Source organism: Microplitis demolitor, chromosome 3, assembly GCF_026212275.2.
Source record: "Microplitis demolitor isolate Queensland-Clemson2020A chromosome 3, iyMicDemo2.1a, whole genome shotgun sequence".
Lineage (NCBI taxonomy): Eukaryota > Metazoa > Arthropoda > Insecta > Hymenoptera > Braconidae > Microplitis > Microplitis demolitor.
Window position 1 is genome coordinate 19198193 of NC_068547.1, and position 72089 is coordinate 19270281.

The window sequence follows — 72089 nt, forward strand, 5'->3', positions numbered from 1 at the left end:
CAAATCTGGCCAAAGCCCATCGCCATTACATTTTCAAATCTTTAAAGTCTGTTTAGACAGCCGACCCCGCGCACTTCACCGCCCATTTATTGTGTACTATATACAGAGCCCTGCTACTGCTTCGCTGATATCAAAAGAGTACACTCTGAAATACTCATAGCCCTTTTAATATTTTTTAATCGTTATACTTATCGCCTATCATAACCGCAGATTCAATATGCTTGTGTACTCAACCCATGGAATATTTTTTTTTTAACCATTAATTTTCTATACCCGATACAAAAATATTTAATCTGCATCTTAATTTATTTTTACTTTATTACCAAAAAAATAATTAAATATTTAATCAACAAAATAACAATTTTTTATATTTATTTGGAAAATTATATTGTGAAAACAGTTACTAGCTATCGACCTCATTTAAAAATATATCATACATTTAATTATTGTTTATTTGCGTCCAACTAGTATATTTTACGATATAAAAAACAACATTATTTTTAATACTGAGAGTGAACATTTACTGGAAATGAAATTAAAAATTTAAAGAAATATTAATTATTCATAAAATTTATATTTCTGATACTTTTAAAATTCACCCCATTTTTGAAATCTTTAGACGAGTTATAAACGTGAATAATTTACGCAAATATAATGGCTATATCAATAATCAAAATTTTATTTTTACAACTGTTTAATTCACTCAGCAAATCGCCTGAAATATTAATAAATATTTTTAACTCGAATGATGTATTAAATAATTAAATTACATAAATTGACTCAGTTACGATTTAAATATTATTTTAATCCACTGTATAATTCAGTAAATTTTGAAACATTTATTTTTACATAACTCATTGTAAAAATTCATAAATTTGGTATCTATACTATTTAATAATGAATATTAAATTCAGAGTCAACGACATTACTAAAAATATTTCAAATAAATAAGAAAGATATTTTTTTATATAAAATTGAACTAAAGTGACCGCAGATACTGAAATAACATCTATTGTATTTTTGGATTTAAATTTTTTGATTTCTCTCAATCGATTGCGATTGATATTTTTGTATCATCAATAGAATGAGAACCAAGTCGCCAGCTAGCCATTGCCGATGTCTATCAATGTAAGTCAGTCCATATCAATGCACAGAGAGCAGTCAGCAAATCTAAAACCGGAGCTCTACCTTCTTTGTTTTCTTAATCGCTAAAAAATAATCTACACATGCAGACCCAGAGATCCTTACCAGCTACAACAACAATAACAAGAACCACAGCTTCACCAGCGACAACAAGAAGAACTTAAATCAATCTAACATGAGTGAAATCGAGCACCGCTGTTGGACATCAGAAAGTGCGTACTGTTGCCCAAGAAGCACGATGGGGATACGAGGGATTGATGCCTTCGACAGTAGTAGTCTGTAGTCAGAGACGAGTTTTTGCAACCGGTCAACCATCGAACCCATCAAGTTTATTTCATTCGGGCTTCAACTGAGAATTTGTGTTGCAACTGTGGGCGGTTGTGTGCCTGTATCAATATATACATCTATAGTACAAATATACATGCTTTGTATATGTATATATATATATGTATATATACAGAGTACAACATAGACTATGTGGATGCGCTTACGTTTTATAGCGGAGCCAATTAATGCAGAGCAAAAACCCGTTCGCGGATTCGAGGGTGGTCGACACCACCCATCGTTGCATCACTACTCAACGAGTCTCATCACTCTCTCTCTCTCTCTCTCTCTCCCTCTCCCACTCTCGGGCCTGTCGATGTCGGCTTTTTTGTTACGCATCACCGCGCACTTGTTCGTCGCGTTACTAGAAGCTTTTTTTTATTTATCAATCCTGGCTGCTGTACTAACAGTTTATTCTGTCTATACTACCCATGTCACTCGTCCAATGTCCAATGAAAACGGAAATTGAAAATACTTCCAAGTGTTGGGCATTTTTAGATTTTTTTAAAATAAATATTTTTATAGGTTGACTATTGAATAAAAACTCCAAAGTAATGCGCGTTGATAGACATAAACATATAAATTGCATGCGATGATCAATCTATGCTCCTGTGAAATGTCAATCGCCGGTCATGTAATTCGCGGATTGCGGACGATGACACACGGCAATAATAATTGATCCGATGTGTGTGGCCGTGTGTTGTTGGCTGATCTAACTTTCGTCGATGTAAAAACCCAGACTTTTAACAAATTAATATACAGAGCCGGTTTTACTTTTTTCGTCCTGTCAAGAAGATCAATCCCAGTCTGTTACTTTGTTTCGATCTGTTCCATACATCGAACGCGACCCTTTAGAGTACAACATAAATTAAAGTATATACTTTTTTTATTAAAAAAATAATAATGAGCTGAACTTTGATTACAGATAAATAAATGTCACGTTCACTCTGCCCCAAGTTGCACTTTCGGCCTCGAGGTTTCTTCATTCTAGTCGCGTTTTGATCCGGGACGATATTTCGTTAAATTGCATCCAATCAAGATTCACTATCATAAAACGTATATTTATATTTTATATTTTTTGTTTATTTATTTAGATCTAGAGCTAATGCAAAATGTACACAAAGCAACAGTGCAGGAGGATCAAAGGAAAATATTTCAATAGCCGGTGGAATATAAAGTTGCAGTGTTCAGATGGCATGCCGGACAGTGCAGGGTAAAGAGAGAATAAAAATAAAATGATAATAACCATAATAATAATAAAAGAAAAGACGATAAACGCACGTGGAATGACCAAGTGGAATTGTGCGGACTCGTGGCTAAACTGACTCGTAAGAGTGGAAGCCGCGGAACAATGGTAGCTCCCGCGGCGGAGGGTCAGCTCTGCTTCGCGATATTGTATTGCTAGAAATACATATATATATATATATATAACTATATGTGTATATATGTAATGTAATGTGTATTATTATAGTATATGGTTATAAAGAGAGTACGAGGCGTACGGCATGCCCGGACTTGAGAACTGCCGGCGACACAATGGGCACCAAGTTGGCGGTCTGACCTACGACCTCGCCACAGCACCACCGCGGCACATTCACATTTGTATGAGTATTCCACTTTGGTCCCGTTCAAGGAAGATCCGTTCGATTGTGTGCTAATGTCCTGCCGGTTATAATGCTCCTCTCGCTACTGCCGCCACCGATCCTCTGAGATACTTGACTTTTTATTTCGGTTTAACTCATCCTCATCTTCGTCCTCGTTCTCTTTATCCGAATCAATACCCTGCACTATATCCCTTCGTATATATTTTTTAGTTCATTTTTGTTTCAGGAAATTAATTTTACAAATTATATTTTTAAATAAAATAATAAATGAGTCCCAGATTTGCTAGCCTTGTACTGAAATTTAAAACTTTCTCCGTTATCTTGGCTGCAGAACAGCGGTAAGGTCAGTGTCTGCATAAAATTCCCATTTAAATAGTTGTGCTGTTGGGGTTGTTGGCATTGCCACCTTGAGCACTGAAGCTCGTCGACGTAGACGTTGAAGTAGACATAAAAGTAGAGGTAGTTGCATCCAGTAGAGAGTCTAGTTGAGAGGACTAGTCGCGATGAAGCCGCAAGTAGTAGGTTCGGTTGTAGTGCGAAAGCACGCTTACGCTGTAGAAACGGGCGTTTGCTATGCTGCCAACGCCAGCGACCGGTCTACGTGCCCAGCCTTGTGAGTCACGACTCAAATTCAACTCAAACTCTATATAGATACTACTCCACTCTGCTTTCTGCATGCTATCCGACGCTTTCCCGAGTTGTCGCTCTCACAGAATCTACTATACGACTTCCCTCTATTCCTTTCTCCTAAAACTGGGACTACCGTCTACCACCGGGATGTCCGGATTGTGACCTTGACATTGCTAAAAAATAGGTTCACCAGGTCACCACTGTTTCACGCCACGCTTACACTTTCTTTGTTATATTTTTTCGTCAACCAATTTATAAAAAATCGATTGACCTGAATCAATTGTTATATACTAAAAACATTATTTATTCATTGAAAAATAAATTTATCAATTTTAATATTAAATATTAATTTTTTTCTTTTAAATAAAAATAATGGAGAAGACTTGCGGTTTAAGTTGTAAGACCAGTTTCATGACATTTTCCATTCCTCTGGACGCAATCTCAGCCAACTCACCAGAGATATCTCAGAGCAATGTCTCTCTCGGCATTATTATTTCGTTAGTCTTACGTACGGGTAATTGCGTCATAAATATAATATCGTAATGGGAATCGGCAGCGAGTCGTCTCGCGCAGGCACCCGGTCTTATTTGCCGTGAGCGGATCGCGTAGGCAGACAAGATGCTCGGCATTGAAAAAGTATTTCCAATAAAAAATATTAGAGACAATAAAAAAAAAAAAAAAAAAAAAAAAAAAAAAAATAGAATTAAAAAAAAAATGTTGTATATGTTGCGGCTATCTGGATTGCGGAGTGTAGGACGGATGAGAGGAAACGAGGAACACGATTGAGCAGGACGAAGCCAGTCCCGATTACTCCGCGTCGAAATAATTAAACTGAAATAAAAATCCTGGGGACGACTGGTCCTCGTCAATCGTATACCCAACGACACTGTGGTAGTAGTTCGTTCATTCGTTCACTCGATCGCTCGTTCGTTTTCCTACCCTCGGCTGTCTGTTTTAAATTTATTCTCAACTTTTTTTTATTTTTTTACAACATCCACTAGTTGATTACCAACTCGATTAATTAATGTATCACATACCGCTACAACACAATTTATTGTCTATTTATTTACACGTCAATGCAAATCAAAATTTTAAATTGCTGTTATTTATTTATTTTCGTATTAATTATCATGCGTTAAATATTTTATTCATACTAATAAGTCGTATGTGACACGATCCTATTTATTTGATATTAAATATCTTAAATGTGCATTAAATTACAGCGAATAGGATGTACGTGTACGTGTGAAGAAAATGCCTGTTTAATACGCATTCCGAAGCCCCAAGTATTCACGAGCTTCGAATCAGCTGACTAGTAAAACTGACCTAATTATTATGCATTTATTCGCGCGCATTCAAATGCGCCAGGCCGCGCACGAGGCCGTTGTCTCGTTCACTTGTATACACCCTTCTACATACACGTACATGTACACAGCACATTTTCCACGTAAGAGTTGTTTAGCGAACGTGTTAGACACATAAACAATACTCTGATGCATTTACTAGACTTTACAACTGAAACTGATATAATTAAATATTTTATTTTTAAATTTATGGATTATAAATATTCACTTTGACGTAATAAACTTTTCATTATACATAATTTATTTTAAATGTAAGTCTCATTTTTTTACATGAGTTTTTAATGGGTATTAATAGACTATTTGCATAAATAATTGTTGATATTAAATTTAAATGCATTAAATAAATATGTAGCTTACAGATTCATATATATATATTAAAATTTTGTTGCTGCGTTGTGTAATAAAATAGTACAGTAATTAAGTTAGTGAATGGATTTCATTACCTGATTCAAAAAATAAATTCTAGTTTAGTCCTCAAAAGCCTCAACTCCTTTGATGTTTTATTTGCCGCCCGGAAAGAAACTCTAGCACTAAAAATCCCCAATATGAACTATGAGATCTTAATGCTAATGATTTATCAAGTTTAAATTGTAACTAAGACCTCAAAATCACCAGCGAATGAAAAGTTATATTTTGGACTTGGGTTTGAACGCTGATAAAATTATTCCTTTATGTTTTGAGTATTTTGAGGATCCAATCCAGATTATGTTCCTTCAGTTTAGTCCTCAAAGTGGTAAAATTGATCGCAACGACTACTATGAGGATTAAACGAGGATAAGTTTCTCCGAGTCAAAAAACAAATTTGGATTTAAGTCTCAAAGTTCTCGATGAGGTTTTTGAGGATGAATTTAGAATTTTAAGATTGACAACAGTGTAGAAATTTTTTTTAGTTAAGTCCTCAAAGTAGGAGTTACGACCAATTTTACCAAAACTGGAATAACATAATCTGGATTAGAGCCCAAAATACTCAAAACATACAGGAATAATTTTGACTACCTTTGAACCTCAAAAGTCTCATTTGACGTACTCTCTTCCTTGCCTTTCTATCTAAAGTTTTTCAAAGTCCGAAATATAACGTTTCATTCCTTGATGATTTTGAGATCTCATAATTTAAAATCGATAAATTATTCGCATTTAGACCTCATAGTTCTCATTGAGTATTTTTGGTACTAAAGTAGAGTTACTTTCTGGGCAGCAAATAAAACATCAAAGGAATTGAGGCTTTTGAGGACTAAACTAGAATTTTAAGATTGACAACAGTATAGATCTATACTGTTGTCAATCTCAAATTTCTAAATTTATTCTCAAAAACCTCATTAAAAACTTTGAGACTTGAATCCGAAGTTATTTTTTGACTCGGGTAATTTTTAGAGTTTTATGCGCTTTGTTTTTTTCCGACACCTAAATTAAATCAATCTGACGGAGGGAATTGTAAAGTGGAATGTAGAAATTAAAATTAATGACTTTTAGCAATAAAATTGATGGCCGCGTTTTCTCGCTCGTGTGCGTAATATATTTTTAGTAGATTTTATAGAAATCTAACTATTGTATTTGTCCTCATAATGGAATTTTCGAAAAATTTTGCTACCTCTTAACTTAGGTCGACGAGCTGAGTCAGAAAATACATTTGGTTCGAAAAATGAGCTTGATCGGTCAATTAGTTAAGAAGTTATAGCATTCCAAAATTTTTACAACGTCAAAAATTCATATTCTTACTTATTCTTTCTTAGATATTTTTTGAATGCTAAAACTTATCGACTTTCTATAAAATTCATCTGAAATCTCTTCAAATAAGCTTTCTTTTTTATGCCTATTTATGTGCCTAGATCAATGAAATGTCTTCTTACCACTCATTGAATGAAATTTTGCTATTGCATTGGTTCTCCTACTTTCAATACAATTTATAGAAATCTAACTACTGTATTCTTTAGTAAATTTATGAAACTGATCGAATTTATATTATTACTGTGTAACACTTATAAAATCATAATCTTTCAATTCAAGTGTCTATATTCAATTTGGTTTTATTTACAGTGTATATTGCTGATTTCAAGTATGACACCTAGATCTATCATAATTGAAATTCCAACCTAAATTATTCTATTTAGTTTCGTGTTCACTATTAATTCTATAGTAAAGAACACAGAATACTTTTCCGTAGGTAATTTTTTTTTCTTTAACTTCAATTTTCGCGATTCAACTTATTACTCCGATAATTTTTTCAATTTTTTAATTTCAATTCTTAAATTTCCTTGCATTTAACTTGAAACTTTTTGTTGTATAACCTTGAGAATATTCGAGAATGTTAAAAAAAAAACATTATTTTGTTATTAATGTTTATTTGAAAGGATGAAATAATCAAATAATAAGAAATTTACTTCCATTTCGGCTGCCGAATGGCCTTTTTTTTCTTGTGTACAAAATAAATGTTTTTTTATTAAAGAAATCATATGCAGTATTTATACGTCCTGTTATTTAATGTACAATGTTTCACATGACACTGGTGGAATTTTTTAAATGATTTCTCGGTTTATGCTTGCGAGGCTCCTGAGCCGCGCAGCTAATTGGATGTTCGATAAAATTGCGCGTTCGATTACGGAATAGTTACGACGACGTTGACATGGAATCCGGGTTCTCGTCGCGTCTCAAGAGATTTCAGTTCACCGCTCACGCTGCTTCTGCTGCTGAATCCGCTTATTTTAAACGCAATTTCTTATTCTTTTTATCCATTCGCGCTGCGTGTGTCAGATCCTTCGCCGATAAAAATACATTAGATATTCAAGGACATCTCAGACGCGATCGTCGTCGCGATGGAAAAAACTTCAACGCATATACACTTTTTTATTTCATCCGTATGTGCTGCTGCATACACATATATTTATGTTTCCTACTTTACGCTATAACAGATATTTCTTTTTTTGTCCGTACATCTATCCTACTGTCGATGGAAACGCGATTTATCCTTCCGCGAATCTAATCTTTATTTTCTAAATTCTTTTGCAAATAATTAAATTCATTGATTTATTTATTTATTGTTTTTTGTTAAGTGATGATTCTTTAAAAAAAAAAAAAATAAGTTTTAAAAATAAGAAGTGGAAGTAGAAAGTCTGAAGAACAAAGGTTTGAAATTTTTACCAGCATAGACTACAAAAAGAAAGAGAAATAAATGTATAGAGAAAACGCGAAAAAAAGGATTTAGGAAGAAGAAGAAGAAGAAGAAGAAGAAGAAGTAGGAGTTAAGGGTGGTAAATACAGGTGGTAAAGGGATGTATATAGTAACATTGAAAGAGTATAGAGACAAGGGAGAACAAAATACCCAGCTCGTGTCCCGTGTGGTGTAAGCGTCGGTACGCCTGTCTGTCGTTCGGTCGATGGTTTGGTTTCGTCCGTAGTGTAGTTACGGGTATGTATACTATAAATGTGTATAGGGGTGTATAGGTAGACGTGCAGGGATACAACCGGGATACTAAAGGGTATGAGTGAAAGAGAGACGGAGAGAAAGAGAGCGAGAGGAGTGACGACAAGAGAGGAGAGTTTTGGGAGGGCGTCTCGGCGCCATGCTGATTTGCATGCGCCGCCATGACGGCCACCACTACGGCTGCTCTGCTCGGGGGTTGCCGCTCGAAAGGGGGTTTTGGAGTCGGAGGCTTGTAGAGTACGGAGGGTATTCCATCGATCGCACTGGGTCTACCCTCCGCCCGTGTACTTTCAGTCTGCCGCTGACATCTCTCTCTTTCGCACCCTCGCTGGATCTATTGGTTATACTTCTGCTTTAACTTATACTACTCCCACTGTTGTTGTACACTCGTAAACTATTTTTCTCCATATATCTCTTACATCACCCTGTTGATGAAAGTGATTCAGCAATCGTTAAAGTTTAAACTTTGTTTTTTTTTCTATGCTCTCTTTAAAAGTTACACACGTGAATTGGTTTTGGGGATGAAAAAAGGGACAAAAAAGCTGACCGGAACGATGATAACCATCGGCTAGTTTTTTTTTTTGTTTGTTTGGGTTTTTTTTTTTGCTGCTGGTGAAGCTCGTTTGCAGGTGCCTTTAAAATTGCTTTAAGACTCGCTATGCTATGCTTTCTCGTTTTCCTTCTTTACGAGGTAAATGCGAGTCCCTTAACACTATTTGCCAGAGTACGTAAGTCTCACTTAATGTCCCTCGGACTGACTAACCAAGGTGTGTTTATATACATATACAGCTGGGCCAGTGAGTGTATAGATGTGTGTTTGTGTGTATAGATTGTCGGTGCATTGAAAATAACTACATGGTAGTACGAAAGGTGAAACGAGCGTGTGCCGAGTGTGCTAATTTGAATGCACGCCCGCCAGCATCCAGACATTCACTCGATTATTTGGATTCATTGACGGACGATACGTAATTTTTTTTCTGCAAATACAATACAGTACTTTAAATACATTATCTTTTTTTTTATTTTTTGATAAAAAAAAGTTATTTTATGTAAAAACATTTTGGTTGACAAAACAGCCTTGATATAGAGGAGATTTTTTTTTTTATAAAGTTTAAAAACATGATGTATGATTTTTTTTTCTAAAAAGAATAAAGTCAAAATTATCAAGTATAAGGGGGCTAATTCACATAATGTACATTTATTTATGCACGGTCTTTATGCAAGGGAAAAGGAGTAAAATGAGGAGGAAGAAGAAGAAGAGAATGAGGATAAAGAGGGAGAGTGAAACTCCTGAAGCTCTGTTTGTTTTCGTTGGACCACATAGCGTGATACGTTTGCGTAATGCGGTACATCCGCCGGTTTTCCAGGGCCGGGTGTGGCGTTGGCGGAATCTGCGAGGCGGTAACTCATCCTCGCCCGAGCGTACTCGGATACCAAGCTTCGCTCTCCATTTTCATTCGCAGCTTCTTTCACCCACCACCCCCCGGTTTGTTCCATCTCCATTTATTCGCCGTCCACAAACCCCTGCACTAAAAAATACAAAAAAAAAAAAAATATATATATATATATATATATATATATATATATATATATATATATATATATATATATATATATATGTAATAAAACAAACAAAAACGAGAATAATAAAAAACAAAATAAAAATTCCACGTTCCAACTGTCCACCAAACTCACTATTTTTTCACGCTATCTCGATGTATCTCAACTCTAAACTATTTTTTAAATAATTGTGGCCAAATAAACCATAGTAATTTTTTAACGTTTCATTTTAAATAACCATTGATATCAATAGCAAAACAATTTTTCCAAGACAAAGAAAATAAAATACAAATCGATGTCCTTTCTATTTTAGCTTCCGTAGTAACGAAAGGTTAATACCGGATCACACGCAGCGATAAACGTCTCGGACTTGAAAAAAAATAAGGACAAGAGTAATAGTAATAGTTTAGTAGAGAAGAGACAGAACTGCTGACTCCGATAGTAAATAACCCCAAGTTATCGTAGGAGTAATAAGGTAATTGAACGTTAGGTCTCGCCCAATCATCCAGTCCATAATGTCCCTAGTTCCACAACTGTAATACATCTTTCTCTGTTGCCCTTACATAAGCACTTTATACCTCACACTCTAAACCAATCCAGTTAGAGCATGTATATAAGCGGCCAATGGAAATTTTCACTCTGAAACACGCACTTCCGGTTTCTCGGACTACTAAACACAGCAATGGCACCATCGATCGCAATAAAACATAATCTATCGTCATAACACCAGACAGTCCTCATCAACTATTACCCAAAGTCAAAGTTTTCCTACATGAGCACGTAGTCACACGATATTGAGACACTATTAACATCCTTACACATGTCTTTGTCGCCATTCGCGTATTCTGGTCTTGATTGTTGTGCTAGATTTTGTGGTAGGTCACAATTTCATTCTAAGTTGAAACTCCAAAGGTCGTCATTGGTGGATTGTTGGAGAACCTTTGAGTACTCGTAAAAGTACATTACTTTGGAGTATTATGGTGTAAAAATAAAATGAGTTGCAGAAGAAAATGAGAAAAACGGAAGTGATAGCAATCGGACTTTTCCTTCCACTACTACTACTTCTACTACTACTATTACTGTGTTATCTGAGGTATGATCTTGATAGTCGAATAGAAATACGGTGGAAGAATTTGGTGTACCATGAGTTTTGCTCGGTGTCGATTTTCTCAGCAGCTATAGAGAAATAGACGAACAAGTAAAATATAAGAAGGAGATGCATCAAGAAGGTTAAGAACGAAAATAAAAATAAGAGGAAGTGGAGTAAGAAGAAGAAGCAGGATAAGAAAAAAGATGAGGATAAAAGAGTGAGAGTGAGGTGGATACACAAGTTGTAAGGCAGTTGGCTGTGTGACGTGGTACTGAGAAGAGAGTAGTACTACGGACCGTAGTCGTCGGATGGTTTGGACCCCTTGGATGGCTGCTGGCTCATGAAAGATGCATAAGACGACTCACCGGGGGCGCGATAAAGAGTCGACAACAGACAGACCGACAGTCACCCCTGCACCCCCTAATACCCAGTGCAATACACCGACTATGTCGTTTCTGTACCACTACGCCAGACTATATCTCAACCCCAGCGCTATATATCGATACTTTGGCTATGTATATGTATATGTATATTTATGGTATATAGGATGGTCTCCACGCGATACACTTGGATAGCTGTCGTCACCACCTACCGCAGGGGGTGGTTCTACTATCAATTAATTATAATCTAGATTGATGGATCCGATTCAACGCGTATCGGAGATTAGTCTCGCTTCTATTGTCACTTTACTACCATTTTCGTATGTATATTTGTCTTTTCCAATCAGTATGCCAATCTGTCTAACAGCATAACAATTTATAAATCATTGTTCATTCGCCAGGACGTATATTGTTACACTGATAAAAAAGTTGACTTGATTCAAGAGCGAAAATTTTGAACCAAGAATTCCATTTTGAAAAAAATCATTTTCTCTTGACTCAAGAAAATCATTTTCTCAAAGTGGAATTCTTAGTTCAAGATTTTTTCTCTTGAATCAAGTCAACTTTTATATCGTGTAGAAAATATTTAAATGGAGAATCGATCAAAGTATGTTGATAAATAAATAATAGAGTAAGTGTATTAATTTTTTGAGAAAGTTATCTTGAATTGTATGTAGAATGAAGTTGATTGTTAAATCGAGCGGGATTCCAGATCGCCGTTAAAGCTTTGCGTCATTTATGTAGGAAGATGTATATATTGTCTGCAATACTCTCTGCGTAAGGTTGCGTTAGCAGGGTCTCTGGGCTAATGGCATGCAAGCAGTGAGAGCGGCTCCCGTGCTGCCGGTCGATAAGGATTAGCATTTTTATGGGTCTATCTTGCTTATGTGCCACAGATAAAAGCTACGTGCCACATTGTTTTCTTCGTACTTTGTTCAGGAATCGGAAATATTTAGATAAATTAATTTATTTATAGGGTTGTTTGTTTTGATTATTAATTTTTTCTTTTGTTGTTCAAACAAATATTACGTATTTGAATTGATTATGATGGCTGAGGTATGATATTAAATGACGACCCGAGAGTTTTTGTGATCCAGAATGTTGTCATAACCAGAAGTCGACGGTTATGTTCCATGTGAGCGATAAGAGGGCGGCCTGAAACCCCTTGGACTTGATCTCCATCTCTGGCGAATATTTATCTCCGTCTCACTCTGTCTCTGCTGAACTCAAAATATATATATGTATATATATAATATTCAAAGTACAGTCTGTCCGGCCATTTTGGGCTTGCCCGGCAGATGAGAAGATCCAATATCTCTCGAGGAATATTATGCCGCGACGGTGAACGCAGCAGCCATCTTGTGCTTGACAGATTGTTTCGCGAGAGAGAAAGAGGAAGTGAGAGAGTGAGGGAAAGATGAGTCGGGTGATCTGGCAGTTGACAGCGGTGCTGGAGGTAAGAGCGAGATAAGAGACACTGATGAGGGAGAAAAGGAGATAAAAATTGGAAAAAAATGACCGATAAATCGATAGGGGAGTCGCGGACATGACTTGTAGCGAATGTTGAGCAAGAAAAATGTTGCCATCCACGGCCGAGTTTTTTGTCAGTATAAATCAATTATCCAGCTAATTGGGCAGGTAGAGAAGAAATTATAATCCTCGTTGGATGTCAATTGTCAGTGAAAACAAACGTCAATAAAATGGATTTTAATTCTTTTTTATTTTTTCTCTAATTTAAATTACGTTTGATTATTTAAAAAAAAAAAAAACAAATTATCCTCATGACATTGTGCAAGTGTTAAAAAATAATCAGCTCACGTTAAATACTTTTCAAATTAATAATTAACTAAAAATTCAGATAAAAAAGGTTAGACAGATTTTTGATCTATTAAAAAAATCTAACGATCGTCAATAAAAAACCGCAGCCATCCCTTAACGACAGATAAATTACCCAAAAGTACTTACAAAAGCTATAACCTTGTACAAACGTTAGCTAAAAGTTTAATATATATACACAACAGCAGCAGTGTTGTATAGTATACATATATATATGTCTACAGCATATCCCATAGCCCAATGTGTCTCATCAGAACTTGCTCAGCAGTTCGGAGTAAACACACGCGTGTACGACCGTAAAGCCCTCGCGTACGGGCCATGGGGTGTTTAGTGCGTATTAACGGTACGAGTGAGGCACAGGAGAGAGGGTGATACGCCGGATATAGGAGAGGCATCGCGAGTACGAGCACACATACATCGAGTCAGTGCGAAGGGCCGCGTCAGACGCCCGGGAGTGATAAGGGCGCTTGCGCGTTGCCATGGACACCCTGACTATACGCCCCCGCGAGCGGGGATTCCCCGTTCTATCGGATCGCACTACGATTCCGTTGCCTGCTTTCTCTCTCTCTCTCTCTCTCTTTCTCTCTTTGGTCTTTTTGCCCTTCGTCCCTCACTATTATTCTCCTTTGCCCTCCGCGTAGAGCTCACTTGCACCCTCGATCCACTACTACCCATATAATACTAGTACATATAGTCTTGCTGTCCCGCATTCACCACCCGCCCCTTTAGTCACTCCATCTCATTCTGTCACTACTCGTACACCGCGCCCTGGTTCTCTGTCTGTGCACCACAACGCGATCCACCCTCTTACTATTTTTTCACCCGTTCCGCCTCTCGAATCTTCAATTCCACACTAACACGCCGCGATCGCAAGTCACCCGTTATTCTAGATCATCTCAAGAGATATTTTGCTTTCATTTATTTATTTATTTCCCTTTCAACCGAAACTATTCAATACACAGTCAAATAATTATTTTTTTTTAATTATTTATTATAACCATAATTAATTATTTTTCAGGTCGATTAATAAAAAAGAAAAAAAAAGAAAAAACTGGCAGACGATTTTGGTTGCAATCAGAAGATTAACAACCAATAGGAATAAAATTCGTCGATAATAATCGATTCTAAGCAAACGTTACTAGTAATGTTGGTATACAGAAGTAGAATGGGTACAAATAATACAATACAATGGTCGTACAGAGTATATATGAGAGTCGTGTATTTTGGTACGTGTGAGCGTGACCAGCGTACATTATGTATGCATCTAATAGGAAAACACCCAACAACCAGTGTACCAATGCCGTTATTGTAGACGACTCAATTTCTGTCAAAGCTCACTTAGAACTATGAGTACGCGATTTAGCCGATTTTATTCTTATTATCGACTACGAGATACGAACTACCAACCACGAACTGAGATACGACGCAAAACGTAGTATTGGTACTCTGGGAGTCGTGAAAGCCGCACCGGAAATGCCGAGGAAAATAGAGTTGATATACCCACAAGTTTTCTTATTATGTACTTCCACCACTAAATATACTTATACTGCTGTATTATTTTATTTCATCTGAGCTACAAGATATAAGACGGTATATCGTAACAAAGTCATATTTTTTATTTTTATATTTATTCAAAGCATTCACTACTGCATTGACATAAACTCCTGCATTGAGTCTGTGTGAGCTATCATAAAAATAAATATTATTCTAGGAGTCTACCGCGAATACCACATATATTTGTATATATATACCGACTGAAAAATATAATTTTTTATTGTTGAAAAGAAAACATAGTTTTATATAAAATTTCGAAATAATAAAAGTTTTTAAGAGTGAAAGGAAAAGTCAGATGCGTGTAAAAGCGTGCAGTGTGTACGCTTCCGTTAACGCGGAAATAGGTGGCCTGGAAATTTATCGAACGATAACGAAAATCCAATGCAGATAAACAGCATTAGCTGTTAGGGTGAAATAAGTGCAATTGTGCCGTGAATAAAAATTTAAACTCGCTTTATGATATTTCTATTGATGCATAACTTGGCGGAGAGGTGAAAGAGTAAGGAGAAGAGGAACAGAGAAAAAGAGGGAGAGGATGAGTGTTTGAGTGCTGACTAAAGGTGTGTTACTATTCTCTGTAATAAACCCCTTTAACGTTTGAATTTAACCGCTCCGTGGAGAGTTCAGTCGTCAGATTATATGCTCGGCGTGTGTTTACCGTTTATTGACGGACGTTACAACCCAGTCGTACGCATAAATCGCTTTACGATCTGTCGCTAAAAACAGATTTCACACGGCACTATGTTACTGTTAAATTAATGTCATTTTTAACCGCACTATACACTTACTTTTTATGTATAATAAATGTTTTAGATCCTATTAAAATTTATTTATTTTCAATTTCAAAGAAAAATTATTTCTGTGCATAAAAAAAAATTTCCGTGTGTTGCTGAATATTTAAGGGACAGTATAGCGAAAAAAATAATGTAAGTTTTTTGTCAAAAGTATTAATAATAAATGGTAATAGTCATTTAGTTATACGATGTTAAAATTTATGATATTGAAGTTAGCCGATGTCTAATAATTTTTTGAATTGTTTAAAAATGGTAAATTATAAAAAAAAAAAATATTTAAAAAAATTGCATTTGTAGCTTTTTTTATTTTCTACATGTGCATATTTTTAGTTTTTTTTTTTTTTTTGTCCAGAGTAAATTCGGAGTGGATGACTGTTTATGTATTTAATCTCCTCGGAGTGAAATTTACTCCGAAGGGGAGTTTATTTAAAAATTCAAACTCCGGATCGAAGTGAAAGCGTATTTAAATAAAAGATGTAATCACTCCGAATTCATTTCTGATTTTATACAGTATAATCTGAACAATAAATATTTTTAAAAACAGTGAAATTTATAAAGAAAAATTTTTTTTTTAAGGCGATTAGAAATATAAACTCTGTTATTCCATTTAAGTAAGTAGACCAATTTAAAATCCCATATTTGTATTATTTCTTCATCAAAATTCGTCATAAAAATAAATTGCTACTATTTTTTTGTTCCATGAAAAATTAGAAATATAATAAAATTATTTTTTATGAGCTAATAAATATTTACGTCAATTAGGCAATTTGTATTTCATGTCATAATGAAAAACTATTAATATTTAAAGATTCTAATAAAAAGTTAATTTGTTTGTTAAAAAATGAATAGCGTAAGTGATAAATGATTTGTCAGATTATGTATATATGACAGTTTTATATATGTGTAGAGAGATGAGCGAAAATGATCGTAAAGATCGAAAAAGAAGCGTGGAGACTGAAGAAGCTCAGAGGGAAAAAATATGGGGAAGAGAATATGACAGAGGTGGGTAACCAGTGGGTGAAAGTGTACGACAAGATGATGGATGACTCCTCAGCACCCTTAACTCACACTAACTCAGTAGAGGGAGAAATGCTCTGCGCTATTCCGGGACGCTAATGAGCAAAATATGAGGCGCCATCTCCTCGTGGTCGTGTCGTGCTCATCATCCCCGTCGTCGTCGTCGTCGTCGCGTCCTCGCTGTTCCAAATACTACCACTACCATTACTTGAATCCAACCAACAACCCAACTACCCTCTACCCTACAATCTCATTCCTCTTTTTCTTCAGCTTCTTTGCTTCTTTTTTTCTCTTTTACTCAACTACACAGCCTGACACCCTTGGAGGCTCTTGCAGAGTAAGAGTAGTCCCTCGACCTCTTCTCTTTTCAACAGCGATATTGATTGTCCGCTGCCGCTACGTCCTCTGAGAATAAAAGGAAATCGTGAGAGTAGACGTAGTCGTGGAGAAAAAAAAAATAAAACAAAAAGTAACTAACAAAAATAAAAAAAAGTTTTAAATGAAAACACGAAAAAGTTTTGAGTGCAATTATTTCTACAGCCGCTGAAAGAATTAAAAAAATGTATACATTGCAGATAAGTGAAGAATTCACACACTGATAAAAAGATTTATTTGAGCTGGCTTAAACTCACTTGAGTCAAATATATCATATATTTGGATATAGCCAAATAAATATTTAATTGTGGTAAAGAAATACTCAATTGCTGCACATAAATGTTAGGCCATGTGCTTCAAATATATGTTAAGTGTCGCCAAATTTTCCGTTATTCGTCACAAATTTAATATCTACCACAAATATATAATTTACTTACCACAAATAAATTATATATTTCAGTCAAATTATATAATTATTTAAATCAACTGTCATATTTAATTGTGCCGAATACATTTAGTTGTCATCAAAAAATATCTAAAAAAGGCCATAAATAAATTGATTTATTTGGGACAAATTTTAATTTGTTTCAGTGCATTCTTCAAATGTTTTATGTTAAATTAAATACTTTAATTATTAAGCTATATTGGTCATAAAATTATGATGTGAACACGAATATGATATTGATAATTAATTAAATATTTTAAGCACTTGAATAATTAAATTAACAGATGTTTAGATTTTTATTATTTCTTTTTCACTGTTCTCAAGTCCCGTAAAATCCGCATATTATTTGCATAATTGGTCTGAGAGTGACATTTCCATTATACAAAACTTTAAGAAGAAACAAAACAATCACGTTTTTTATTACTTATACTCATCAAGGTGATTTGCTGTTAAAATTTATTTATTTGTTGTTATTATTAAGCCATTATATTTTAATTTCACAAATCTTTTTATAACAAACATAAAACTTGGCTTATATTTTAAAAAATTTTTAAGTTTTTAAATTAATTCATTGAATTTTATTTTTAAAATTTGTTTTATATCAATTTATATGATGAAAGTTGCCTGACATTAAATTATAATTTGAAACATGCAAATTAACTTTTAATGAATCTATAATTGTCATGGAAATTGTCAATTATCAATTAATAAATAATTTCCAAATATCAAGTGTCAGTCCTAAAAATGACCAGGGGCTATCTCGAAAATAATTTCAAATAATTGGGTGACATTATTATCAATAACTAAGTTTCGTGATTTCAATATTTAAAAGAACCAGTTTCACGTGCTTAAAAAAAAAAATTATTACTTTTAAAATAGACTTGAAAATAGGACACTCAAAAGTTCAAAACATCTATCAGTTATTAATAATTGATTCGTTTCTGATAATTAGATCGGCGATTTTTTTTTATTTCTCTATAAGAAAAACAAAATAATCAAAAAAATAGTTATCAGAGCAGAAAACCAATGAAGTAAAATATCAATCCCGAACAAACCTTAGCTCAAACTTTCTTGAAGCCAGAGAATTCCCGCAGTTACTCTGAACTCGACGAAAATCCCCCGTTCCGAAATTTATCGCGGTCGTAACTGAGCATTTCCTTCCTTCTTTCATTCTCGCGCCTTCACACTCTGTCCCATTTTCATACATTTTTCTAAGATCCTCTTCTCAGACACACTCGAGGCTGCAGTAAATATTCTTACATCACACAGCCTCACTTACGCTTTTCACTTACTGAGCCTGACAATTCCCGCAGATTTTAACGACCGTTAACATACCGATATATATTTTCACGAGTGATTGATAGACATCGATTTTTTATTACCCAAAGATCAACTACTTTTATATTATATTTTCTAGCAATATATCTGAAATAAAATGAAATCCAATAATTTTATTTACTGCCGTAAAATTATAATTCACTCTCTTAAAATTTATTACTCGCCTTCTTCACTTCACCATAAATAATTTAAACTCCATCGTTCAATATTATATTCAAACATGATATTAAAGTATAATAAAAACTATAGCTTAACCTTTTTTAAGAGAGCTAACAATAATAATGACATATAAAAAAAAGGTCAGTCGCGTTAATTGTTGGTCATTAATATAAAACAAAATATAAAGAGTGTATTGCGTGACAAAGTAATATATTGTACAGCCAGCCGTGAAATGAAGAACGTCGTAAGCTATTCCTCGTAGTACAGCCCTTTCCACGGTATACACCCCTATCTTATCGTTGGGTTAAGATCAAACAGCACGTGAGGTCAAGGCAGGCCAGGTTTCAGCCCTACTGGTACTTGCACCAGTACAACTCACTATTACTATTATTAGTACTAGTACTAGTACTGGAACTAGTACAAGTACTGCACCCACGCAATCGGCTGCTGTATTCCAGCTATTACTACTGAAACTATGGCCGCAGCAACTGCAATTGCTTTACAATGCTCCAACTACCTTGGCATAACATTGCAGTAAGCTTCGTAGTACAATAATACAGCATTACAGCATTAGATTGTACTAGTAGTAAGTCGCAGAAGTCCGATAGACACGAGGTCACTTTGGTCTCGGACGTCGCGTTGCTTCCTTCCGATAACAAACGACTCTGCTGCACGCTTCACCTTTGTACTTGGCTCATTTTTACTCTTTGAAAAAACAAAAAATAAAAAAAATTTGTTCATTTTTAGTACAGTAGGTACAATGAGTACCAAAATTTTATTTTTGAAAACTGCTTCAGTCATTCATTTATTTATCAAGAGATTTAATCAGGTAATTAATGATTCAGCTGTCAACGTGGCGGCAATAAAATCAGGGTTTTATTTAACTTTTTTTTTCTAAGAACTTTAAGAGATTTATAAAAAATGTTTTTTTTTGTATGAGAGACTTTAACTGTCTCTGTCAGTCATATCATATTGCATGTTGTGAGCGGGCGTAGTCGCAGATTCATAAAAAATATAAAGAGAGAAAAGCGTGAACGCTGTATCTGACTGTGTTCACTCAGTCACTTGGAGTTCTTTTCAAGAGCGGGCTGGCGTTTCCTTCTCTCCCTTATTCTCTCTGTCGCGAGATAGAGTTCTCGGAGTGTAAGGAGGGTGAGATGGTGAGGAGGAACCGAGAATAAGGGAATGACGAGAGGGTGAAAATGGGGTGGTGGGTGCCCAGAATGCTGGGAGATATGGGGTGTTCTTTCCCTCCGTGACGGAGGAGTTGAGAGTGCCGTTGAATATGCATGAAGCTACGGACTGCTATCTTCCGTCCTAAAAACATTGAGTCAGCCAACAACGAACCAGCCGACAGCCACCGGTCGAACTACGCGAGCCGCGAACCCCTGGACGTGCGTGCCTATGTATGGACATTTGTATATATTCTATATTATATTTTTTTTCTCTCGTAACCGTCTATTCGTCAACGATCAATGTCTCCTTTTATGTAAATCACAAACTGCTGCATTTAATTTTTTTCGTTGAAACTAATTATTATTTTTATTACAGCAAAAAAAAAAGGTATTTTTTTAAGACGAAAAAAAATATATAATATTGTTGAGTAAATAGGGAATTTAGTGAATTCGTCGTAAGCACAAAGCGTCTTCATTATTTCCAGAGTAAATTCCACAGTCGTTGAAGCATCCCTTCCGCTTTCATTGAGAGAAAAACCATCAGGGGACAATTTAATTTATGAGAAAGGAGAATTTCTTTTGTTCTCGCTAAAAACTTCTCAAGACATCAATCATTATCTTTATTATTACTACTTTGTTTTTTTATATTTTTTACTTCATTGGTGTGCAATAATTCACAGAGTAATTTCTAGCTTTTACTGCCGGATTTTTAACATTCCAACATTGTGTTTAATTACAAGCAGTATCGCGGATAATAAATCAGCAATAATAAAATTAGTTGGCGTGTCGATAAGTACAAGAGTATAATACCAACATGTAAATAATATATTATAAATATATGTATGTGTGTGTGTTGTTGGTCGCTGGTCGCTGGTTGTTAAAAAGTCATATCAGAGAATATTTAGTCGCGGCACACAACACGTTACCGTGTCTTATTTGCGTACAACGCCGAGTCTGATTACGCATACGGCGATTAATCAAATGGGACATAGCAAAGTGCAGAGTGTGCGGCTTATGTGGGGAGGCGCAGCGTTCAAGAGAGTGGAGTTACGAGAGTGCTGTAAACAAGTGGTGATATCTTTGAGAATAAACGAAGAGGATCTGCTGGTATTCGATATCGTCGCGGGGATTCCCTTTCATTTTATTCAGACTGCAAGCAACCACTCGGTGGCAATTTATACAGACCGGGTTACTTTACTTTTAATGCAATATATGTAGATAAATAATTTTTGTCCGAGTGCAAGTGAGAAAGAGAAGGCTCTGTGAACTGCGTGTGCCGTGCGTACGCATCCCAACAATCGTGTATATATTATGTGTAGTACCACTAACACTAACACTAACGCCAAACACTCAAGCTATAATGCATTCAAATGATATTCACTCTCGCGCACTGACGCGAGTGTTTTCGACAAATTAATGCCATGTACCGAATATCTACCTGTCAAGTATTTAACGACCGATCAACCATTCATATTCGCTTTATAAAACAATCCTGATTTTGCTTTTATTATTTATGTGGGTAATCATTTTTTTTTTTTTTTATTTATGCATAATAATTCTTCAGAACATAGATATTTTTGAAACTGTTATTTTTTACAGCTTGTAAAAATATATTTTTTAATTATTACACTGTAAAAATTTCCGGAGTGAACGGGAATCAATCTGGAGTGGATTCGGAGCGGATGACTGTTTATTTATTTAATTCCCTTGGAGTAAAATTTACTCCTGAAGGGAGTTTGTTTTATCATTAAAACTCCGAATTGGAGTAAATGCGGATTTGAATAAAATTTAGCTCACTCCAAAATAACTCCACTGAAAAGACAAACTCCCTATTAACTCCGTATGCGAAGTGATTTTTTTTTAAATCCGAAACTCCGAGTAACGGAGTGAATTTGAATTTAAATAAAAACCGTAATCACTCCCAATTTTTTACGGACTAATCTTATTATTATTAGGTCAGAGTTAAAATTTGGCTTTAAAATTACTTGGACATAAAAATATATATCATTTTCAAAATATTAAAGTTAATGACATTAATGAAAGCAGAACAAAATTAGATACCCAAAAAAAAAATTATTCACAAAAAATTTGAAGTCCACATTTTGATTGACCTCTGCCTTTATCTTTGTTATCAAACCGACTATTATTTATGTCAGATTTAAAAATTTTATTCCAGTTCAAAAAATTTATGACTCGATGATTGTTTGAGTGACTGAACTGAGTCTTATTGTTACTAAATTCTGTTCAAAAATTTTTCGCATACTTCTTAATGAATCAATAAAAAGCGTATTAGTATAAATATCAATTTAATTATAAATGTATGGTTAAAAAAAAATAGTGTCGAAATAAAATAAATATCACTTGAGAATATTTAACCTTTAAAATCAAATTTTCCTTTCACTCAGATAATAAAGTTCCCGGCGTAATATCCCTCATAACTCTCATGCGCATTGAAATATTGAAATATCCAACATTGAAATATTCTCAAACATCAATATGTATATAGCACACAGTATCGGAACGGTAACCCGGAAAACGCATCGTGGTTTTCCGATAACCGCAACAAATCGTAAACCACGGTGGATGTCTATATCTACATATATTTATGTATATGTATGTTGCGGAGTTTTGCGACGTACTTATTATCGTAGTATTGTGAAATTTCCGGTGGTAAAGATATACCCTCAGCTCAATTTATAAATCTCTGGTAGCTCGCACACAACCGCTACCTTTGTCACTCTATAATACTGTTTCCCTTTCTCACTTGTCTCGATTATATTGACAACCTGACCGCATGAATAGGGTACACCCAAGTACTTATTCCGAGAAACGACTCTAAAGCTCGGGAGCTTTTCCATCACCACACTAAATCGTCAAATGTTTTTTTTTTACTATTTGACGACGTTCGTACATACTCATATAAATTTACAACCAGCTATGTATATATTACTGTTTCATACATTTTATAGGCCGTCTATCTACCACCTGTCATAATACTAAAATTAATAATAATCACGAGGATAAAAAGTAACGACAGTAACAATAGTAGTTAGGTTCAAAAAATAATAAAAAAATACTCCATTATTTTGTTTATTCCCCATTAAATTCACTCAACTATCTATTAAAAGTAATATCGACTGACCTTTACTTTCCCTTTCTACTTCACTAGCCATTCCATCAATTACGCATTCTATCGGCCAACATTACCCATTTTTAAAAATATTATTTTTATAATCTCGTGAATAAAATCGATAAATTTTTAATAACCAGAACGAATACCAAGACCACGTGGGGGAAAAAAAATGTGAATAAATAAAAATTTAAATAAATAAATAAGTAGAAGAGTTTAGCGATCAACAGACTGATGGCAGTGTCGCCATCTGTGGTCGAGCTTGCACGAGCAAGTAGCCATTTTGTTTCTGGAGGTGGCCAGAAGGTCGCCGTTGTGTCGCGTCACACCCGCGCATGTCCATTGGTCCCTCCCACGGCACTCGTATCCAATTTCTCCTCACGCGAACTGACTCTGTACTATATAGTGTAGAATACACACCGACTGCTCCCTACTTCGCGAATTCCCCTTCCACGAGATTTCGCGAATCCCCTCAACAAACCATTTCTTCCCCCACTACTGAGCTTTGAGCAACTCTCCCTCTTAGATTCTCCTTCGTCGATTGTTACTCCTCCGACTCCCACTATCAAGAAACACGTTCGCGGGACCGAGGGACGACCACCACCATCAACACTGCTATCACCAGCCACCACCACCGGCAGCAGCATCACCAGCATGGTCCGCGTGCTGCCACACGATATTATCACTCCGTTTTACCCGCGATTTATCGGCCTTTATCAACTACATTGCCGCCGAACGGTGGATATTGTTCCCGCTACTGCCGCTGCTACTGAGTGAGAAATAGATGGTGGTGTGCTTTTCTCTATATGTTAAATTTTCCATTGGGATTTACGGCTACTCTATCATCTATTGAATGATATTTTATTTTTCCGGCTCATAAAAAAATTATTAATAAAAAAATTTCAAATATTAATTTATAAAATTTATTTAATTAATTTCTAGGTAAAAAAAAAAAAAAAAAAAAAAAAAAAATGAAAAAAGAAAACTCGAGAAACTCAAAGAAGTTCATCAAGATTCTTTGTTGGCACAGGAGGCTCCTCAAGTTTTAATTAAAAATCTTCGAGTACTCAGGAGACTTGCTCGTAACTCTCGAGAGCTCTAACCCCAAATATACGAGTCAAACGAGAAAGAGGAATAGAAATCATGAGACAAAGATTGAAGTAGAACGAAAGAAAGAGAGGTAGAGAAAGATAGAGAGCGAGAGAGACAGAGTGAGAAATGAGAACATGAACTAAAGACACAGACAACGAATGGGACATAACACGACGAGATTTTAGTTCTCGTGGTCGTTGGAGTCGTCAGTTAACATTCTGTTCTCACTTAGACACGGAGCTGAAGATGAAGCGACACTTGGTGTGAGTCAGGTTAACGCAAAAACTGCGTAACTCTGTGCACAAGAGCGACGAAGGCCGCAATCGAGTTAAAAGAGTAAGAGGAAAAGAGAAAACATCTGGATGCACACAAAGTGCTTTTGAAGCGAGTGCAATAGACTTACTCACTCACAAGTTCTGTGCACGGTCTGGTGATTAGCGCCGCCTCTCGGGAGTGGTAACCGCCAATCGGTGGACGGCGTCGGGACGCCGACGTCGACAACTGTGTCTGTGTCTTTGTATGTGTGTGTATAGTACGCGAACTGCTGGTTTCTCTGCACAATCGCGGATAGTGGGATAGCAGCGACAAGCAAAGCCACGACAAAAATCAATCACCGTGCTCCCCGATCTTCCCATCTCTCTCTCTTTCTCTCTCTCTCTCTCTCTCTCTTGACATCCCGCTCACCATTCGTCGCTCGAAGCTATTCTATTTTGCACTCGCACACACGAACCCGCAGCCGCTATCTCGCTCGCGGGCCAAGAGAGTAATACACACCCCCTCAATAGCTGCGATATCCGTCCCTCTTGCAATATACTGCACTCCTCGAGCTCTTGATACTCTCTCTCACCCTCGCACTACTTTACTTTGTATAACGTTCATCGTGTTTGCGAATGTTTCACTAAAACTCATCCACAGAGTATCTGGATCTCATCGTCGTTGTCGTCGATGAGAGTCTGCCGAATAGAATTGAATGCACATCACGAAGCACACTCTGTTTTATGGGATTCAACGAAAGTAAAAGCCTATTCAAATTAATTTACTTAACAGGTTTTTACTGGATCATAAAACACCTATATAAACTTACTTATGTTTCGATGTGATGCCATTACACTCCCATAAAAAAAAAATTTGCTACGATAAATCATTTATGTTGCAATCAACCCAGACTTGTGTTAATTATTTTAAATAACAATAATAATAATTTATTTAATTTATTTACAAGTGAATATAAATAAATAAAGCCCTACAAACCTACAGATCTGATTATGGAGCTGAGTATAAAATGAAATTCACACACACGTACGTCACTGGAAGTTGATGATTCTACCGGAATACATAATCAAGTTCCCAACATATATATCTATACATACATACACTAGGCATCAACGGCTATATTTTGTAAATAAGAGTTTAATGTTTCATAGCATGGGTTGACGTATATCTATATATGTATATATATATATAATAAAATAAAACAAGACAAGTGACCGCAGAATATCTCTTATTGTATTTAAAAGTAAGCTACTTTGTTTAAGTAAAAAGTCTTACTGTGGGTGATAAAGTAACAACAGCAACAACAACGTAGTGATTAAGCGTGCGTGAGTCATGTGTCTTGAGTAAGTCGATTGTCCCTACGATAGAACAACTGTCGTCCTACAGCAAGTTGCGTACGTGAGCGGTGTTCATCTCATCGTCGTGGCTCAGTTAATTTCCTTTTTTTTTTCATTTTATTTATATAAATATTTTTCCCGCGAAAAAATGTACTTTACTCGCACACATTATTTAAGCCACGACGGATGTGCGTGCTACGAATAATCCACTTTAAGCGCTTGCATATAATTGAATAAATTTATATTATTACTAGCTGATTACATAAATTATAAGTTATGTACTTAAAAAAGTAATTAATTTTTATTTAGAAGTTATCTCGAAACAATATAATTGCTGAGGTATCGTGCAAAAACAGGTAAATCTTGTGTCGAAAGTATGTTGAACATGAAGGCATGATAATGCCATCGATAAGGCAGACATCTCGAGACTTACCGGAACAACTCTCGGTTGTTCAGTTCCGGGAAAAGAGCGCAGCTGCCGGAAGTCACCAAAGCAAGGCGCTCAACTCGCTTGCAAGCTCCGCCGAGCAGCTTTCACGCAGAGGGAACGAGTTTTCCCGAGTAGAGGTCCAACTACTCTCTGCACCAGTTGTTACTTTATCCCGGGACTGAACCCACTGAGAGGATTCACTCAGCTCTACAGATAAAGTAGAAACTCGCAGAGGGAAGTCTATTCTCTGTCTATTTTTACAAACACAAATAATATCCTGAGTTTACATCATAAATTAATATTCAAATTAATTTAAATGTGCAGCAATTTGTAGTACATTTACCAGGTGCGGTAAAAAAAGTTGAGACATGAATGAAGCGAAAATTAGCAAGTAATTCAGCTGATGATCGAGACCGTTATTAATCATATATAATTTACGAACAACTAAATTACCCGTATCTGAAGATATTGGGTGAGCTCGAAAAAAAAGTAAAAAACGTCAATAAGCAATAGGGCAAGCGTTGACCTGAAGCTATTGTCATCATTCGATATAAATGTCGAGGTCTAACGAGTCGGTTTTTATTTTAGAAGGCTACAGGCTCAAGACCGGATTGTAACTTGAGTATAAAAAGTTTAAATTGACAATAAGGCTGCAGGTGCTACAAACACTCGTACGCTCGTACGGATCAGAGCGATCGCTGGGAGAAATCGGCAACAGCGAATCGTCCCACGAAATATCCCTGGAGGATTCGTAGATTCACCTGCAGAGTTATTCACCTGCGCGCGTGCCACGTGAAAGTATTCAATGTGAAAATAATCGAACGTACTGCGAGTACTAATATTACGAATTAAACAGACGTTTATTTTTAGTCTAAGCGGTATATGAACGCAGAAAAGAGTATTAGGAAATTAGGATAATTATAAGGGCTTTAGATGTTTTGTAACAGGTCATAAAAAAAGTCATCAGATAAGGTACTAAGTACCTGTTTTGAAAAACCACTTAAAAAACTAATCTCTGAGTATATACATTTTCCGCTTATTAGCAATAATTTAGGTTTCAACATCAGCTGTCAGTTGGCCTAAAAAATAGCCGTGTCATCGCGGACACGCTGGACACATCATAAACGATGAGAAAAGTATAGTGTAGATCAATCAGGCTACTTGACAAAGTGCCCTCCCATCGGTTGAAAAATCATCACTCTCAGACGTACCAAGCTTTTATATAGTTTTAAATTCTGTTGGAAAGTGAACCACCGGCGCCTGAGGAGATTCAAGATCCAAGATCATCATCAACAAGTGAAAGACGTTGAGATGCCGTAATATTGTGATGTGTAAGGACGAGACTAAGTTTTTGGAAACACCTTGCGCGGCAGGTGCCATCATCCCAGCGGCTGTTTTCGCTTGTAATAAAACTCACTACTACTATTACTTTTTCTTGTATATATTTTTACTGTGTTTGTACTTTTTAAAATACAGACAAAGATATGAAACAAATGATGTGTGTGTGTGTGTGTGTGTATGCCAGTGGTGCATACCGTACACGGCCACCGCGAGTCAACGCCGGTACTTAAAAATATGTTAGCGGCAGGCGCATAAGCACCGTGACCTCCGAGATAAAATCTCTAAAGAGCCCAGGACGATGTGAATGTGGTGAACGTGCTGGAGGAAAGGCGAGCAAAGCCTTTTCGATCGAATACGTCAGATGCTTCTGCTGGTTTACTCTATGTGCACAGTATACTGCACGGTGTGTGTACAGGATTAAAAAGGGGAACCGTATGACCGTGACTGTAACCGTCACGCTGACACAACCCTTCAGGGCCCACAACAACCACCACCGCATGTCTTATCAGCTTGAGATTATCGCAGGCTTCTCGAAATTACCCTCGGCTCGCGAACGACTCCCAACAAAACTCCCAAAGCATTTTTACTGGAAGCACTTTTGTGTACTGCATAAAATAACTTCCGAGACCCTACAATTAGCGTTTTATTTCGCTACCCGCGGTTCGAGTGATAAGGAGAGAGTATATGGACGCTCCGTATAATTATTCAACAGTCGACGGTTTTTATCCCCTGACCACGGTTTTTTTTTTTTCATTGGGGAAGTAAAAATATAAGAGAAAATTGTTTAAGACAAAATAAATAGTAAAGGAAAAGGCTGTACGTCATTGAACTCACGTTAAGAGAGTGTACGAGCAGTTGGGTTGAGGTTACGGGGAGGAGAACGAGGTGCCTGGAAAAAATAAGTTAATAAAAAGGAGAGTAGGATGTGGTAAAAAGAAAAGAGTCTTGAGGCTGCGTCATTGCCGGGCATGAACTTTGATTGATGGTACTGGGCGTTATCTACCCAACCCCCTCTTTTCTTAGCTCAGCAATTCATCATCTCTGTCTGTTTTTCACTTTATTTTATATATGCAATATTTACTGTTATATATATAGATATATATATTATTCAGCTGCGGAGAAAAAGGACGCTTTCTCTTTTACGCTCTGGCTCTGATGAAATCTAGTTCGTTTATAGGATGACATTTTTTTTTTTTTACCAAAGTGTCAGACGCGTAAAATGAGTGACCGTCGAAACGTGTTAACGTGACTGATCGCTTTGTTTAAGAAGCAGACACTGCATACAAAATACATTGACCGCATTTTCTTCGTCGGAATTAAGTGAAGTCTATAGAAATCCATTTCGCCAATGCGATATGGACATACTTATTGTATGTGTACACTCCTTGCTGGATACATATGTATGCTAAATAAACCGCAGGATTAAGATGTCGGCTCAGTTCTTTATTTAGTCTTTTTTATTTTATTTTTTTTGTCGTAACGGTCAGTTTGATTTATCGGTGTGGGCTATGCAAAATTTTTAGGGAAAAATATGGTGACCCATGTATATTGCGTACACAGAGAGCTGGTTGGTGGATATATCCGGCTGCGTATGCGGACTCTGTGCCACAAGATCCCGGGTTTTTTTATTTGCATAAAGTGAATTATTAGACAGCTTGTTGAAGCTGAAAAATATAGATTACCGTACATTCCACTCCGGCTTATAAATTTTTGTCATAAATGGTAAAAAGAACTTTTATAATGTCGCTAAAAAAAGTTTTTGCTGTCTAACACTTAATATATTTCTTTGTAAATAAATTGCTTTTTTGAAATAAACCGAATTGAATATTTTTTTAATTTATAAATTTAGTTTGACTACTCAGACCCAAATAAACATTCGTATAAAAATTATTTGTTTTACTTATTTCGAAATGTAATAATATTTTTATAAAATTATTTTTCTATTTAAATTTCAGGGCTAAAAAAATGTGCATAATCCGAGGATGCATTTGAGATAGAGATGAAGAATAACAAGAGATTGGAATGAAAAAAAAAAAGAGGAAGAGCGAAGAAAAAATGAGGATTGGAGAGTAGAGTTCTCGAAGAAGAGTTTAAGCGTGAGCGCCAAATCAGAGCCTGCAGAGAGGAGCCGTAGGTAATGTAAGGTTTGAAATGTTGTCTAGTGTCTAGCTGGGGAATGGAGATCGAGGAGACTCAGCTTTGGGGACTTCGATGAGAGTCGCACGAGAAATCTGCATTTCTGCCTTATTTCACTATCCGTCCTATTGCTACCGTACTATTCATATATATATATATATAGTACTTTGCCGAGAGAGCTTTCGAGCGACTCGCAAACACTCTGTCCGCGACACTGGGCTTGTACCCGAGAGTTCTTCACTCGTTTCTATTCGCTCGTGAAGGTGAGTATACAGATAGTTAACCCTCATCCTCACGCTCTTATACTCTTCTACTAGTCTTCATAACATTCAGCTCCACTATATTCTTTCTTCGTTTTATTTTCTCACCGCAGACAGACTCATAGTCATAGCTGTAGTTGTCATCATTCTCATCCTCATCCTCGTCGTCGTCGCCGAGTATTTGCTCTATCCCAAGTTGAGAGTAAAGAGTAGTACACCTCACTCTTATCTATATATATATATATATATATATATATATATATATATATATATATATATATATATATATATATATATATATTCACTCGGGTTCACTATTCAAAGCGTTTTATTCTAAAGGGCATCAGCATTTTCTGGGGATCAATGCACTCAAGAATAACGTTGTTATTTCAAACTCAAGAGGACGGAACAATTCTTCGTGATTGCGTTGAAAAACTCACCCAACTGGAATAAAAAATACAATGGAAGTACCTCTTGTTTACCATTAACTTTAAAATCTCAACAAATAACAAATCCCATTGAAAATATATGAAATCCATTTTAAATTTAAACCACATTTTCATCATTATTATTTGATGAAAATTAGTTTCATTATTTTTCCAACTGTTTTAAGTAAAAGAAAAAAAAATAATAAGTTTTAATGGATAAAAACCTCTAGTAAACTTTGTATTAAACCACAAAACTTGAGAGTCTCTCATCCATCCTCTTAACGAAAATTGTTAAAAATAATTTCACCGTGGAAATGTAGCGCGCTCACCAGCGGAACCACAGCAAGAGAAAGAGAGAGAGAGAGAGCAGGATCTGCGTCGGGTAATTAATCCGCGGTTTTTCCTAGTCTAATTAGTTGGATTTATTCTGTGGCCCCGACCAACCCCCTCATCTCTTCTAGTCTCTTTTCTCTCATAAAATGCGAGAAAATTCTTCACTTCTCTCTTTCGCTGGTGCAGCTGTCTCTATCTTTCAGCAGGAGTCGAAAATGTGCTCGCTCTTGTGCTCGCTAGAGAGACCTGGTATACGGAGACGAAGCTGATGTATGGAAATATATTCGGGGAGACGGAGCTTCGCATTTTTCCAGGGAGAGACTGCCTCCGTTTACATCCCAGGTTCATGTGCGAGCACCTCTTGCTCCTTTCTCGTACTTTACTCTGCTCTCTGCTCTCTTTTCATCAGCCCACCCAACTACTCACACCCTTTCAACTAAATTCTCTCTCTACCTCAGCATATATATACATAAATATATCTGCAAACCTGTCTACTAACGTCATCCTTAATGAACCGTCTACTCATTAAACTCGTATCCTGTCAGATTCGCACGTGAATTTCACTTATTCCCATTACTAGTGGAATCTTTAGGCTCGTCGACCCAATAAAATTTTTATTTTAATTCGAGTTGAGAATTTTAGGAATCAAACGTCAGGTGAATTTTTTTTTTTTTTATTTCTGGTAGAGAAATTCCATTTTTTACATTTAAATTTATTATTTTATTTAACTCTGCTTTTAAAAACGTGATGGTAGAGGATGAGAAATATAAAAGTTTAAAACAAAAGAATCAGATGAGCATGTCTTGGTATCTAAAGTAACTTCTCGTAGTCGTGAGTATAGACTATAGAGTATAGAGGTTACATGTGAAGATGGGCCACGACTTCCGGTGACAATGTCGTCGGGTATCGGACGGATAACCGTTACTTCTCACGGGTTAACTCTCACTCTTGTGTCGTTCACCTGTTATTATCATACTGATTTTTTAAATCACAGTTCAAAAATCTTACTTGATTATTTTTAAATTACAAAATATATGTATTAAAAATATATCAGCATTACAAGTGTCAAAAAAATCATCGTCTAATTAAATAAAAAATACGAAGTTAATTCATGAATAAAAGTACAATAATAAAATAAAAATTTAACACTTTAAATAATTAAATAAAAACGTAAATAATTTATTGATGTTATAAAAAAATAAAAAAAGAGTAAATAAATAAAAATGTCAATAAAGATCTGTCGTTAGATTGTAAGTTTATTATAAATTCAAGACAAATGATTTGATTGAAAGAATCTCCTCTGTTCACGTATGCAAAGTTATGTTTATGCTATGCTAATAGGGTTCACGTTGTCCCGTAATCCGCGGCACGCGATGAATTAATTCAACTATTATTATAAAATAATATATTTCGCGTTAAACGAACGTTTATGTGCCTCGAAAAAATAATAAATAATATCTGATATCAATAAAAATAAAAAATAATAGCAATAATTATTCGGATATTTATATAATAATAATAAATCCTATCAATATTAATGATAAGAATTCCAATAGATAAAAAACAAGAGTCTAAACGAAATAAAATGGCAGACGTAGAACTGGCTTAGCCACAGTACACATACATACACAAGCTTCGGAATGTCGCATCTGCAGAATTTGATTAATAAATTAGTCAACGACTGACCACCGACGTGGTGAGTGAGCAGTTGCTGTGGCCGTTGCAGCAGCAGTTCCCAGTTGAATTACTACTGCACATCCTCATCGAATAATGTCCATGTGAAATCTACAACCTATAGCCTACAGCCGACAACCGACAACCGACAACCTACATATAATACATGTGTCTATTTACATCTATAAAACAATATAATATAATGGCCAACGTTGCATGTGTAAGTCGAATTGAAGTTAAGCCGCAGTATTGTCCGTAGCAACTGCTGAAGTTTAAGTACAAGTTAAATTATCCTGGATAAAAGCTATAATACGAGTGTATATATATACATTTATAGCGTCAGAAATAATCAGAAATATACTTCACCGTGAAAATATAAAGTCGAAAGCACTGGCGGTCTAGCTGGTCTAGTAAAGTAGTTAAGTTTAATGTATAGATATATAGATGTATGGACGTAATAAGCCGGTAGGTGGCAAGGCTGCGTGACGGGGCGATTGCGGAGCCGTGACTAAAATATTTAAAAATATGTATCTTTCTGGCTGGGCTACCGTCCAGTTCCAGTTCCAGTTCCCGGTATGTATGTGAGTCCATGTGTGCGTGTGTTTGTTGTGTGTAAGCCTCTCTTTCTCTCGCCTCTCCATTTGCCGTCGACTCGCCGCGCGTTACTATATTTATTTCGCGTTTCCTTCCTTACATTACATTACATTGGTGCATTAGTTTGACCGGGGGCCCCCCGGAAGTTAAGTGTGTCTGCTACTACTGCTTCTGCTTGTACTGTTGCTGTTGTTGTCTGTACATATTTTAAAAAGCTGCCTCCCAACATTAATCGCCACTATTTATTTTTTCCATCAGCATCACATATGTCCAATTTAAACGTTACTTTATGGCCAGTGTATCTATAAATTAATTAACTATTCATTAAATTAATAAATATACACGGCACATAATTGGAATAAAAAATTTTCTAAATAATGGTTCGGATCTGGAAGGCTTTTATTGGAAGCTAGACCAATCGTAGACCAAAAGCAATAATAATAATAATAATAATAATAATAATAATAATAATAATAATAAACAGCAAGTCATAAAGAACGGCTGTAAGCTGTGAATTATTTACTGCTTTGGTTGACGTGTTGGTTCGTATGTTAGTTGGGACGATTGGTGGCAGTAATGAAAATCCATCATGAGATTTGGGTCAAGGAGAGAACGGCTTATCGTCTTATGACAATCACAAACGGAAAATATTGTACAATGTAGTGAATTAAGAGCCCGTTATGTACTCTAACACGTACACCTGAGTATTCGTTATTGTTACTGAGACGTGATACGCCCTCTGGTATTTCCATCGGCATCGGCATCGGCATTACCATTAGCGCAGCCCCATTAGTCGAATAAGCTCGTAACCTCGGCGGTGTCGGTTTAACACACCAGCCAGACCGCAAACTAGAAACCAGACCATCATCGATAATCCACGGTACCGGGCCCTTGGCAGTACTCGCCTCGGTCTGTGTTAAACCCTCACTCCCTCACTCCCTTAGTCGTATAATAAAGCGCCCATTTTAACCTGACTTACTAAGCTCTGCTATCGGCCCGTTGACCTCCGTCTCCTTGAGTGCAGCCTAACTTTTCACACACTCGCTGTGCTGCTGTGCTCTCCCTTTGAGTAAAGCAGTATATAAATGCTTGTATGTAGTTTTTAACGCTTTTACCATTTGTCTATATATCATTATGTGGTCGGTAGAAACATATGTGACACTCGTAGACCCAGTGTCGGGTGTGTGCGAGTGTGCAATGAATATTCATGATTTTTTGATCAAGCATCGCGGGAAAAAGGAAGTGAGTTCTGCAGGTCGTCAAGTCATTTATACCCACTGGTTTTATAATACTGCCTATATACTACAACTACAACTACTGGTCGTGTCGGAAGTTATAATAAAACAGGCTACAAAAAATAAAAACCTGGCCCGCAGCCCCTAGAACTCGATGATTTCGGGCGCATACTAATCACTAAACGATTTATAAAAAAAAATATACAATAAAACTTTAAATTTGGTATTTATTTTTGTACCTTGGACTAGATAGGCCAATGGAAGAAAACAGATGAATAAAATATATATGAAAAATAAAGATGGTTAATGGCAGCGGTGGCAGTTAGCACGAAAGTTAAATACTAAATACAAGTGTATAAAATTTATAAGAGCTATAAAGAGTGTGTATACATAAAAAGAGAAAAAAAAATATTAAAACCCAGCCCTTATCGTGCAGCTCGTCGTCCCATTCTGACCTATGCATATTCACGAGTCTATATAAAACCCTCTTCCCCGTCCTCTTTCTTGCCGTTTAATTTTTTTTTTATTTTTTTCACGGCAGGTAATGTTCCAGCAGCTCCAGACCTAGTCTTCGTAGACTTTGTATTTATGCTACCCCTTCGTCACCTGTTAATTCCACTCTACTTTAATTACACTCCATAAAATTGGTTTAATGTAAATATTATGGCTACTGCTTCTATTCAATGCGTGTGATCGAGGCGGATGAAAAAAACTAATAAAATAGATATATATTTTTATATAACAATATACGTCAAAATAGAATATATATATATATATATATATATATATATATATATATATATATATATATATATATATATATATATATATATATATATATATATATATATATATATATAATATATGAATGTATACATATTATTGATGATTACTTTCGTGTCTTGGTAAAAAAAAAAGTATTTTTCATTTTAAACGAACGTATGTACGATGAGTGTTGAGCAAAGTCGTATACAATGGCCGCGATCACTTCTGTGTTATGTGGTTGGTCGTCATTTTATATTCTTTGTTTCGGTACGCCGGTCGCGTATTATTTCAAGCAGGAATAAGGTCACGCCAGCAACGACACTCTACATTAAAGTCAACACTATATATATATATGTATATGTGTACGCACGCAACACGCCAACGAAATAAACCGACACAATGGCATTGCGATCAACATCCAAATCATAATCATAAAATATATATGTATATATATTGTTTACTTATTTGTTATTTGTCTTTAGCAAATTAGTATAATTGTAATGCATGTAGACACAGTAGACACACAGCAACTGGAGAAGTAGTTCAATAATATTTAATGTCGATAAAAATATCGTAAAGACTCAATAAAACTTGTGTTTGATTATGACGCAGTCGGACTTATCACACATTACTTTTATGGAGTGTTTGATGATAAACTGACAATAACTCGGGACGAACGATTTAATACAAACAATACTTAGGTTGCTCACGTAGACATGAGAAACGGATGCCGCGATCGATTCGCATCGATTATGTATACTACATCTACTCTATACCGCGGCAACGCAACCAATCGGCATTTCTTTGAAAATTATAATTATTATTTTATTTGTATATGTATTTCTGTAACTTCGTCAAATCTACGTACTGATAATTCATTGTTTGTTGAACAAATAATTGTGCAATTTTTCAAAAAGGTATACAAGGTCAATGGAAATAAGAATGGAAATTTAATGGATTAACGGAGGAAATTAAATGTCTGATGTTACTTTAAAGAGTTTTGAGTTAAGTGTAATGTCGTCGACTGTTCAACTGGTTGTCGTAGATGTCGTCGACAAGCAGATTGAAAAGATGGGTGCGCCGTTGCGACATTCTTTCTCGAAGAAGTCCGATGGCATTGTTCCATCGCACCTTGCTCACGCCTATGTCACGTGGCCCTCTATTCGAAGTGTACGTGCGTATTTTCGAGTTCAACTTTTCTATAACGACCACACATTTGAGTAACTCGAAAAAAAAATATGTTTTTTGATAGGCAATTAAAATTAACAATCGTGAGACAATTAAAAATTAATAAAATAAAACTGTAAACGCCACTAAATCAGCGATAAATTTTCATTAAAAAATAAAAAACCATTTTCTTGTAATTGCTAGTGAATTAAATTTATATTTTTTCGCGAGTTCTTTTCTCATACCTCAAAGTCGTGATAATTAACGTCACGGTCTCTGAACCCTTGGCTGGCGAAGAGGAGAAAGGGGAATTCCGCGGCTCGTAAAACACTCGAGCAGTCAAAGGAGGGTATAAAGGAGAGTAAAGTATATACGGTTGCGTGGCAGATACTTGTAGTTTGTGGGCCTCGCGGGCGCGCAGTTCAGGAAGTGCAAGCCACGTAAAAGAGGGAAACCAAGGAATGGACGACACGAAAGCCGTGACGCTGCCGCCGTACGGATTAATTAGCGATAAGGCTTCTAATGAGCGGCAGGTGAGTCGGCGAATGAACGTGCGCCCGGCCTAACCGCACGCGTCGCACACTTCGTTAAACCTTATTCTTCTTATATTTCTATGCTATTCTATCATATTGATGCTCTCTACTACATCTTATACCTGCAAACATCTACTAGCATCTATGGCTTCTCTGAATATTCACTCGTTAAAAAAAGAGTTTATTAAGAAACAAAAAAAAGAAAAATCTAACAGCTTAATTAAATTTTTTCGCTGATTAATAACCGATTTCAAGCGCCATTTGAATCTTACCACTGACATTTAAATTTAAAATTATAAAAGTGTAATTTAAATATTTTTTTGTATCTAAAAAGTCTAAAATAGGCCATGGTTATTTTTAAACACATTTCGAAAAAGGAAAAAAAATTCTAAAAGATTTTTTTTCCCGAAACTTTACAGTGCCATAAATAAAAATTTATTATCTTTGTTGAATTAAAGTTGAAATAAAAAATTTAGTAACGTTTTTATATTGAAAATAAGAGAACTGTATATTATATTATAAAATGGTTTAGAATATTTCGAATACTCTTTCAATGGGATAGAAGTTGTGTGTATAGAAGAATGATTTATATTTAACGCGATCGTAAAGATATTACTATCGGCATCGCTTCTGTTCTGGCACGTGAAATTGCGCAATAAAAAGTAAAAACATGCCGAGAGAACGGATTATTCCCTGTGGCAATCGGTGATTTTGATGAATTTATGAGCATCGTATTATAGTGATATTCTCAGATAACTGAGGATAAAGTAATGCGATTAAATTTAGTAAGTACGAGACTAAATCAACGGCCTTGCGTCTGATGCGCAAAGGAAGTGCATCACTTCCTACATATTTACTTATACACTTTATTGTAAATTATAACTATAATATAACATCCATTACCCGTCTTATAGCTAAATCTTAAAACGGTATTATAAAATTTATTATCAGCAGCAATTTCAGCTTTGTGCCATATGCCACATTATTCCAATACTAAAACCTCAGTCACATATTGAAAAAACAAACAAAACTACAGCGCGTGCGCATGATGAATTAAACATGCTGATTAATAATTAACGAGTCCATTACCGCATTCTTGTGCTTTGAAACAATAACAAATAAAAGGGACAGTATTTCATAATCATACACTGTTAAAAAAAAAACGGGGTAAGTCTAGGCGGCTTAGGTGTTAAATTTCAACGCCGAAAGTGGTGTTAAATTAACACCGCCGACGGTGAAAATATTCTTTAGAGGTGTTAAGTATTTTTCGGTGTTGAAAGTATTTTATTTTGTGCACGGAAAAAAATAAACTTTAAAAATTAGTGTTTGAAATTATAACCGAGAACCCGGATATCAATATAGGGAATTTTAACATTTCGAGTAATAAATTTATGATACGTGTCGTCAATTTTCTACAGAACTTATAACTATTTTTAAAATTCAAATTGTAATTTTTCTTGTATAGACAATAAATTTTAATATTTATCCTGTAATTATTCACGATTTAATCATTAATGAAAAAATTATTATTTCGAATGGTAGTATTTACTGATCACTTTATCATTATATTACTTGTCGTTCTCAATTTATATAGTTCGCTTTTTTTCTTTGTGAATATTTTTACTTACTCGATCATTAACAGTTAAACACACTGTTTTTATTAATTAATTAAATTATTAGTGATTCAAATGGTGACCGTAAAATTTTGTAATTTTGAAGTACCTTACGCATAACATAAATAATTATTCAAATAAGTATATAGCAAAATAGAATCTTCTCCAGAAAATATTCATTAAACTTTTATATATTTTTTTTCTAATTTCTATGCGTGAATTTTTTTTACACCGTTTTAACACCGTCAAATTACAGCTGTATTATTTCATTTTAACACCACGAGGTGTTAAATTGAGTCCATTTTTAACAGTGCTGTTTTTACAGTGTAACATTAATTTATAAACGTTGGTTGGGATTATTTACCAATGTATTTATGTATTTTAGGCGTGTTGGATTGGTGATGTTCGACGAAGTGTGATAGCTACTTATTAAGCATTTTAAGCATTTGGCGGCTATGGCCTAACGCTCAAACCTAGGTCAGTTTCATTATCTTAGTGTGCTGTTGTGTATACCGGGGCAAACGAGAGTGAAACGGAGAATCGATGGGGCATTAATAAACATGAAGTAGAAGGGGTCCTAGTGATTTTACGATACTCTTGTATACATATATAAATATATATGTGGATGACAACGTAAGCGCGTGTGGTTAAAAACTCCAGTCCCGTTACAAAATATCAAAAATTTTAATTTTTAAAATTAATAGAAAAATAATTTCTTTGTGATAAAAAACTTGTTCAATATAAAAAATATATAATTTTTAAAAATGATAGCTCATAAATTATAATGAATACGTGAACATAAAAAAAAATTTATTGAGCCATAAAAATAAAGTCTAAGCCCCATAATCTTTACAAAATGAAGTTAAATCAACTCATTCCTATTCATTAAATGTGCCAAGGTCGTGTTTTAATTACAACTTGCACACATTACGCACGTTTGGTATTTATAACCTGCTAATGTAATGTAATTTAATGTATGTAACGTAATAATTGAGAGATAGAATCTTCAGGCACGTTAATTAATCGGTGGAAGAAAGGAAATGCCTTCGATCTCTACTATACTCCTTATTTGAGTATGCATACTTTATTATTTATATGGAGAAAAGATATGCACATATGTTATAAATTTTATGGAGTTTATAGTTTACTTTCGTTAGAAAAATATTTTATTACACCGTACTTGTGAAAACGTTAAAAGATAATTTTATTTTCCTATAGCAGTTATTAAAACTGAAAATTTTGCAAATTTAGTTGATAGTATCTAAAAAAATTATTTTAGAACTTGAAGTCTCTACTTTGACTTTTAGTGCATAATCTTATCGAAAAGTTATCAGACAAGAGAAATTTTTCAAGCACTTTCTGTAGTAAAAAATTTCTGCTGTCATCTGAATTATTTGAATAATAAAATTCTTAGCACTCCCAGTTTGTCTGGCTTTTCCAACAATTAAAATATTTGATAATCGAAAATAGATTGAGTGTATTCATGAATTTATTTTAATTTGAATTTTCAATAATAATTAAATATTTTTTTCTTTTAATGCTTTCAAAAAAAAATCTGAGAAACAGTTGACCCTGTAACAACGCCAAAACTTCCCGCAATTATTACTTGAAAATTTTTGAGCTCAAAAAACTGTTAGACTGCTAGAACATACATTTTACTGAAAAAAAAAAAGAAAAAAAAAAAAAAACATTTTTGTCGGACGATATTCTTAGAACAAATCAACTGATTCGAGCGTTCTTGGTGGTAATCGAACGAGCTCACTGAGACTTAGAACTGATTATATTTTGGCGCGAATTGAACAAGTGGTTTACGAGTTATATGAAAAAAAAATTTTTTCAAAAATATCTTTAATTCTTATTTTTCATAAACCTTGTAAACTACATGACCGATATACTCCAAAATCTAATCAATTTCAAGTCTTAGTGAGTCTTTGAAATTGCCGCCGAAAACGTTCAAATCGGTTGATTCGCTCCAAACACATCGGACAAAAAAATTTTGCAAAAACATACACACGGACATCCATCCAGAAATAGTCAGAATAAGTTCCCAGGATCTCAAAACATCGACATCCGATTAAAACTCAATTTTCGAAAATCGGGCCAAAACCAATGGGTTTCCTTTTTTTAAAAATTTCCAATTTTCATAGCGGGAAGTTTAAAAATTGCGAATATCCATTTACTAAATACTCAAATAATAAAACATAAGATCATTGAGAGAGTAAGAAAGCACGACAACTGTGAATAATTGAATATGTTGATTGGGCTGATTAGCTTGAGATTATTCAAACTTGTTGTTGTTACAATGTTCGAATGCCCGTGCATCTGATATTCTATACACAGACATATCAAGCTACTTATGTTCACAAACTCTGCATAATACAACCACTAGCGATATATATGTACATATTACAGACAAGAGTGTAAGCAATTGGTGCATGTGCCAAGCAAGAAGTAATCTAGCATAGCCTCCAAGGCAAAATGTACACGTACATAAGAAGTTAAAAGGCTATCAATTGTAGATCTCAACGATGGCACGCCTGATAAGATTCATTCCACACTCCAGTGTAATACTCGATAGTGTTATTCTAACTGTATATACATGAATACATATATAATTCATTTTATTATCTATATATAATGCTCTTTATGTAGTTTTAATGCTGTTACACTTACTCACGGCTGCTGAAACAATGCGCTTTTAATATAAACGCAAGGTTACTCTAGTATGATTTAATCGATCATATTTCTATTTCATTGTATTTTTTTTCCTTCTTCCCGTATTTTATTATTTTTATTTTTTAATATTCAGCATCGTAATTAATTAATCATCAATCCCCATTTTTAATTATAGTTATTATCCACTATATAGTGTATAATTACCGCGGTTACGTCGGGCACATTGAGAATATAAACATTGAATTTAAAGAGTTAAGTAAGTGTAAACTTTTCTCTAAAGTATAATCTTGATTTAAAATAAAAATAAAAATACTATCAATTTAGTAGGATATTAATATTTAGTATTATGTAGTTATTTTTTATTTTTATCGATAAAACTCCAACAAAAGTTTTAGATTTTGTTCGTATTATTATAGTTTTAGTTGTAGTAGCAGTAGATTTAAGTTTATGATGGCAAGCGAACTGAAGACGAGACAAAGAGGATAACACGTAAAAAAAAAAAGTTGAGCCGTAAAATCCAAGCGAAAGCCGGCAAAAAGCCGTCGCGAGTATATATATATATAGGTTTGTATCGAAGTAGCATTTGGAGGATAGAATGAAAGTAAAAGAAGTAAAGCGTGTGTACGGCATTTTATGTATTACCTACGTGGGGGTTGGACCCTGACTTGTAGTTGTCGTAGTTATACTGAGGGTGTTTATGGGTTTATTATACAACAGCGACGGGTATCCAGTTTGCTTATACGGACACAACGAACCAAATATATAGATATATAGAAATATAGATATACTTACGTATGTGTAAATGGAGGAGGATGGTTATTGGAGAGGACGGTGGCATGGTGGAGAGCAAGACGCGTGGCGCAAAAGTTCTTTTCCTCCATGTCCATCTCTTCTTACACATCGGCGACCACCATTGTCGTTGCTCGTCCTCGTGGTCGTTCATGACAGCAACCAGCAGCCGCACTCTTTTGGCTATAAAAAAAAATACCCACGGAGTGAAAATAAATCTAACCAGACCACCTTCGGCGGGTGATAATAGAAACGAATGTGGATAAAAGAGCTAAAAGAATATACAGAATAACAAAAATAAGTGGCATAAAAATTTTATAAGGAATATGGCAAATTGAATTTTTAAACGTTTATGAAATAGAAAATTAATACAACTTGTTAAGTTTTGAGAACTTTTTTTTTCTTAAGCCAATTAACTGAAGAGGTCTAAGTATTTTTTAATGCCGCAATTAAAAGAATAAATAATTATTTTTTTTTCAACTGGTTAAGTGGTATACGTTGGTGTATTTCGCCACATTTATACAATACAATATTATTCTTTATTATTTAAATTTTTTCTCAACTTCTGAAATTGAATAATAAGATTTCATAGTGGAGAATTTAAACGGAGTACTTTATGTTGACGTAAGAAGAATAAAAAAAAAAAAAAAAAAAGTTAAGAAAAAATAGTACTCGAGCTCTCTCCCTACAAAGTCGTCACGCTCCCCATTTTCTTATTAACTTCCCGTCTTATCTGATCGAGGGTTACCCCTCTTGGTTGAGTTTTTCTCGCGTAACATCCACACATATACCGGTACCATACGCGCGTTCCACTATACTCGTCGAGCGTAAAGTACCGTGAGATACATGAAGCGTGGTTTTTCCTACGCTCTTGAAAAAAGAAAATATTATTGAACATTCAACGAAAGAAGTCGGTTGGCTTGTACCTTTACCTCTACCCCTACCTCTGCTTCCTACTCTAAGAAATATCTTAACCTCAACTTATCAGCGTTATGGATGGTATATCAGAGAAGTTAAGACACAGAGAGTGAAATGAAAGCGAGTTGGGGCTGGGGCTGGGGCTGAAGCTAAGGATCAGAGGGATAGAGACTCTGAGCAACGTTGAATGCGGAAGAGAAGGAGGATACAGAGTCTAAGTTTATTGCGCGAGTCATCAGTATCCATAAGTGATGAGTTACCTACACTATGTTGCCTGGCACAGCCCAAATGTGGTCTTGGAGGTCTTGGAGGTTAGCAAGCGTCTACGGTGGAAGGGTGAGACAGAGTAGGTTTGGTTAGGTAGCCACCTGGTTCGGTAGTTCACCGCATTCTCTCTTGGATGGAGGGTTTCTCTATGGCAGGAGATGAGAAGCGGGGGCGGATAATATGGTCTCGATGCTTCTTCTCCACTGTGAAGGATGAACCTTGTGGTTAGAGAAAGGCACTGAGATGTAGAAGGAAGCTTCTGCCGTGCAGCCTGATTTTCTTAGGTCAACGTATAATAATCAGGATGTGGTGGCTGAGAAAGAGAAAGACACGACGTAATCCCTTGTAATGTTATACAGTATGTGTGGGGTGACCTGATCTACGCTCTTTGAGGGACGCTAACTTGTGGTTGACTGCAACTAACTGCTAACTGCTTGCCTCGTTACTTTTTTTTTATTTACTTTGCTAAACGAGCTGCCAACTTTCAAGCTGTCTGTTTGTTTTTATTTTTAATTAATGAAAAAAGTAAGTTGTGATGCTGTACGAATTGTGAGATTAGTGGATTTAAGTGATGAGAAAGCAATTAAGGGAAAATGTGCTACATAAGATGGACTGTGACTACTTATATAAAGTGAAAAGGACTTTTCCTTGAATTTATGTTATGTAAGCCATACACTTGAAAACTTCTAGCTGTCTGATGCCACATTACCAATTCTTTTCGTTTAAGTTGTATCAGTTGTGAAGCTGAAAATACTGAGTAACCAATGTTACTGAGCTCCAGTCAAGCAAGAAGATGACCGAGGGCAACCGTGAGAAGCGGAGAAGAACCAGCTGAAATATAGAAGAAAAAGGAATTGAACTAAAGTAAAGTACAGAGAGATGATGGTTATATATATAAGAGAGAAAAAAGGTTCCAAGTGAAGACACGGAGGCAACGGGGCGAGATAGAAAAATTGCCTCGATGTAAAAACATGAGGATCGTTTCTGCCGTCCACACTCAATAAAACGACCCCTGGCTCAACTAGATACGTTCGTTCCCGTACTCTAGTAGCATCTGAAAAATAAACACTCACACACATGCACAGAAACTCATACTCATACATATATCGCGAGTCTCGGCAGGTCTTCCAGCGAGTGAGCAAGGAGGGTGATGGTCATAAGGGGTGGTTACTTTCTGAGGAAAAAGATGCGAATCGAGTGGTCAGCTATCGAAATGCCCTTAACTCACTCTTTCATATTTTTTTATTTTCTTTTTTTCATACAACTTCTTCCAACCCCCTGGGAGCGAACAGCATCAACGGGCAATAATAAAAAATATACGACCGGTACGATCAAGGCTTGTATGTGCCGGACTATACCACTCGCTTCGGATGCCATCGAGAGCACCAAATTATACACCGAAGCCGGTTCTAAGTGATCGCATTTCCACATAGACGAGTTACCATCCCCATACCACCGCAGCTCTTACTCTCTTATACTTGTGCTTCTTCTTTCGGTGGTTCTTTTTTCGTCTTCTTTATACACCACACACGAGACCCAATATATGAAAGACTGGCCAAGAGCCTCGACCTTCGTGCCACTCAGTCCCAGGCACTAGGAAAAGAGCTTTTGCCGGAAAAGAATATTACCTTCCACAAAAAAAAATATATATATATATACATATATATGTATATTAGCTGTTATGCCGGAACTTTACGATTGGTAACTCTACTCCTATCGGCTTTACATCATCCATAAATATATACGAATATTTAACGGAATTGAAGTAGTTTAGAAAAATGCACCACGGCCCTTTATATTTATTACCGTAAAACGCTTTACGAATAAATGTATTGATATTTTACAAAGGAAATTCAAGTAATACCAGTGATGGGCTTTATAGGATAATAAATACATTGAAAAATAAATCGATCATCGAATCTATTGTCTAAACATTACACTACAGAAAAAATAAAAATAAACGAGTCATTGAACGTATAAATATAAGAATTGTGAGGAAAAGTAATACTCGAAATCTGTGGGAAGATCTTGACAAAGGGAAGCTTCATCTCGTCCTAAAAATATCCTATTTCCATTTTGCAAGAAAATATGATCCATTCGTCATAATATAAAAGTTGCCATGACAGCGTTATCTATGGCCATTTCCTGCACCCGCGTCCTCCACGCACAGATATAAGAAGAGTCACTTGTCACAATACCGGAGGTAATGATCATTACTGAAGAAAAACCAGAAGAAAGCTTTATCATCCTTATATACACGAGAGTTTATCAACCCTCGTGAGGAATAAAATAATGATGCTGATGATGATGAGAAAGAAAAAGTGGATATGGGTAACGGTAACGAGACAAACGGAATAATGTTTTTGTGGGTAAAAATAAATAAAATGGTTTTTTTTTATATTCGGACTGACTATGATAGCAAAAATTTTTCGTTGCCCAGTAAACCAAAATGGCTGACTTTAGGATCTCTTAAACTTCTTTACTTGGGCTTACGTGTCGTAATAAATGGTAATTTAAAACAGCGAGAACTAACAATTTCTTTCTTTATGTCTTTTATTTTTTTTCTCCTCCTTTCCCTTATTCTTTTACTTTTTTTTCATTTTATCTTTTCACTGGTCTAGATCTTCGGACGTTTAACTGGCACAAACTCTCGACTCGAATGAAGAAATGAGTTTCGTTTATTTTAGTATATAGTGTAGGGTAGTCGAAATTTTCCGGCAACATTTTCTCTGGCAGAGGAAGCGAAAGATGTTGGCTGCCTCGGTCGGTTAGTTGGTTTGTTGGAGATACAGCGGAGTGAGCTATGGAACACCAGCCGGCAACGTAATATAAGAGATATGTGCACTGGAATAGCATTACCATTAGAAGAGATAGATATAGTTTAACAGTGGAAGAGCAGATGAAATGAGATACTGCGGCTGAATCATGCATGAGTCTCGGTAAGGTGTGCGATTCGCTACCACTACCATCTCCTATACCTAGTAGATCTCGTGTCTTTCTGTGGCTCGTCCAATCTCGTACCCACGTTTTACTTTCATTCCATTTCTTATTCTTATACTTCTTCTCTTTCTTCTTCTTCTTTTTTCTCTCTGCTCCAGCTTCAATTTCTTCTTCTCTAAAGACTAGTACTATCTTGACTGACTATTATACACTTTCTTTCGGTCTTATCCATATCTACAGCTCCATCTGCTCCGATGAGAAAAGTGAATATGCTACAATATTCAAATGGCTCGGGCGTGACACTTTATTAAACGTGTTATTTGCATCGTTCCCTCCCATCTCGTGTGCTCCATTTCTATTACAGACACAAAACCATCTGACAGCATTCACCCAGCCAGCATTTGAGCTCGAGAATAAACTGAGATGTGTCAGACGTCATAAGTGGGCGATCATCGCGTTGATTAAAATTTAAACAGAAAAAATACACATTTTTATATTACATTTGACTATCTTACTAAATATGATAAAACCTTTTTTTTTAAATTCATTTGGTGAAGATAAAAATACAAGGAATAGATTAAATTTTTATGTAAGTTATTATTAGTTTTATATTCAAGAGACAATTCATCGATCTTGGGTTGATGACCAGTTCACTATATTTTCGTCATTTTTTTTTTTGTTTTCCCCTAATTAATTGTTTTATTTTTTATATTAACGTCTGATAGAAATAAAAATTTAACGAGACAGAGAAGACAGATTGCGGTCTTTGGTGGGCTCTAGCAGCAGCCACGGTTCCATGCACGCATTATGCTAATTTTAATTTTAATCTCAACGACCCCGTGGTCGGTCCCCACTGGCGGTTACTGCCGCGATGGCTCTTTTGCTCACTACACTGGAGACTCCGACAAACTCGGCAACACTCCAGTCACAGTAGATAACTTTGTACTGCTGTGTTTACGTTCGCGAAATAAGCCGCCCACACTCTATATAAATAGTCTCGCTTATCCTCTTTCATGTCCTTTAAATGTATTTAAATATTTCTCCAAGATGTAAAACTGAAACTGTTAACTAATCTTGATACTTATTGCCCCACACAAAAATTAAACTCATAATTATTTATCTTTATTAAATGATATAACTATAATTAAATAAATCTAAGATTTAAAAATATGTAAATGTCATTAGAGAGGTTCGGAAAATAAATCCGGATGCATCTCTGAAGTTATAACCAAGCAAAAGATGCTGGTTTTCTCACGAAAGTAAAGTCAGGGGTAGGAGCACTTATGCATTTATGCATTCATATTTTCGCGGTGACGGCGGTTTCCAGTGGTGCAGAGTGAGCGTGCGGTTACTTATTCGACGCGAAGAAGTAGTAGTCAAAGTGCAAAAGAAATAGAAAAACTTAGCTGCGCTACTCCGCGGTCTATAAGAAAGTCGAGGGTTGAAAAGCAACCACGACAACTACGACTACAAAACTGAGTGAGGGAGGTGGGCGCAAGCAAAGTTACCACGGAATAATAATAAAGCCTTCGTTTCTTCAGAGCTAGTGAAAATAAAAAATTTGAATACATGAAATGTAATGCTGAGCTTTTTCCACAAGACTCTTACACTTACGTTTTAACTAAAAGTAAATAAAACTTTAAACCGATAAAATTATTTTTAATTCCACTATCAGAGAGATTAGAAATATTATTTTTTCAAAATTTTATTAGTCTATATCTAAACAATTTGAGGTTATCTGAGTCGAAGTATCAGATTGGCATGAAAGATGCATGAATTTGATGAAATCGTAAGGGGGTTAACGGGACGATGATGAAGAAGACTCAATAGAGAAGGCGATTAAACAAGTACGGGAATAAATAAGGAAACTAAAAGAAAGCAGATATTGTAATATCAGGAAGAAGGAAGAAATACAAGGAAGGAAAGAAGGGTGCCGAGGTGGGCCAGAAAACGTCAGTTGTGGCTCCGCCTATATCGGTACGCCGGCGTGCGGTGGTGAATACATTTAGCCTGGTTAGTTTACAAATGAATACAGCGATTGAAGCAACTTATAATATCAATGTACTTTGGCTGTCTCGCTTGCTCGCTTCGCGGGGCGCCGCTACCCCTACCGTCCGCAATATATGTATAGAGTCTGAGCGGACCCCACACTGTCTTATCCTACTTCTTCTTCGTCTGCTTCTGGTTTAGTTCTTTATCCTCGTCTTAAACATTAAACAACGTCTCTCGATCCCCTTCTCTGTTGAATCACTCGCGCCCGTTTCAACTCCCGGCGGGCCCTCCATACAGAATGGCCATATTAACTTGATAATTAGCTCGGTTATACGACTTGCAGATGAGGAAAGACTCCGGGACGGACGTCGGCTACCCCTACCCGGGGTTGCCGGTATATTCCTTACTCTGACGGTTCTCTTTCTCTTTCGCTCACTATTCTATAGCATGCCACAGCTCAACTCTGCTCCGTTACTTGGATGAATATAGAACCCCCTTAGTTCGTATTCCTCTCCCTGTCTGCCAGGAACCTGCCCTGTCTCTCGTCGTTCTTGTGGCCTCGTCATCATCCTCGTCTACGTCGCCGCTACGAAACCAACATAGTCCACAACGTGTTTTCCTTCTTTCGTACCAAGTTCACCCTTAACTCGCTAATAGTTATAATACAGCACTCGGACTGGTGCTAACAGTGACTACCGTCTTCTCAAAACCACACTAATTTCTGATTGTATTTATTAACACAACATTCCTACTCGGGTCCTAATGCTCTCGTTTGGTATCGTGCGTACTCGGATCTTTGTGTTGGTAACTTACCATTTAAAATTTTGACGCCATTTCCCGTAGTGCATTCTTATCAAGACAGTGCTGTGGTGAAGACAAACTTCGTGTTAATTGTTTATTCGGGAGTTGTTGAGTGTTTTGAGTTGTTAAAGACGTTAGTTATAATTGTTGTCAGACATATTTACTTTTAATAGTAAATTCCGTGTGAACATAACAGGTGGCGCTTCATGGCCACGTGCAAATCACGTGACTCCTAGAGGAATCATAGTGGGAGTAACTGTCAAATTTACTATGAATTGACCGTGTGACGTTCAAAAATATTTCATTTCTGATTTATTTAAGCTACAGTGTATATTTTTTCATTATTATTTTTTATTTATTTTACTAACGGGCTCATAGAATTTCTATGAAGCCAATGGGAAGCCATTTTGTGTCGCGCTAGTGCACCACAGCGTGACGAGTAAACTCTTCACGGTGACTGACCTCGGAGGTAGGGTGTACATTACTGTTTATCCAGACTACGTCATTGACCACGTGGTACTAGCATAATGGAGGCTCGAGTGCCCGTCATGACAAAGAAGGTATTCCAGGTACTATTGTGTGTTACTGTGATAGTGTATCCAGAATATTACGTGCATCAAATGATTCTGAGAATGCACGAAAGTAGTTTTGAACCTTGATGACAATTAGTGATGATAACCAATAGCTTTTTTATTTTAATTTATTTAACAACACACTGCGTTCTCAAAAATACTGGTAAGGTGAATCGCTCGCGACTTTCGACCATCCGTATACTCGAGATTGAATACAAAGTGAATAAAGTTGAGCTGAGCAGAGCTGAGCTTGAGTTTGAGTCTGAGTCTGCTGGATGGTATTATTGTATACGTGTATGTTGGCATTCCGTGAGATGACTGGCATTGAAAACTACCTTCAAGAGTCGGCCGCGCCCGCCTCTGTCGTGCCCGCGACGATCAGAATACCGACGAAGATGGCCGCCATATTAGGCTCCCCTTCTCACACAATACCGCGTCGTCCTCGCCGTCGCTTAGCTCTTGTGTCACCGAGAGTAGGTAGGTATAAACTTGGATCTCATCGCAGATCCTGGTATACGCCTACGCGATCTCGAAAACCTACCGAGAAAGAATGAGTTAAGTCAAGGGGAGGATATCTGCTGCTAGTGATACCTTGCGACGATCTCTCAAAGATATATATAACTAACAATGACGGGTTCTGATTTACAAGCTCCGTCTTGAATTTTTTTCCTCTTTTTTTCATGAACGTCTCCGCACGTCAAATCCACGGTATTATTTACTCTTTTTTTACTCTTTTCTGCACCCTTGATCTGCCGAATCCCTAAGAATTTTTTACATTGGAATCTTCGGATGACGATGACGATGATGATGAGGACGATCATGATAACAATGAGGAAGATGATGATGATGGTGCTGGTGGTGATGTCGATGTAGAAGCGTGAACATTCGCGGCACGCGTGTGTGTCCGATAGGTAGATTTATCACCTTGTCTCAGATGTGGACTCGGTTGCTCAGTGATAGCTTGAATGTTTCTCGATGAGACAGACACCAGAGAAGAAACGATGCTCGGGAGTAAAAAAATAAAAGCTAAATAAATCGAAGAAGAGGATGAACCACCCGGGGTATTTCCAAGAATGTGCGTGCCATCACGTACTACGACAAGGTTTTTACAAAATACTAATCTAAATAAACCAACAGTCACTGTCTATAACGCGATTCACATAAGAGACGTATACTGTTGCCATACCTATGTATTTATATGAATTTATTCCGGCAATTTTAAATAAATACACTGTATACATACGGCCTAATCATCATTTACGATAATAAAAAATTTCTTCATTGCTATCTCGCTAAAATATTTCAAATTATTTTATTTCGTTGCCTAATAAAATTACCAATTCTTATTGTATTGTGTACATAAAATAACATATTTCGCGACAGTGAAAATTTAATCAGCGACATAAATATAAAAATAACAAAAAGTAATTTGCGCAGTTAATAAACGTCGGTATGAAAAATTTCGGGTGTAGCGGAGGCTCACATGAGAGTTTAAAATGGGGTGTGGGATACATCAGCGACTTGTGTACTGTGGCACCTGTCTCTTCACGGTGCTTGGATACTTTAGTTTTCAGGGGGTTAAAGAGGCGAACGAAAATATAATGTATGCACCCCTGGTTAGCGTACTGAGCTGATGGATGGAGTCGACGAACTACACAGCACAGTAGTTAGCTCAGAGCCACCTGAACCTGCAGGCTGCGTAGGCCTACACACAACAACACCATCATCATCATCTACACCGGCTGTGTGCTCCTAAACTAAACGTTTGTTACAGCCGCGTACTGTGTGTTTGTAAATATATACATGTACATACAGATACCTTAATGGCTAATTCATTTGATCCGACGGCAATACCACGTACTTACTAGCATACTGCCCGTACACCCACAGCCGGACGGTTATAAGTCTCACATAATAAAACACGCCAGCCCGTCGGCAGCCTCAAGTTCGTTACTTCAGTTACTACACCACGGTGGTGACAAACGAGCACATTTACAGCTGCTGGATATCCATAAACTTTCTCTTTTTTAAATAAAACCAAAGCGGGAAAAAAAATAAACCATCTATTTATTTGTAATTTTATTCTCCATAGATTTCCTGTACAATCTGTAGTCGTACTTAAATTTTAAATCTATTTATCTGAGGTTAACATCATGGAGTATGAAGTTAAGTGTGCAATTAGATGATAAAATTCAAAAACGAATGAAAATGATTCCCAGGATTTGCTTAGTACAGAGTAAAAAAGAGCTACTACAGGTTGTGTGGATGAGTGGATCAGGATTTCTCTTTGTTTTGATGACGCTTTGACGATTACTCTAACAGCGAGTCCTAGATATAATTATATATATATATATAAAAGTCGAGGTGATTATTTTCATTACTAGTAGACTCAGTAGTGAATGCTCTGACGAGTGGAGAAGGATGAAGAGCGTCGATCGTTATCATATGCCGCTTCCCACTGGCGTCTGATGCTCATACACACAACCAACTCGTCATCGTCGGCGGCTTCAGTTGCTTAGACTATTCGTGTTTTTTTCTTAATGATTCAAGCAATTAGCCACGCTTAATGCTCAGACTTTATTCTCATTCTGCTAATATAACATCGTTGTCGTAGAATAGTAGTAGAGCGCCATTTCCCGGGCTCTCTTTGCTTCTTTCATTTTATGTACACATATACAATAATATATATATATAACTATTTACAATATGTATGGATATGTGTATATATATAATATACTGTATAAATTTGTTAATTTTATTTATTCTACTTGACTATTACGACGACACTGATTAACAACTATACGCGTTGTTTTCTACCTGCCGAGTCGTGTCTGCAATAATATAAAAGAATGAGTAATATACTTCGTTGTGGATTATTAATTTTTGAGAATTTTTTATTAATATATATACGCAATATAGAGTATATTTTTTTGTTGTAGAGGTAGAGATCGGTTGTGTTTTAAGCTAGCACGCGAAACAATCACGTCGGGAAATGGCCGGCGAATGATAAACCTCAGCAGTAGCCGTAACTGCTACAATTCTGCCACAGCAACAACAAAAATATTACTAATAAATTTATTCCATGACGTGGGGTGTAATATTATTGAGGTGGAGAGCGCTTTTAAATGTTTATGGTATTATATTATAGTATGGTATGCCGTACACACATAAGTCTTAAGATAGTTATGCAACTTACGCGAGGGAAATATAATTTATACGAGGGAGTATAACGGTCTTGTTGATTGTTACCAAGAAATACCGATGCTTGTACTACACACTTTATTTTGCGATCCATTAACTTGATGATAACATGATACTCCATGTATATTTGATATGGTTTTTTTCTCAACAATTTAATTTTATTTTCAGCACACAAACTTGTGCGTGATTTAATGCAATGTTGTTCAAAAATTTTTCAACTGCACAATTGGAAATTTCGGGTGAAATTCAACACAAATTTTTGTGTTGATTAGACATTACGTTTGTGTTGATCTTCAACATAAATTTTATGTTGAATAATTGAACACAAAATCTGCTATTTCAACAGAAAATTTGTGTAAATTTAATAGACGTCATGTTAAAATTAATTAATAAATATAAGCGCATAACCTAACCTACTCATGTATACTGATCTAACCTTAGTACAACTTATGTCGATTTACCAAACAATTAGTTCGATTTTCAGTGATTTTTCTAAAAAGAGCCTGATCATAAAAGTATGAAAGTTATCTATGATTATATTTAATTGAAAGTCAATTAAAATTCAAGTTTCCACGCAAACAATGCTGCTAAAATGCTTTACTTGGTTATAGTAATGAAGAATCGCGCGAGAGTTTTAGCTAAGCGACACAAATTTTGTGTTGATGTTCAAAAAACAAAAGAAATGTGTTACATTACCGATTTTCTAATCATTTAACATAAAAACTCAGCTTAATTCAAATAACACAAACGGTTTGTGTTGAATTAACAGATTTCTGTGTTGAAAATCACCATAAAAAATTAAACCAATTAATTTTTTAACACAAATACACGAAATTTGTAACAGTGCACTGTAAGTGAAGGCAATGGTGATCATTTATTTTTAAAACTCAGAAACAGAGTATATGTGTGTCGTCTGAAAGCGGATTATAGGACGCACTCTTGCCTGAGAAGCCTTACGCAAAAGCAGCTCGGGAAAATTCAAATCGTGAGCTGGGTCGGATCTGCGTCACTGCAAGGGGGTCGTGAGAGTTCAGAGTGTCATAAGACCGATTGTCGTGATGCTGTTGTGTCGTCGTACCGTCAGAATGAGTGACAATAACAGAGCATGAAGAGTCGCTGAGGAGAAGTAAAGCTGGTGTACACAGTGCTCTGCTTTACTTCGCATGCTACTGGTTTTATATATTTTATATACATATATATAATTGTATAGTGGAACCAAAATGCTGTATACGCGACTCACGGTATTCTACTATGTGTATTGTTATGTTAACGCCTCCGGAGTAACAATCGAAACGGGTACAATAGAAGATTCCCTCTGGAGGTTTTATGGAAAGACGCGCTACTCGCGGATAAAGAAGAGGCTCGGGTGGGGTGTTATCGTATTATCGTTTTGCGGCGCCTCAATGTCCGGACTTACGTGCGTTTTATTTCTCTGTGCTTTACTTTTTTTTGCGCTCACATATATATACATATTGTGGTTACGTGAAATAATATTAGAGTGACCGGCAGATTTATTCAACACTTGGTTTTATTTTTATATATTTATTGCCTCTCAATCCCTGTTTACTTATTCATTTATTTATATTTATTTATCAAGATTTAATCACTTATATATTTTACCTAATCATATTCAATCAATCACACCACGAAATGTATGAAAACAAAACAGTAAAAAAAAATCGGTCTGTCGGTTAACCTTGCGGGACAGCTCAAAAACTTCCCGCCTATTTCGAGCTCCTGGAGCTCGAAAAATTGTTGTAGATACATTTTCGAGCTCTTCGAGCTCGAAAATACTTTTATATGCCTTTGTTTTCGAAAAAACAAACGTCAAGATCTCTTAGAAATTCGATTTTCGAAAATCGGACTGAAACCAATAACTTTCCGAATTTTTGAAAATTTGCAATTTTCTTAGCGGGAAGTTAAAAATGTAATACTTAAATAAAATAAAAAAAAATATATACATTAAAAAAAAAAAAATGAATTGGCAAAATGATAAATAGATCGAGTGATGTTGAGGATCAAAAGAGATTGCGGAATTGGCTCTGAAATTCGGCAATTTCATCCCCAGTACAATGAGCAACGGGCAGGGTGTTAGTTTGGGGCAACACAAAACTCTATTTTTCTCTCTTCCCCTGTCTATATATACAAGCAACCCCCATGGAAAGCATTGAAGAGCCGGTTGGGTACCGGTCGCTCGTGGCCGAGCCACGGATGGATGGTGAATATGCAAATGTAATTGATATTACTTTTTAAATATTCCCCAGTCTCAATCTCTGGCATCTTCGTTTATTTACATTTATCCTCTCTCTCTGATTCCCATGCTCTGGGATTTTTTCTCTCCCTCACCGTGGGCGCTTTATTCGTTTTCGCCAACGCAGGAGACAGGAAACACTGAGAGGGTGAGCCAGCCGGATTTGTACACTTAATATACACACTTCTCTTACACTATAAGTGCCTTTTACCCCGTTCGGGGCGAGATGCTACAATCGCCTCCAACTTAGTCCCCAACTCCGGATAAGTTAAGGTAATTAATAAGCTCCCTAAAACCTACTTAGAGCTCATGCTTGTTTAGTAGCAGCTATCGAGATAGCTGTTCTTACTACCGTTAACAACTATTCAAGAAAAAAAACATCTATAACAATTACTACTTACATTATTACTGCTACAGCTTGAATTAGAGTTCTTTTCTTCTAAAAATTCCCAGTACTTATTTAAACGCTAATTAACTCCACCCGAGCCCCACAGTCCACCTGCAACAGTTAATCGTGACTCTTACTTTTTTTCTTTCCTTATGCTTCTGCTATTAATACTATTACATTACATTAAAAAATATAAAAAAATTGCGTTTATCCACGATGACTTGCTTTTTTATTTCCCTCATCCAATCGTATTTTATGTACACCTTCGTACTCTGAATACTAATCAGCAATCAAAACTAAGAATAGCAATTACTAAATAAATTATTCTTACACTATTGCAGGAGGGGTCATGAGAAAATTTCACTGGCAATTAAATATTTCGATTTCAATAATTTATAAAATAATAATTTTCCCGCGCAATTTACTATTAATTTAATTGAGTTAAAAAAAAAACCCCGCACATTATAACGTCTTTTTCCGTAGACTGTTACGTAGATCGTAATTTCAAGAGGAGCATACTCCCAACAAGGAAGTTGTTATTGTTTGTACAATAAGTCTTGCAGTAGCAAAGACAAAAACCCAAAAGAATATAAATATATTATAAACACACATACCTACTGGTGTATGTAAAATAAAAAGGTAGAGCATTATAGTAAACACGAAGGCGTTGGACATTAATTTCCAAAGAGTATCTCTTTGGATTCCACAGGCTTGCACGCCAGCCAGCCAAATCGGGTATGTCTTGGCAACTTTTATTTTATCCCGTGTATAACACTCTTGTACGCGACTACTGTTAGTGCATGGAGTATCCAGTGTAGGATATATAGTATATAGTATGGAGGATGCTGGATATTGGATGTTGGATGTTGGAACGCGTGTATATGCATGCACCAACCAGTGGACTCTTTTTGGAGTGGATATAAATCTTGTGGACATTATTATACGCATATCAGGTCTGTGCATGTGCTAGCACTGTACATTACAAGGTGTCTACACGAGTTTATATGCCGTGTGTGGCGATGAAAAATAATTCGACGAAAGGTGGCGAGCCAAAGTTAAAATTTTTTTTTTAGGTGCAAGTATGCATACATGTATGTGGATATGCGGGATATAATATAGTGTATACTATATATAAGGGTGTTGGTGATAAATCTTGTTTGTGATCCTGGCAAATCTTAACTTATGACGAAAACAGAATGATGTTTAATGCTAAATGTTAATTTAAAATTATCGTGATTAAAATTAAAAGGGCTGACAGATGATTGTCACCCGCATGGTTACACTGGCGTCGTGCACACACGGTAACCTGTCTTACAAACGTCAGGACTTTTTTTTAGCACTTGTTTTAGTACAAGGTAGATACAAGCAAAACAGTTGAGCTGAGCTGAGTTGATGAGCATAAGGACGTTTCATCAAACGAGATGTCGTTCCCACGAGACATTAAAGAGCTACTGGTCCACACGATTACTGAGTGGATATTTTCTGCAGAAAAAGTACTTTCATCACGACGATAGACGTAATGTGGATCTCTAGAGATTATTTTCTGGATCTTGTTCTATCTAAGTCTTTTTTAGGTCTCGAGTTGTGTTGTGTTGTTTTTTTTTTTTTTTTCATTTTTTTTTTGTGCCAAGTCCTATTCCTCCTCCGCGGTCTATTCTTCAGCGTTTATATCCTCCATTGGAGATACTCCGACGAGAGTCTTTTTCTTTGTTTGGGCTCTTCTTCTTTTACTTCCGCGAGATACTCGAAGCTCTGCATGAATACCCCCGGGTATTCGTGGCTGCCAATAAGATTTATGGTAATCCGTTTTCGTGAATAATTGGGTGTATGTAGATACAACTGGATTCCGTCCTCTTCATTCTCTTCCTATCTATACATATACATATACAAATACATATATATTCATAGTATATATACTCTTCTGACTTGGTTGTACGCTAACGGATTCCTCTTGGAGTCAAGTAAATTGAAGAAAAATAAACTCTGCTGTTTTTATTTTTTAGCTCAATTATTTAAACCGGAAAACGTTTTTCAATTTACAATAAAAAAATAAAAAAACGCGTAAAATCAATTAACAAATTTCATACTTGAAATTTATGGCGCTATAATTTACTAAGAGACATTTAATTTCAATTTAAAATAATAACAGATTAATATCATTGATAAGTGTGAAAAGTGTGATACAAATTGTTACAAATGAGCCCGTATGATCCTCACTGTACTTGCAATTCAATAAAGTTATTGTCACCTCGCGTGGCAACATACACGCACTTATCTTCTGTACTTTCATACTACTCAGTAATAAGAGTTTATAATAACAGCCGACAAGTTATTAAACACAGTAATTATACCCGCATCATATATTATTCGTAAAACTGTATCATAACAAACCTATCATTATACAACATACCTATTGAGTATAATACTGATTGAAAATTGTATCAGGACCATTGATCATTGAACAAAAAAGCCTGCTTCGTGTATTGATTAATGAGATTTTTTTGACACACACTTCAATATGTCCTTAGCAATCAGTAAAATATAATGAATATATTCAGCTAAGTGACCAGCATTTAAATTTTGACTGGCAAATCAGGTACTGCGTGCACGCACTCAAGTAAATATACATATATATTTATAGATATACATATACTCAGAGGTAAATAGTATATGTAATGGTGAAGTTGTGGAGTTGCGTGCTCGTTGTAATTATGAAGTTGTTCTCCGTAGTTACTAGTGATGGCGAATCCCCTCATAGTTCGATGGATACTACAGAGTAGATTTTATATATATATATATATATATATATATATATATATATATATATATATATATATATATATATATATATATATATATATATATATATATATGTATAGGTAGGTAGGTTGGTTGGTTGGTTGGTTTATATATATTTAAAGAGTAAGGTATTCGGGCCATGCTGGTACACAGAAAGTGTATATGGTGTGTTCCCGTCACACCGTTGATTTCAACGCCAATTAAACACCCGCTTGTCAAGGAGACGGCCCACGATTCCCTACGATTCGTTGTCGCACGCGATGCGTTGCCTCCGTTATTATTACGTGTCATTGCCGCCCACGTAATGGCGATGCTTTTTTTTTTTTTTTTAACGAGGATACTAAAAGTCGTTCATTCGTTAGTTTGATTGCTTTCTTTATATTTACGATAAATACGACCAACAAGTCGTGAGTAACGTAGCCAATTATTGGTAATTTTTATTTTCATTTTTAATTACTTCATTATTCCACAAGTCTTCAAGATGTGGGTGTAAATATCTGATCTTTTAATTTGCTAAATTATAAATAAACTTTCGGATAATTCATTTAGCTGGCACAGGAATTTTTTTTTGTTTTTTTCGTCGGTTGTTGGACGGAAATGGCAAGTTGAGAATTAGACGGTGAAAGGAATGAGAAATAAATAAATATATGTATAGATATATATTGCTACGTTATAAGTTGTCCTTTTGCGTTTTGTAGGGACATTATTCATTTAGCCGAATCGTGAAAAAAAAACTGTAGACAGGTTTATGTACAATAATGACGACTATAAACACAAGAAAAAATAAATAGACGAAGAAATAATAAATAATAAAATATAAAATGAAAATAGAACAAGATGTTATAGCTGACGTCACGGGCTACACGCGATTTCATACAGAGCTGATGACCATTCGAGTGTAGATAGTGTTTAAGATTTAGAGAGTTTAAACGAACCGAGTGTATATACATATATGTATATGTGTGTGCTATATATTTATTTATAGTTTTATCGTTGGGTGCTGGATCATAGATTTGTGAGTAAGTATAAAGAATAGTGCGGGGGCGTTGATGCTTGAATAAAAAAATAGCTCAGGATATAGGTCGCCTCGAAATACAATAGGCGATAGTACTTGGAAACAAGCTGTGCGTGATTCGATAAAAGTCCCGTTAAAGTCGCGAACTGACGTTATAAAATCGTGATAGTTTGGTTTACAAACATGCGACGGGTGGGCGGACGTATCCAGGTCGGAATTCCGATGGAACGCAATTCTACTTTCCTGAGTTTTTATTTTTATTACATATAACATTTACCGAGATCTGCTCATACTATACTTATAACACATGCACCAATAATACACTCGTTTATAAATTATTCTGATAATTATTTTTACTGATCGTTAATTTTATTTTTATTATTTAATTCTGTAATAATTATATTAACAAAAATAATTTGTAAAAGTGTAATTGTTCATTTTGGTTTAGTTTTAGACCTAATAAATTTTTTTAACTTTTAATGTATGTGAGAAACAGTTAATTACCATAAATAAACAATCGCTCAAAAAAAAAAACCTTTTTTTATCATTTAAAGAAAAATGTTATCCTACTCCGAAACGTTAAGTACAAAATATAAGTAAGTGGCATAAGTAAAAACGAAATAAATAAAAAAAGTATATCATTTACTGCATTACTGCATTAGAGATATTGAACGGATCAGTCATAGGAAACGTCGTGCTCGAGTGGTAGTAGTGGTTGAGTGCATAGTGCGCCGAATAAATTACATAAATCATTATTTAATTAAGGTGGCGAGTCGTGCATGAATAATAATCGTTGTGCGACAATATATATCGTTTTCTGACAATCACTTTGACACACTGTATACTCGCTAAATGACTTAAACTCACGGTTTATTTTATTCTTCCTCTTATTTAATTAAATAACACAATAAGTGTTTAAAAAATATAAACTGAAGCCCCTCAAATGATTGACCCAAAAAAATAATCGTAAAAAAATCCCACCGCCTGTAAATTCGCGATGAATGTCAGACTTATCTGCGTAATTAATATGCAAGTTAAGTATGATTACGCTACGCTAGAGGTACCTTATCGAACGTATTCTACTATCAATATATATATTATATTTATAAATAAGTATTAGTATACCCGTTGTCCTCGATAAATCAAACGACTAATGCAATCGGCGTCAATGTAAAATGTTATGCAACTGTCTTCCTCTATTGGATCGTTCATGTGACATGAAAATTATTCACTGCAAAACATCTAAGAATCTGTACACAGACGTTAGATACACACGGAGGCTCACTTATCAACTACTGTCACAACTTCTACAACTAAATATGCTAATAGATAAGTCAAATGATAAGCTATCAATCTTGGATGTATGAAAAAGCATCAACTTAAAAGTTAAGGTTTAAAACCTTGACAACTTTGTCGATAAGAAATGTCGAATTCGAAATGCTGACAAGGCTTATAGCGATTAATAATGATTTTTTTTTTTTCAAGACAGTTCAATGTCATTTTACATTCCCATTTATTGATATAAATGTTTTTAAATTAATGAGTCAAATTAATAAGTGATTTTATATGGAGATAAATTGAAGTAATAGAAAGTATATTAGATATATTAATTTAAGTAGGCATTGAGTGAGACATAGTTTGGTAACTGATATTGCGTATTGTACTTTATCGCACTAACCCCCTCTTGACAATCAACCCCCCGCGGAGTGCGTGACATTAGCTTGGGGAGAGTACGTAAATTTTAATCACACAGTGGGGTCCAGTGCCCATGGGACGATTTTATTGAAATACCCAGTTTTAGACACCTACTTTATTACCAACGACTTGCTAACATCGCTGTAAAAATTGTAAAATAACTCCTGAAAAAAGTGATTCATTGCTTTTGTAAAAAAGGAAAATTGATGTATTGTTAGTTCTGACAGTGTAAAAGATTTTGGCTCAGTTTTTTCCTTCTTTTTTTTCCACGAGTTAAAACGCTTCACTCGGGCTTATGTATATATATAGTCTACTCCACATTAGCTCATTCACAGTCGCGGAAGCTATTTGCCAGGGTACATAATGGGATAATTAACGCGCAAACCCACCGATCCGGTGGATAATCAGCGAAACCTAACATTCACTCAAGAATCATAATCTCATAATAAAAATACTATCGACAAAAATGTTGATAAAAAATAAAAAAGTTTAATAAAAAGTTAAAAATAAAGTTTATTCTCGGCACACTGCAATCACTTTTACCGCTTCATTACTACAATCAAATTAATCTCCATCCTATAATCAACGCAAGTCTCTTATTCTCTCGTTCCCCACTCAAAATGACACGAAGGAGCAGAAGAATAAGAACTACCGAGTTAAAAAAATAAAAGAAAACACGAACCCGTAAAAGAGAATATTTTTTTTTTTCTTTGTAACTTATTTTGTCTCGTTCCAACTCGTTTGGGCTTGGAGGGCGTAAAAAGTCGGGCCGATGCATTCAGATGGGGTAGAAACACCGACAATGGAGTTCTAAAGAACGGGGGTTGAATTTTAGGGGTTGAAAGACCGCGGAACGAGCTACAGTCGCTCACCCGTCGGGACATCGAGGCCCTTTATTAAACCCACCTCCACCTCCATCTCCACACTGTTACTCAACTCTATATATACCTACACTATCTGTACTTAGACTTTATGTACACACTACAGAGAGTTGGGTAAGTAAAGCATTTCAACTGGATGGTCTTCAGCCGTCAGACACCGCAGCCCTTTCCGCTTATCCCACCGAGACCTTCCATCATTTTAAAGCCCATAGTCCATATACCGCACGTCGAGCTAGAATTAGACGGACAATTTCATTTAAAGCCGCTTGACGATCGAGTCACCCGAGACACCTAATTTTTATGACTGATGATTCAATTTCGAGACTTCGCTCCATTCTCCAGCTTCGGGTCACATATGCCTTCATGAGACATCTATAATTTTTTTAAATTGCCCAATTTATTGAACTTTCCCGAGACAGTGCGACTTGTCAATGAGGATTATTTGTTTATAAGTTACCTCATTCATCATTCGGTCAACGTTTAAAACAATGGCCTATCTTAAATTCCAGCTGACTATTGGTTACAATGGTAATGATAGCAATAAAAATAAAATATATTCTAAGAATACGTTATTGGCGAGTAACGCGTTCAAAGATGTTACGTTCCGCAATGCGGTTAAATATCGCGCCTTTCGACGAGTAATCTTTACTTTTTGTTTGACCTCTCTTCTTCGTAGCAGTTCCTTTTATTCTTCTAATTTTTTTTCTTTTCATTGCTTTTTTAATGTGTAATAACATAAGTACATGCTGGCGGTAATTCCACGCGAATCCAAGTGCAAATCTACATGCGAGCTTTAATCGCTCGCGTGCCCATTATATTATACCTATAGCCGTTCCGTCGGATGTGTTAGCGAACACTTTTGCTTTCCTCTTTAAATCACACCTATTTTTTTTTTTACTTCGTTTTACGACAGACCCATTTCTCAGTATTCCTAGAATTCCGATTGCCCTGCAACTTATGCTTGAGCTGAATTTCAAATAATTATTTTTATTTGGGCAGGCGGCCATTAATTATAATGAAAATAATTAACTAATTAACTTATATATAAATAAGTAACTAAATAGTTTGTTTTCCCACGACTGGTATAGATTAGAGCCACTTAGAAGTTGATCGTCACGAATCGCATGATGAGATCCTGACTGACGTCTGTGTTCTGATGAGGTTATAAGGCCGCTATGAAGCGAGCACAATAAAAGTATCAGAAGCGATATATGAGATATTATGTATAGGTCTGCGGGGATGAGGATAAGAATAAGCAGGAATAACGTGGAAATCCGCCCGGGGCCCCCTGGCCCCAAGCCAGACGTACTAGCCTAGATCGAACTAGCAATCACTTCGTAATAATACCAAATCACGGAAGATATTGCACATTTCCCAGGCGAATCACTGCTATTCGCGAGCTAGGATTCCCCGTCGGGGTAATTTGGGAGGTCTTAGTGTTTGTTGACATGCGATCTGAATTCGAGGCCTCATTCCCTTTCTCTCCCTATCTCTCTTAATCTCCCATTTTTTCTCGATTCTTTCTTTTGTCTGAGTTGGTTCGTTCGTGCTAAAATTCCGTTATATTCCGGCAAAAGTCGTCGCGGCGGCGATGAAATCTGCAGAAATAGCACCGCAAGATTGTTTTGCTGGATTAAACTTACGGAAGATAAGCATCTTTCTAACTATGATAGCTAAATTTTTATAGACCGAGATCGCTAGTAACTACTGCGCAGCTGACGGGATTTTTTTTATTTTATTTTCATAAATATATCATCGCAAATGCGAAACAATAAATATCAACATCAGTATATATTTATAAGCAAGTAAGTATTATATAGTATCAGCAGTATCAAGTATATAGAAATAGAAAGAAGAATAAAAGAAATAAAGTAGCACAAAAATGTATTGGATTAATTCAATAAATTCAACGAATGTCGCCAGGACGCAAATAAATTTGTGGTGTATCTATCTGAAAGCGTCGAAGATCTTGGAGATCAGGGACGGAGTAGAGAGGAACTCGCCTGCAAGCGAGATGGACATGGAGACAGCCAGTCAGCCTGGACGAGACGTAGACGAACAGGAACAACGTTGACTAAAGCAACAATAACAACAACAACAACAGCATCAATGTTGAGACGAGTTCAACGTCGCGAGCTTTTTTACGCGTCTGCCGAACAATTCTTTCTTCCTTCTCTTCCTCTCTTACACTTTAAAAGATAATACTCGTATAGGTAAGTTAACTGACTGCCGAGCGTACACTGGACGAGTCTGCAGCTACGGTCCCCAAGGTGGGCCGTCGCTCTCGGCGGAGGCGGTTGTGGGGTCCGGTGAGCGGGAGAAATACGCGAGTGTGCCCCCATCCAACGAAGCCTGCCCATTAATCATCGGGGTAATTCCATAGATGGCTGTTGGCTGCTCCCAGGAGTGAGCGATGCATGCCAAACTCGTGCTTTCGTTCAACATAAAAGATACTCGGTTATAAACCAACCTTTCTTGAGTATTCAACATACATAATACACTTTTTAAAGGATCCCAAATCCACCTTATTTATTTTAAAATAAATTTATACGTGATTATATAGGATATGTATGAATTATGATTATGAATAATGATGATGGCTGTGTACTAGTACATCGGGTTGTCTATTTTATGAGAGAAGGAAGAAGCATAAGATAGAATAAATGCTCTGGAAAGAGGTTCATTAGCTTGTCGGCTTGATAAAGTCGTTTATTAGACGTCAATCGTCCGAATCCGAATCGAGTGCTCCCCATTAGTCTGGGCATGACGACAGATACCGGCAGTTAAATGTGAACGCTTATAAGACCCGCGGGGATATATATAACAGACTCAGCTCGGTCTCCTTGTCTCTCTGTCTGTTGTTGGTCGTTGTTAACAACAGGCTAGTTACAAGAGTGCATAGCGGGATCGGAATCATCGTAGTCGTCGGCATTGGCATCGACATCAACGGCAGCCGCGGCATTGAGAATCGTCGATCCGTGATCGGTCGATGAGGACGATCAAACGACAGCAGAAGAAAAGCGAATGAGAAGAGTGACTACTGCTGGTCCTCCTCAGATCCTGCCACTGCTGGTTGTCGTCACTGATCGGGTCTCGGGATGAGATGAGATGAGAGTCTGCTGCTCCTGCTGCTACTGCAGTGATGGCAAAAAACGTCGCCGGAGACGCGCTGGCCCACCGGCCGCTCGAACGATGTCAGGAGTTTAATCAATGCATTTAGCCGAATTCCTGTCTGGCCCAAATAAAAGATTTTCGGCGCGATCCAGAGCAAAAAACCTACTGCCTTTCTTCTCCCGTCTTTGTCTTATGGATGATGATACTCTCGTATGTGAGTGTGTATCTGAGCTGTCTTGTTCACTTGGGCTTGGATTTGCTCACAGTATTCTCAGTGACGACTATCGACTCTCCTTTGAATCAAATCCCTCGTGTTCATAAACGATTCCAGTGAGTTTGTTGTAGATAACTGGGGATTTTGATTGGAATTGATAATTATTATTTCTTGGGTCATTGATTTATTTTATTTATTTTTTTTTTTTTTCGTCTTATTTTATGCTGAATTTATTATTATGACAAAGCCATGGAAAAGGTCAAAAACTATATTTTATTATTATCATATATATAAGACTACTGCTTGAGTTGGTTTCATTGAGAGTCAGAGTCTACAGCACTTCCTGCTCTTGGACTCTGTATCTCAGCGGACATCTCGGGAGCGGCGCAGGCAAGGGGAATAGGTTGCCGCTGAAAACGGCAGGGCAAATAAATCTCAACGGGCTTTCTTAGCAGTACAGAGCTCACGCGGGCACATCGCGTCTTCTCTTTCGTTCTTTTTCCTCTTACTTCAACCCTTTTTCACTCTGCTAAGATATCCCACTTCTTTGTCTTGCTTATATATTCTTCTTGTTGGTCTCATACTCATTCTTTGGCCGCAGCTAGCGTAGAGATCTAAATTATATATCTCCAAGCCTGCGTTTGTCTACGCACGAAGCGTGGAATTGTTAACCGATTCATACCCGTACTAAAATCTGCGATAATTTCTAGCTTATCTAATCAACAATTTAAAAAATTCTTTGGCCCGTTTTTTTCTTTTTAAAGTTTACGAAATGTTACGCCCGAGAAATTAACTAATTGCTTGACTTAATAAAGTAACATTACAACAAATTTAGGATTTAACCGTGGAAATAAAATTCACAAACTCGTGAGTATCGTGATTCATCGTCGCGACTTACGAGAGGCGATCGTCATGAGTACCAAAAGGGCAATATCGCGAGTCACGTGAAAAATTCGTGATGCCCTGGAGACTGAACTTCATGCCTCGTTACGCCTGTCGGAAGTATAAATCAACCGGCAAAACCCGCTCCGTTGGGACGGCTTCTCAAACTCTTGAGATAACCACTGAAAAATACACACAAGACAAAATATACGCGAGTAGTCAAAAAAAAAAAAATTTAATCTGTTAGTTAAAGTATGCCTCATCTATCTTTGATAACTTTATACATAACAGCCAATAATAATTACGGTAAATAATTAGACGTAAAAGTAGCTTGCACTGATAAAACACAGAACCAGTTTTATGTGTATGGATACGAGTTTACTAAAAAACAAAATAAAAAAAAGAGTTAGAATAAAATGGGTATTTTTAGTGACTCCTGACAACAGGATGCACCTTGACACCAATACAGACTGGACGATGAGCACCATGGCTAAGCTGTCGAGGAAGAGATCGTTATACGGCAGGAAGAGTGGTCAGAGTTCTTACTTAAAAGTCGGAAGAAAAAAATGAATAAAAGAAAAACAAGAGGAGGGACAGCAAAAGAGTTTGAGTTTATTCAACAAGCTGTTTTGATAATATCTAAAAGAATACGCAGAGCAAGCGAGACCGGAGACATTTATAAAAATCCTGCGATTCTTTTCGTCGTCTTATCTACCGTCTCGGGGTTTTTATTAAGTCGTGCAGGACACAGACTGGGTAATTACGCAAACCTGAAAGGCCCGCGGCTACTGGACAACTTAAGAACCCACTAAAAAACTGTAAATTAAAATATAAATACCTCCAAGATAAGGAAATAAAAAATACTAGCCGGGTTCTCATTTTCTGTCTGATAATGTGGGTTTAAACAGTATGCTATGACGCAACCGATTTGTGCGATAATAATTAGCTTTTTGTGATGATGTTTTGATAAGAGAAAACTGAGGCGTTTCAAATTATTGGCAGACGTTGGACGATAATTGAAAAATTTTTAAAATTGATTTTATATTTTTATTTTTACGTCCTTATTGTTAGATAAATCGCGATAGGTAATAGACCAGAGCTTGTAGTCCAGCCCACACAGATTCAGAGACTGGTTGAGCGATCATAAAAGTATGAACGTAATAAAATAACGCCTCTGTAAAACTCGTCTTTTGCAGCCGTTAAATTAGGACGACTTATAGGCACCAAGTATATGCAGTCGAAGCTGTTTTTCATATCGACTATGTAGAGATAGAGGTTTCTATCCTGTAAGTCTCGAGTCTCGAGTCTTCAGTCTAGGACCAACATGCCGTACTAAATTTATTTATATTCGTAAGTATTATGAGCTGGCAAACTGTACCATCAACACTACAAAGACACAATATAATATTTACTTGTGGATAAGTAATTTTACACTAGACAGTAAGACAAGACTAGTCTTGTCGTAAAAAAACCAAGTGGGAGTATAAAGGAAAACTTATAAAAGTTGTCTCGGTAAACTTGGAGCCGTCAGATAATCCAAGATGATCGTCTAATAGCTTTATAAAGGAATTAACGAAGGGCATTTACTCCTTAATGTAATATTATATTAACATAATCCTTATTTAAGGTGAGACCCAAAAAATGCTTCACTGAAAAATAATAAATTAATTCCATTAAAAGACCAAAGCCAGGTGTTTTATTTTACTGCAGATTTCCAAATGGAAAAATTTTTTTTTTGTAGATAATAAAAATAGTCCAGCCCGATTTGACGGCTAGAAAATCTAGTGACAATGTGGATTTTTCATGGTAAATATAGACATGAAGGACAAATAAAAAAAGTAATCGCGAGTGTACCGTAGGTGGGCACATGACAATTTGCATTTTCGCGACGCGCCCATACACCCATTGTCTGCGACGTCGCCAGGATCGCTCTGAATACATTAAACATGACGTTCCGATGACTGGATCATTTCGTTCACCAAGTCCCGTAGTATATATACAGCACAACCGCGGCATATGTAATTATACGTCGGCGACCCCAAACGTATTCGTGTAAATCGTCTTGTCTTCTACTTACTTATTCGTATCCAGACAGCAACTACTACGACGACTACATATTATACTATATTGCTGTACTGATATATATATATATATATGCATATGTGTATATATACATGCCGATACAACATTAATGAATAAGACGTTTCGCTCATACTATCAGGAAACGGTGTTGGATCCACGTGTTTTGTTGGTGTTATTGTTGTTGTTGATTCGCGATTACGCTGAATAACAAGCATTCAAATATACAATTACACTGTGTGCAGACTTACACTACTTATCATCTGCTCATTAATTATCATTCGATCGGATTTTAATTTCAGTCAATGACATAATTTTTTTTTTTTTCTAATTGAAAGATTCATTTTTAGTCGATGATTTCTATTTCGACTTTTTGCTAATTGGATTTTGAGTTTAGATTTTTTATTTTTAATTGGTTTAATTGAGTTTTTGTTTGTTTAGGGTTAGTGAATAAGGATGGAAATGATATACTGAGTGTGAGGCAACGTGAGAGCTAACGAACAAGCGACAGCAGTCAAAAGACACTCGCGAGCAAACTTCTTTTGGATCCGTCGTCGCGGTATCGTGGGAATCAGTGACGTGACAAGCTCCTGCGACTCGTTTACCTGTCACTCCTATATACAGACAAAAACGATTAACCTTCAATAAAAAATATCATTAATTAATCAGAATTAAAATCATCGGTTTCATTATAATGAGAGTTTAATGTGGATTCGTCGTAAGTTAAATAAGTATGAGTGAATTTATGTAGACTGAGGTAATAATAATACGGTAAAATAATTGGAACAATTGTAAGAAAAAATAGTTTGTCAATATCAGCCTCGATCATGATCATGATCACGAGGACGATGAGTTTAGCATTTATTATTTGACACCATGTTGAGAACCAAGACATTCTTCAACGGTTATTTATTTTTTATTTAAACCAACAATAATAATAATAATAACAACAACAATATTCGTATCACGTATGTCACCGGTCAACACTAAAACAATGAGAATCACGTACTTCTGCTCGAGCTATTCTTGTCCTCGTTGCGGCCAGACACGGCCAATCGACAACAACCAAAGTCATCTCACCTTCGAAACAAATTTATTGCCCGCGACTCTCGAATAACCAACTCCGCGACCAAATTTTCCAATTTACTTTTCTGTTTTGCTTTTATAAAAAGTTACCTCATGATTTTTGACGTCATCTTTCAACCGAGGAAGTGTGCATGGGAATTAAAAGAGCTGAGATGTTTTTTACAGAGAATAAAGTTATCAAGATTTAGTAGCAAGCCGATTACTTTGGCAAAATATATACATAATATAAAGACGAAAATAAAGAAAGAAGACGTTTAGTTTCCTGTTAAAAGACATACAAGGTCGTAAATGTCTAGCACCAAGAGGACATGGATCACGTAGTCGTGGATCACGTACCAAGGGTACCATCCGTCTGTACCTCCACGTAGGATAAGACACGCAAGTGTACGACAAGTCTTGAGAATGTAAGCTAACTGCTAAACTCAAACTCTTCTAATCTATCCCGAAGACTCAACTCACTCGTAACTCCAAGATTTTTATTCGCATTTAAATAAAATATCCATTTTTTTTCCACAAAATTATCAATAAAATATAAATTATTTTGATATATATAATTATAGTTATAATTACATATTACAATGTTTGCTATGGAAAAAATATTATTCATGTATGTAATTATAGTTTGAATATTTTTAAATAAATTTATGTAATAAAATGCCTAGCGATTTTAAAGTACGGCCATTTTCTCTCAATTATTTGGACTCAATCAACAGCTAATCTAGTTAATTGTCATTTCGGATGTGTGGTATTGTCTGCTGGAAGACCAGACTACCAAAGCATGTAAGTACTGTTGACTACATTAGATGTAATGTGGGTGTAGTTACACATATACCAGGGTATGTAGTGTATGTACCTGATGTATAGTAGTCAGAGGATGATATTCACCGGCTGGGTGATTCGCTGACGAGCAGGAGCACACACGATATATACGAATAGAAGCAAAGCAAGCCGGATCGTAGCTCCCGTGGGAACTTGGGTTGTCGCACGCACTGAAACTCATGCTCGAGGCCAGTTCGCGAGTACATCGAGTACCCATCAGTTAGATTTACTCCGGCCATCTAACTTTGTTGTTGGTTTAATGTCTAGACCACCAACTATTTTAAACTTTTGTTTATTTTTTAAACTGTAGATTGTTATTTATATAAATTAAGATATTTAATTGCGTGTGCGTATAGAAGACATTTTTTAATGATTTATAATATTGAGTATTGAGTGTAGAACTTAGTAGGAAAATTAGGAATGCTAGATGCATTGGGGATCATCCAAGTCCGGCTGAACACTTAAATTATAATTCAGGACTACTCCTCGGCAGGACAATGCATAGTTTCGCGTGTCGGTTTGTTTTTTAGTACGCGGCGCGGGGAAGTCGTGGGCGAACGTCGTCAGGATGAGAGCAAAGAAAGACAGCCCGAGTTGAGAGCTGAGTGAAGACACTGACGAAGACGAGGACGAAGAGCAAGACGACAGAGATGGAAAACGAGTCTGCATGTGTCACTTGCGAGTGTACTCGTGGAGAGCGAATGGGTCGAGGCTCGGACGTTCCGTCGCGTCACGTTCGTCTTCGGGTTCGTGCTTTTTTACCTTCTTACCGGCGCACGTATTCGCTCCGTGAGGGCCTCGCCCTTCTCTTTGTCTCGCTTTATCTCTATTTGTTTTTATATATCTCGCTCGCTCGAGATCCAACTAAACTCGCCAGCGGGCCCCGGTGAACCCCCTGGCTGTCAACATCCCTTCGAAAACCATTTTGAAAGATTTATTGTCATTTTTAAAATAAATAATTTTTTTTTTACTTCTACTTCATTATACTCTTTACATTAATTATTAATCTATTTTCCGACTTACTCTATAATTTTTATTTTCAACTCAAGAAATAAAAAAAAATATTTAACAATTTTTTTTTAACAAATGAAGACATTGTAATTAATTAATAACTTAATGAATTAGATATTGATGTAGAAAATAATATTTATAATTATAAAATTAAACAGATATTTAAATAAATTGAGTTGTATGCGATATTCGTGATTAAATCTCATAAAAATGAATTTTGTAAACACCATGCAAATCAACCTCATAATTAACTCACGCATAATTTACATTGAAATTCAAACTAATTATCGCATTAAATTATGTTAAATAATTTAATTTAATTTATAAGAAATAAAAATATTTAAAAACTGTAAAATGTCCAGTGATAAATTTTTTTTCCTTTCTTTCCTTCTCTTTTCCTTTTCCTTTTCTACTTAATTCAAAAAAAAAAAAGGACATCCCATAGATTAATAAAACGACAATATATTACAGCCAAATAGGTATGAAGATAAAAAATGCGGAGGAAATAATTCGTTTGTTAGTAAGTGAGAGAATGTGGTCAGCTGCATCTTGAGGTGAGTAGCAGACGGCACACCCTGTGTATGTCCGAATACACCTGTCTACTGGCAAAATAAAGAGGGAGGAGGATAAGGAGGGTGTAGTAGGATGAGGCAAACGCGCACATTTTGCCTCGGCATTTATTATTTTATCTGAGTTCTATCAGCGATCTATCAAATTGCCATGCGGTATGAAGATAACGAGTCAAGGGTGAAGATGAGATAAAACATAATATGTTGTTTGAGTGTATATGAGTGTAAAGACAAACCGCAAAAGTGGCCGTGACGAGGTAGAATGACCGCTGTCGTGAGGACGAACCGAGAAACCAAGACAACGCGAACGGTTATTATTAGGGGGATACATATAACTTTGTTAATGGTTTAGTGAGGAATGGTGATGCCCCGAAAATCTCTCACCTGCCTGACGCTCTCACTCTTCCATGCACACAAATTATATCTTATATATACTTATTGTTATTATATGTTTATACTTTAATACAAACTACCGAATAATATACCGAAGAATGTTCCGTGACACTCGGGTTATATCTGCGACGATCTCGTTCAGCGGAAAAACAACTTCCGGCTGGCTTTTTTTTTAACTATAAGTTTATAA

General features: G+C 36.0%; 1 long non-coding RNA gene across 1 annotated transcript; it reads right to left on the reverse strand.

The window, feature by feature from the left end:
- Positions 1-9588: 9588 nt before the first annotated feature.
- On the reverse strand, positions 9589-55447 carry LOC106693732 (uncharacterized). Its single transcript, XR_001345234.1, has 3 exons — positions 55356-55447; positions 42016-42195; positions 9589-10012 (listed from the first exon to the last, which is right to left on the reverse strand). It is a non-coding gene; the product is annotated as an uncharacterized LOC106693732 (long non-coding RNA).
- Between the last annotated feature and the right edge of the window lie 16642 nt (positions 55448-72089).